The 72,089-nt window shown below is 43.1% G+C and overlaps 2 protein-coding genes and 1 pseudogene across 2 annotated transcripts; 2 read left to right on the top strand and 1 right to left on the bottom strand.

The window, feature by feature from the left end:
* The first annotated feature begins 20,616 nt into the window (after positions 1–20,616).
* LOC135532776 (alpha-1,3-mannosyl-glycoprotein 4-beta-N-acetylglucosaminyltransferase A-like) lies at positions 20,617–51,085 on the top strand. The gene is made up of 14 exons (XM_064960214.1): positions 20,617–20,701; positions 22,855–22,988; positions 23,797–23,843; positions 24,009–24,122; positions 33,478–33,553; positions 35,930–36,044; positions 38,271–38,401; positions 38,473–38,580; positions 38,788–38,862; positions 39,101–39,219; positions 46,359–46,437; positions 47,163–47,223; positions 47,366–47,478; positions 47,602–51,085. Exons 1-14 carry the CDS (start codon positions 20,617–20,619, stop codon positions 47,626–47,628), a joined length of 1,284 nt encoding a protein of 427 aa, XP_064816286.1. The 3' UTR covers positions 47,629–51,085.
* A 226-nt stretch (positions 51,086–51,311) lies between these two features.
* Positions 51,312–52,526, top strand: LOC135532777 (cytochrome c oxidase assembly factor 5). Its single transcript, XM_064960215.1, has 3 exons — positions 51,312–51,532; positions 51,854–51,937; positions 52,043–52,526. Exons 1-3 carry the CDS (start codon positions 51,431–51,433, stop codon positions 52,082–52,084), a joined length of 228 nt encoding a protein of 75 aa, XP_064816287.1. The 5' UTR covers positions 51,312–51,430; the 3' UTR covers positions 52,085–52,526.
* A 16,222-nt stretch (positions 52,527–68,748) lies between these two features.
* LOC135532775 (inositol polyphosphate-4-phosphatase type I A-like) overlaps positions 68,749–72,089 on the bottom strand; it is a 13,167-nt pseudogene continuing 9,826 nt past the window's right edge.

The following is a 72,089-nucleotide window of genomic DNA, read 5'->3' as shown; positions in this document are numbered from 1 at the left end:
TCCTATTTAACAATACCGTTAAGACCTGCACAACTAACGTGCTGTTTCCTATTTAACAATACCGTTCAGCCCTACACAACTAACGTGCTGTTTCCTATTTAACAATACCGTTCAGCCCTGTACAACTAACGTGCTGTTTCCCATTTAACAATACCGTTCAGCCCTGCACAACTAACGTGCTGTTTCCTATTTAACAACACCGTTCAGCCCTGTACAACTAACGTGCTGTTTCCTATTTAACAATACCGTTAAGCCCTGCACAACTAACGTGCTGTTTCCTATTTAACAATACCGTTAAGCCCTGTACAACTAACGTGCTGTTTCCTATTTAACAATACCGTTAAGACCTGCACAACTAACGTGCTGTTTCCTATTTAACAATACCGTTCAGACCTGCACAACTAACGTGCTGTTTCCTATTTAAAAATACCGTTAAGCCCTGCACAACTAACATGCTGTTTCCTATTTAACAATACCGTTAAGCCCTGCACAACTAACATGCTGTTTCCTATTTAACAATACCGTTAAGCCCTGCACAACTAACATGCTGTTTCCTATTTAACAATACCGTTAAGCCCTGCACAACTAACATGCTGTTTCCTATTTAACAATACCGTTAAGCCCTGCACAACTAACGTGCTGTTTCCTATTTAACAATACCGTTAAGACCTGCACAACTAACGTGCTGTTTCCTATTTAACAATACCGTTAAGCCCTGCACAACTAACGTGCTGTTTCCTATTTAACAATACCGTTCAGCCCTGCACAACTAACGTGCTGTTTCCTATTTAACAATACCGTTCAGACCTGCACAACTAACGTGCTGTTTCCTATTTAACAATACCGTTCAGCCCTGCACAACTAACGTGCTGTTTCCCATTTAACAATACCGTTAAGACCTACACAACTAACGTGCTGTTTCCTATTTAACAATACCGCTCAGCCCTGTACAACTAACGTGCTGTTTCCTATTTAACAATACCGTTCAGCCCTGTACAACTAACGTGCTGTTTCCTATTTAACAATACCGTTCAGCCCTGTACAACTAACGTGCTGTTTCCTATTTAACAATACTGTTCAGCCCTGCACAACTAACGTGCTGTTTCCTATTTAACAATACCGTTAAGCCCTGCACAACTAACGTGCTGTTTCCTATTTAACAATACCGTTCAGCCCTGTACAACTAACGTGCTGTTTCCTATTTAACAATACCGTTCAGACCTGCACAACTAACGTGCTGTTTCCTATTTAACAATACCGTTAAGCCCTGCACAACTAACGTGCTGTTTCCTATTTAACAATACCGTTCAGACCTGCACAACTAACGTGCTGTTTCCTATTTAACAATACCGTTAAGACCTGCACAACTAACGTGCTGTTTCCTATTTAACAATACCGTTCAGCCCTGCACAACTAACGTGCTGTTTCCCATTTAACAATACCGTTAAGACCTGCACAACTAACGTGCTGTTTCCTATTTAACAATACCGTTCAGACCTGCACAACTAACGTGCTGTTTCCTATTTAACAATACCGTTAAGACCTGCACAACTAACGTGCTGTTTCCTATTTAACAATACCGTTCAGCCCTGCACAACTAACGTGCTGTTTCCCATTTAACAATACCGTTAAGACCTGCACAACTAACGTGCTGTTTCCTATTTAACAATACCGTTCAGACCTGCACAACTAACGTGCTGTTTCCTATTTAACAATACCGTTCAGACCTGCACAACTAACGTGCTGTTTCCTATTTAACAATACCGTTCAGCCCTGCACAACTAACGTGTTGTTTCCTATTTAACAATACCGTTCAGACCTGCACAACTAACGTGTTGTTTCCTATTTAACAATACCGTTAAGACCTGCACAACTAACGTGCTGTTTCCTATTTAACAATACCGTTCAGCCCTGCACAACTAACGTGCTGTTTCCTATTTAACAATACCGTTCAGACCTGCACAACTAACGTGCTGTTTCCTATTTAACAATACCGTTCAGCCCTGTACAACTAACGTGCTGTTTCCCATTTAACAATACCGTTAAGCCCTGTACAACTAACGTGCTGTTTCCTATTTAACAATACCGTTAAGCCCTGCACAACTAACGTGCTGTTTCCTATTTAACAATACCGTTAAGCCCTGTACAACTAACGTGCTGTTTCCTATTTAACAATACCGTTAAGACCTGCACAACTAACGTGCTGTTTCCTATTTAACAATACCGTTCAGACCTGCACAACTAATGTGCTGTTTCCTATTTAACAATACCGTTAAGACCTGCACAACTAACGTGCTGTTTCCTATTTAACAATACCGTTCAGACCTGCACAACTAACGTGCTGTTTCCTATTTAACAATACCGTTCAGACCTGCACAACTAACATGCTGTTTCCCATTTAACAATACCGTTCAGCCCTGTACAACTAACGTGCTGTTTCCTATTTAACAATACCGTTAAGCCCTGTACAACTAACGTGCTGTTTCCTATTTAACAACACCGTTCAGACCTGCACAACTAACGTGCTGTTTCCTATTTAACAATACCGTTAAGCCCTGCACAACTAACGTGCTGTTTCCTATTTAACAATACCGTTAAGACCTGCACAACTAACGTGCTGTTTCCTATTTAACAATACCGTTCAGCCCTGCACAACTAACGTGCTGTTTCCTATTTAACAATACCGTTAAGCCCTGCACAACTAACGTGCTGTTTCCTATTTAACAATACCGTTAAGACCTGCACAACTAACGTGCTGTTTCCTATTTAACAATACCGTTCAGACCTGCACAACTAACGTGCTGTTTCCTATTTAACAATACCGTTAAGACCTGCACAACTAACGTGCTGTTTCCTATTTAACAATACCGTTCAGCCCTGTACAACTGGGTAACGTGCTGTTTCCTATTTAACAATACCGTTAAGACCTGCACAACTAACGTGCTGTTTCCTATTTAACAATACCGTTCAGCCCTGCACAACTAACGTGCTCTTTCCTATTTAACAATACCGTTCAGCCCTGCACAACTAACGTGCTGTTTCCTATTTAACAATACCGTTAAGACCTGCACAACTAACGTGCTGTTTTCTATTTAACAATACCGTTCAGCCCTACACAACTAACGTGCTGTTTCCTATTTAACAATACCGTTCAGCCCTGTACAACTAACGTGCTGTTTCCCATTTAACAATACCGTTCAGCCCTGCACAACTAACGTGCTGTTTCCTATTTAACAACACCGTTCAGCCCTGTACAACTAACGTGAAGCTGTTTCCTATTTAACAATACCGTTAAGCCCTGCACAACTAACGTGCTGTTTCCTATTTAACAATACCGTTAAGCCCTGTACAACTAACGTGCTGTTTCCTATTTAACAATACCGTTAAGACCTGCACAACTAACGTGCTGTTTCCTATTTAACAATACCGTTCAGACCTGCACAACTAACGTGCTGTTTCCTATTTAACAATACCGTTAAGACCTGCACAACTAACGTGCTGTTTCCTATTTAACAATACCGTTCAGCCCTGCACAACTAACATGCTGTTTCCTATTTAACAATACCGTTCAGCCCTGCACAACTAACGTGCTGTTTCCTATTTAACAATACCGTTCAGACCTGCACAACTAACGTGCTGTTTCCTATTTAACAATACCGTTCAGCCCTGCACAACTAACGTGCTGTTTCCCATTTAACAATACCGTTAAGACCTAGACAACTAACGTGCTGTTTCCTATTTAACAATACCGTTCAGCCCTGTACAACTAACGTGCTGTTTCCTATTTAACAATACCGTTAAGACCTGTACAACTAACGTGCTGTTTCCTATTTAACAATACTGTTCAGCCCTGTACAACTAACGTGCTGTTTCCTATTTAACAATACAGTTCAGCCCTGCACAACTAACGTGCTGTTTCCTATTTAACAATACCGTTAAGCCCTGCACAACTAACGTGCTGTTTCCTATTTAACAATACCGTTCAGCCCTGTACAACTAACGTGCTGTTTCCTATTTAACAATACCGTTCAGACCTGCACAACTAACGTGCTGTTTCCTATTTAACAATACCGTTAAGCCCTGCACAACTAACGTGCTGTTTCCTATTTAACAATACCGTTCAGACCTGCACAACTAACGTGCTGTTTCCTATTTAACAATACCGTTAAGCCCTGTACAACTAACGTGCTGTTTCCTATTTAACAACACCGTTCAGACCTGCACAACTAACGTGCTGTTTCCTATTTAACAATACCGTTAAGCCCTGCACAACTAACGTGCTGTTTCCTATTTAACAATACCGTTAAGACCTGCACAACTAACGTGCTGTTTCCTATTTAACAATACCGTTCAGCCCTGCACAACTAACGTGCTGTTTCCTATTTAACAATACCGTTAAGCCCTGCACAACTAACGTGCTGTTTCCTATTTAACAATACCGTTAAGACCTGCACAACTAACGTGCTGTTTCCTATTTAACAATACCGTTCAGACCTGCACAACTAACGTGCTGTTTCCTATTTAACAATACCGTTAAGACCTGCACAACTAACGTGCTGTTTCCTATTTAACAATACCGTTCAGCCCTGTACAACTAACGTGCTGTTTCCTATTTAACAATACCGTTAAGACCTGCACAACTAACGTGCTGTTTCCTATTTAACAATACCGTTCAGCCCTGCACAACTAACGTGCTGTTTCCTATTTAACAATACCGTTCAGCCCTGCACAACTAACGTGCTGTTTCCTATTTAACAATACCGTTAAGACCTGCACAACTAACGTGCTGTTTCCTATTTAACAATACCGTTCAGCCCTACACAACTAACGTGCTGTTTCCTATTTAACAATACCGTTCAGCCCTGTACAACTAACGTGCTGTTTCCCATTTAACAATACCGTTCAGCCCTGCACAACTAACGTGCTGTTTCCTATTTAACAACACCGTTCAGCCCTGTACAACTAACGTGCTGTTTCCTATTTAACAATACCGTTAAGCCCTGCACAACTAACGTGCTGTTTCCTATTTAACAATACCGTTAAGCCCTGTACAACTAACGTGCTGTTTCCTATTTAACAATACCGTTAAGACCTGCACAACTAACGTGCTGTTTCCTATTTAACAATACCGTTCAGACCTGCACAACTAACGTGCTGTTTCCTATTTAAAAATACCGTTAAGCCCTGCACAACTAACATGCTGTTTCCTATTTAACAATACCGTTAAGCCCTGCACAACTAACATGCTGTTTCCTATTTAACAATACCGTTAAGCCCTGCACAACTAACATGCTGTTTCCTATTTAACAATACCGTTAAGCCCTGCACAACTAACATGCTGTTTCCTATTTAACAATACCGTTAAGCCCTGCACAACTAACGTGCTGTTTCCTATTTAACAATACCGTTAAGACCTGCACAACTAACGTGCTGTTTCCTATTTAACAATACCGTTAAGCCCTGCACAACTAACGTGCTGTTTCCTATTTAACAATACCGTTCAGCCCTGCACAACTAACGTGCTGTTTCCTATTTAACAATACCGTTCAGACCTGCACAACTAACGTGCTGTTTCCTATTTAACAATACCGTTCAGCCCTGCACAACTAACGTGCTGTTTCCCATTTAACAATACCGTTAAGACCTACACAACTAACGTGCTGTTTCCTATTTAACAATACCGTTCAGCCCTGTACAACTAACGTGCTGTTTCCTATTTAACAATACCGTTCAGCCCTGTACAACTAACGTGCTGTTTCCTATTTAACAATACCGTTCAGCCCTGTACAACTAACGTGCTGTTTCCTATTTAACAATACTGTTCAGCCCTGCACAACTAACGTGCTGTTTCCTATTTAACAATACCGTTAAGCCCTGCACAACTAACGTGCTGTTTCCTATTTAACAATACCGTTCAGCCCTGTACAACTAACGTGCTGTTTCCTATTTAACAATACCGTTCAGACCTGCACAACTAACGTGCTGTTTCCTATTTAACAATACCGTTAAGCCCTGCACAACTAACGTGCTGTTTCCTATTTAACAATACCGTTCAGACCTGCACAACTAACGTGCTGTTTCCTATTTAACAATACCGTTAAGACCTGCACAACTAACGTGCTGTTTCCTATTTAACAATACCGTTCAGCCCTGCACAACTAACGTGCTGTTTCCCATTTAACAATACCGTTAAGACCTGCACAACTAACGTGCTGTTTCCTATTTAACAATACCGTTCAGACCTGCACAACTAACGTGCTGTTTCCTATTTAACAATACCGTTCAGCCCTACACAACTAACGTGCTGTTTCCTATTTAACAATACCGTTCAGCCCTGCACAACTAACGTGTTGTTTCCTATTTAACAATACCGTTCAGACCTGCACAACTAACGTGTTGTTTCCTATTTAACAATACCGTTCAGACCTGCACAACTAACGTGCTGTTTCCTATTTAACAATACCGTTCAGCCCTGCACAACTAACGTGCTGTTTCCTATTTAACAATACCGTTCAGACCTGCACAACTAACGTGCTGTTTCCTATTTAACAATACCGTTCAGCCCTGTACAACTAACGTGCTGTTTCCCATTTAACAATACCGTTAAGCCCTGTACAACTAACGTGCTGTTTCCTATTTAACAATACCGTTAAGCCCTGTACAACTAACGTGCTGTTTCCTATTTAACAATACCGTTCAGCCCTGCACAACTAACGTGCTGTTTCCTATTTAACAATACCGTTCAGACCTGCACAACTAACGTGCTGTTTCCTATTTAACAATACCGTTCAGCCCTACACAACTAACGTGCTGTTTCCTATTTAACAATACCGTTCAGCCCTGCACAACTAACATGCTGTTTCCTATTTAACAATACCGTTCAGCCCTGTACAACTAACGTGCTGTTTCCTATTTAACAATACCGTTCAGCCCTGCACAACTAACGTGCTGTTTCCTATTTAACAATACCGTTCAGACCTGCACAACTAACGTGCTGTTTCCTATTTAACAATACCGTTCAGCCCTGTACAACTAACGTGCTGTTTCCCATTTAACAATACCGTTAAGCCCTGTACAACTAACGTGCTGTTTCCTATTTAACAATACCGTTAAGCCCTGTACAACTAACGTGCTGTTTCCTATTTAACAATACCGTTCAGCCCTGCACAACTAACGTGCTGTTTCCTATTTAACAATACCGTTAAGACCTACACAACTAACGTGCTGTTTCCTATTTAACAATACCGTTCAGCCCTGTACAACTAACGTGCTGTTTCCTATTTAACAATACCGTTCAGCCCTGTACAACTAACGTGCTGTTTCCTATTTAACAATACCGTTCAGCCCTGTACAACTAACGTGCTGTTTCCTATTTAACAATACTGTTCAGCCCTGCACAACTAACGTGCTGTTTCCTATTTAACAATACCGTTAAGCCCTGCACAACTAACGTGCTGTTTCCTATTTAACAATACCGTTCAGCCCTGTACAACTAACGTGCTGTTTCCTATTTAACAATACCGTTCAGACCTGCACAACTAACGTGCTGTTTCCTATTTAACAATACCGTTCAGACCTGCACAACTAACGTGCTGTTTCCTATTTAACAATACCGTTCAGCCCTGCACAACTAACGTGCTGTTTCCTATTTAACAATACCGTTAAGCCCTGCACAACTAACGTGCTGTTTCCTATTTAACAACACCGTTCAGCCCTGTACAACTAACGTGCTGTTTCCTATTTAACAATACCGTTCAGCCCTGCACAACTAACGTGCTGTTTCCTATTTAACAACACCGTTCAGCCCTGTACAACTAACGTGCTGTTTCCTATTTAACAATACCGTTAAGACCTGCACAACTAACGTGCTGTTTCCTATTTAACAATACCGTTAAGACCTGCACAACTAACATGCTGTTTCCTATTTAACAACACCGTTCAGCCCTGTACAACTAACGTGCTGTTTCCTATTTAACAATACCGTTCAGCCCTGTACAACTAACGTGCTGTTTCCTATTTAACAATACCGTTCAGACCTGCACAACTAACGTGCTGTTTCCTATTTAACAATACCGTTCAGACCTGCACAACTAACATGCTGTTTCCTATTTAACAATACCGTTCAGACCTGCACAACTAACGTGCTGTTTCCTATTTAACAATACCGTTAAGCCCTGCACAACTAACATGCTGTTTCCCATTTAACAATACCGTTAAGCCCTGCACAACTAACGTGCTGTTTCCTATTTAACAATACCGTTCTGCCCTGTACAACTAACTTGCTGTTTCCTATTTAACAATACCGTTAAGCCCTGCACAACTAACGTGCTGTTTCCTATTGAACAATACCGTTCAGACCTGCACAACTAACGTGCTGTTTCCTATTTAACAATACCGTTCAGACCTGCACAACTAACGTGTTGTTTCCTATTTAACAACACCGTTCAGCCCTGTACAACTAACGTGCTGTTTCCTATTTAACAATACCGTTAAGACCTGCACAACTAACGTGCTGTTTCCTATTTAACAATACTGTTCAGCCCTGCACAACTAACGTGTTGTTTCCTATTTAACAATACCGTTCAGACCTGCACAACTAACATGCTGTTTCCTATTTAACAATACCGTTCAGACCTGCACAACTAACGTGCTGTTTCCTATTTAACAATACCGTTAAGCCCTGCACAACTAACGTGCTGTTTCCTATTTAACAATACCGTTCAGCCCTGTACAACTAACGTGCTGTTTCCTATTTAACAATACCGTTCAGACCTGCACAACTAACGTGCTGTTTCCTATTTAACAATACCGTTAAGCCCTGCACAACTAACGTGCTGTTTCCTATTTAACAATACCGTTCAGACCTGCACAACTAACGTGCTGTTTCCTATTTAACAATACCGTTAAGCCCTGTACAACTAACGTGCTGTTTCCTATTTAACAATACCGTTAAGCCCTGCACAACTAACATGCTGTTTCCCATTTAACAATACCGTTAAGCCCTGCACAACTAACGTGCTGTTTCCTATTTAACAATACCGTTCTGCCCTGTACAACTAACTTGCTGTTTCCTATTTAACAATACCGTTAAGCCCTGCACAACTAACGTGCTGTTTCCTATTGAACAATACCGTTCAGCCCTGTACAACTAACTTGCTGTTTCCTATTTAACAATACCGTTCAGCCCTGTACAACTAACGTGCTGTTTCCTATTTAACAATACCGTTCAGACCTGCACAACTAACGTGTTGTTTCCTATTTAACAACACCGTTCAGCCCTGTACAACTAACGTGCTGTTTCCTATTTAACAATACCGTTAAGACCTGCACAACTAACGTGCTGTTTCCTATTTAACAATACTGTTCAGCCCTGCACAACTAACGTGCTGTTTCCTATTTAACAATACCGTTAAGACCTGCACAACTAACGTGCTGTTTCCTATTTAACAATACCGTTAAGCCCTGCACAACTAACGTGCTGTTTCCTATTTAACAATACCGTTAAGCCCTGCACAACTAACGTGCTGTTTCCTATTTAACAATACCGTTCAGACCTGCACAACTAACGTGCTGTTTCCTATTTAACAATACCGTTAAGCCCTGCACAACTAACGTGCTGTTTCCTATTTAACAATACCGTTCAGCCCTGTACAACTAACGTGCTGTTTCCTATTTAACAATACCGTTCAGACCTGCACAACTAACGTGCTGTTTCCTATTTAACAATACCGTTAAGCCCTGCACAACTAACGTGCTGTTTCCTATTTAACAATACCGTTCAGACCTGCACAACTAACGTGCTGTTTCCTATTTAACAATACCGTTAAGCCCTGTACAACTAACGTGCTGTTTCCTATTTAACAACACCGTTCAGACCTGCACAACTAACGTGCTGTTTCCTATTTAACAATACCGTTAAGCCCTGCACAACTAACGTGCTGTTTCCTATTTAACAATACCGTTAAGACCTGCACAACTAACGTGCTGTTTCCTATTTAACAATACCGTTCAGCCCTGCACAACTAACGTGCTGTTTCCTATTTAACAATACCGTTAAGCCCTGCACAACTAACGTGCTGTTTCCTATTTAACAATACCGTTAAGACCTGCACAACTAACGTGCTGTTTCCTATTTAACAATACCGTTCAGACCTGCACAACTAACGTGCTGTTTCCTATTTAACAATACCGTTAAGACCTGCACAACTAACGTGCTGTTTCCTATTTAACAATACCGTTAAGCCCTGTACAACTAACGTGCTGTTTCCTATTTAACAATACCGTTAAGACCTGCACAACTAACGTGCTGTTTCCTATTTAACAATACCGTTCAGCCCTGCACAACTAACGTGCTGTTTCCTATTTAACAATACCGTTCAGCCCTGCACAACTAACGTGCTGTTTCCTATTTAACAATACCGTTAAGACCTGCACAACTAACGTGCTGTTTCCTATTTAACAATACCGTTCAGCCCTACACAACTAACGTGCTGTTTCCTATTTAACAATACCGTTCAGCCCTGTACAACTAACGTGCTGTTTCCCATTTAACAATACCGTTCAGCCCTGCACAACTAACGTGCTGTTTCCTATTTAACAACACCGTTCAGCCCTGTACAACTAACGTGCTGTTTCCTATTTAACAATACCGTTAAGCCCTGCACAACTAACGTGCTGTTTCCTATTTAACAATACCGTTAAGCCCTGTACAACTAACGTGCTGTTTCCTATTTAACAATACCGTTAAGACCTGCACAACTAACGTGCTGTTTCCTATTTAACAATACCGTTCAGACCTGCACAACTAACGTGCTGTTTCCTATTTAACAATACCGTTAAGCCCTGCACAACTAACATGCTGTTTCCTATTTAACAATACCGTTAAGCCCTGCACAACTAACATGCTGTTTCCTATTTAACAATACCGTTAAGCCCTGCACAACTAACATGCTGTTTCCTATTTAACAATACCGTTAAGCCCTGCACAACTAACATGCTGTTTCCTATTTAACAATACCGTTAAGCCCTGCACAACTAACGTGCTGTTTCCTATTTAACAATACCGTTAAGACCTGCACAACTAACGTGCTGTTTCCTATTTAACAATACCGTTAAGCCCTGCACAACTAACGTGCTGTTTCCTATTTAACAATACCGCTTCAGCCCTGCACAACTAACGTGCTGTTTCCTATTTAACAATACCGTTCAGACCTGCACAACTAACGTGCTGTTTCCTATTTAACAATACCGTTCAGCCCTGCACAACTAACGTGCTGTTTCCCATTTAACAATACCGTTAAGACCTACACAACTAACGTGCTGTTTCCTATTTAACAATACCGTTCAGCCCTGTACAACTAACGTGCTGTTTCCTATTTAACAATACCGTTCAGCCCTGTACAACTAACGTGCTGTTTCCTATTTAACAATACCGTTAAGCCCTGCACAACTAACATGCTGTTTCCTATTTAACAATACCGTTAAGCCCTGCACAACTAACATGCTGTTTCCTATTTAACAATACCGTTAAGCCCTGCACAACTAACATGCTGTTTCCTATTTAACAATACCGTTAAGCCCTGCACAACTAACATGCTGTTTCCTATTTAACAATACCGTTAAGCCCTGCACAACTAACGTGCTGTTTCCTATTTAACAATACCGTTAAGACCTGCACAACTAACGTGCTGTTTCCTATTTAACAATACCGTTAAGCCCTGCACAACTAACGTGCTGTTTCCTATTTAACAATACCGTTCAGCCCTGCACAACTAACGTGCTGTTTCCTATTTAACAATACCGTTCAGACCTGCACAACTAACGTGCTGTTTCCTATTTAACAATACCGTTCAGCCCTGCACAACTAACGTGCTGTTTCCCATTTAACAATACCGTTAAGACCTACACAACTAACGTGCTGTTTCCTATTTAACAATACCGTTCAGCCCTGTACAACTAACGTGCTGTTTCCTATTTAACAATACCGTTCAGCCCTGTACAACTAACGTGCTGTTTCCTATTTAACAATACCGTTCAGCCCTGTACAACTAACGTGCTGTTTCCTATTTAACAATACTGTTCAGCCCTGCACAACTAACGTGCTGTTTCCTATTTAACAATACCGTTAAGCCCTGCACAACTAACGTGCTGTTTCCTATTTAACAATACCGTTCAGCCCTGTACAACTAACGTGCTGTTTCCTATTTAACAATACCGTTCAGACCTGCACAACTAACGTGCTGTTTCCTATTTAACAATACCGTTAAGCCCTGCACAACTAACGTGCTGTTTCCTATTTAACAATACCGTTCAGACCTGCACAACTAACGTGCTGTTTCCTATTTAACAATACCGTTAAGACCTGCACAACTAACGTGCTGTTTCCTATTTAACAATACCGTTCAGCCCTGCACAACTAACGTGCTGTTTCCTATTTAACAATACCTTTCAGACCTGCACAACTAACGTGCTGTTTCCTATTTAACAATACCGTTCAGCCCTGTACAACTAACGTGCTGTTTCCCATTTAACAATACCGTTAAGCCCTGTACAACTAACGTGCTGTTTCCTATTTAACAATACCGTTAAGCCCTGTACAACTAACGTGCTGTTTCCTATTTAACAATACCGTTCAGCCCTGTACAACTAACGTGCTGTTTCCTATTTAACAATACCGTTAAGACCTGCACAACTAACGTGTTGTTTCCTATTTAACAATACCGTTCAGCCCTACACAACTAACGTGCTGTTTCCTATTTAACAATACCGTTCAGCCCTGCACAACTAACGTGTTGTTTCCTATTTAACAATACCGTTCAGACCTGCACAACTAACGTGTTGTTTCCTATTTAACAATACCGTTAAGCCCTGCACAACTAACATGCTGTTTCCTATTTAACAATACCGTTAAGCCCTGCACAACTAACGTGCTGTTTCCTATTTAACAATACCGTTAAGCCCTGCACAACTAACGTGCTGTTTCCTATTTAACAATACCTTTAAGCCCTGTACAACTAACGTGCTGTTTCCTATTTAACAATACCGTTAAGCCCTGCACAACTAACGTGCTGTTTCCTATTTAACAATACCGTTAAGCCCTGCACAACTAACGTGCTGTTTCCTATTTAACAACACCGTTCAGCCCTGTACAACTAACGTGCTGTTTCCTATTTAACAATACCGTTCAGCCCTGCACAACTAACGTGCTGTTTCCCATTTAACAATACCGTTAAGCCCTGTACAACTAACGTGCTGTTTCCCATTTAACAATACCGTTCAGCCCTGCACAACTAACGTGCTGTTTCCTATTTAACAATACCGTTCAGCCCTGTACAACTAACGTGCTGTTTCCTATTTAACAATACCGTTAAGACCTGCACAACTAACGTGCTGTTTCCTATTTAACAATACCGTTAAGACCTGCACAACTAACATGCTGTTTCCTATTTAACAACACCGTTCAGCCCTGCACAACTAACGTGTTGTTTCCTATTTAACAATACCGTTCAGCCCTGCACAACTAACGTGCTGTTTCCTATTTAACAATACCGTTCAGACCTGCACAACTAACATGCTGTTTCCTATTTAACAATACCGTTAAGCCCTGCACAACTAACGTGCTGTTTCCTATTTAACAATACTGTTCAGCCCTGCACAACTAACGTGCTGTTTCCTATTTAACAATACCGTTCAGCCCTGTACAACTAACGTGCTGTTTCCTATTTAACAATACCGTTCAGCCCTGTACAACTAACGTGCTGTTTCCTATTTAACAATACTGTTCAGCCCTGCACAACTAACGTGCTGTTTCCTATTTAACAATACCGTTCAGCCCTGTACAACTAACGTGCTGTTTCCTATTTAACAATACCGTTCAGACCTGCACAACTAACGTGCTGTTTCCTATTTAACAATACCGTTAAGCCCTGCACAACTAACATGCTGTTTCCCATTTAACAATACCGTTAAGCCCTGCACAACTAACGTGCTGTTTCCTATTTAACAATACCGTTCTGCCCTGTACAACTAACTTGCTGTTTCCTATTTAACAATACCGTTAAGCCCTGCACAACTAACGTGCTGTTTCCTATTTAACAACACCGTTCAGCCCTGCACAACTAACGTGCTGTTTCCTATTGAACAATACCGTTCAGCCCTGTACAACTAACTTGCTGTTTCCTATTTAACAATACCGTTAAGCCCTGCACAACTAACGTGCTGTTTCCTATTTAACAATACCGTTCAGCCCTGCACAACTAACGTGCTGTTTCCTATTTAACAATACCGTTCAGACCTGCACAACTAACGTGCTGTTTCCTATTTAACAATACCGTTAAGACCTGCACAACTAACGTGCTGTTTCCTATTTAACAATACCGTTCAGACCTGCACAACTAACGTGTTGTTTCCTATTTAACAACACCGTTCAGCCCTGTACAACTAACGTGCTGTTTCCTATTTAACAATACCGTTAAGACCTGCACAACTAACGTGCTGTTTCCTATTTAACAATACTGTTCAGCCCTGCACAACTAACGTGTTGTTTCCTATTTAACAATACCGTTCAGACCTGCACAACTAACGTGCTGTTTCCTATTTAACAATACCGTTCAGACCTGCACAACTAACATGCTGTTTCCTATTTAACAATACCGTTCAGCCCTGCACAACTAACGTGCTGTTTCCCATTTAACAATACCGTTAAGCCCTGCACAACTAACGTGCTGTTTCCTATTTAACAACACCGTTAAGCCCTGTACAACTAACGTGCTGTTTCCTATTGAACAATACCGTTCAGCCCTGTACAACTAACGTGCTGTTTCCTATTGAACAATACCTTTCAGACCTGCACAACTAGCGTGCTGTTTCCTATTGAACAATACCGTTCAGCCCTGTACAACTAACGTGCTGTTTCCTATTGAACAATACCGTTCAGCCCTGTACAACTAACGTGCTGTTTCCTATTTAACAATACCGTTAAGACCTGCACAACTAACGTGCTGTTTCCTATTTAACAATACCGTTCAGCCCTGTACAACTAACGTGCTGTTTCCTATTGAACAATACCGTTCAGCCCTGTACAACTAACGTGCTGTTTCCTATTGAACAATACCGTTCAGCCCTGTACAACTAACGTGCTGTTTCCCATTTAACAATACCGTTCAGCCCTGCACAACTAACGTGCTGTTTCCTATTGAACAATACCGTTCAGCCCTGTACAACTAACGTGCTGTTTCCTATTTAACAATACCGTTAAGACCTGCACAACTAACGTGCTGTTTCCTATTTAACAATACCGTTCAGCCCTGCACAACTAACATGCTGTTTCCCATTTAACAATACCGTTCAGCCCTGTACAACTAACGTGCTGTTTCCTATTTAACAATACCGTTAAGCCCTGCACAACTAACGTGCTGTTTCCTATTTAACAATACCGTTAAGCCCTGCACAACTAACGTGCTGTTTCCTATTTAACAATACTGTTCAGCCCTGCACAACTAACGTGTTGTTTCCCATTTAACAATACCGTTCAGCCCTGCACAACTAACGTGCTGTTTCCTATTTAACAACACCGTTCAGCCCTGCACAACTAACGTGCTGTTTCCTATTTAACAATACCGTTCAGCCCTGCACAACTAACGTGCTGTTTCCTATTTAACAACACCGTTCAGCCCTGCACAACTAACGTGCTGTTTCCTATTTAACAATACCGTTAAGCCCTGCACAACTAACGTGCTGTTTCCTATTTAACAATACCGTTAAGACCTGCACAACTAACGTGCTGTTTCCTATTTAACAATACCGTTCAGACCTGCACAACTAACGTGTTGTTTCCTATTTAACAATACCGTTAAGACCTGCACAACTAACGTGCTGTTTCCTATTTAACAATACCGTTCAGACCTGCACAACTAACGTGCTGTTTCCTATTTAACAATACCGTTCAGACCTGCACAACTAACGTGTTGTTTCCTATTTAACAATACCGTTCAGCCCTGTACAACTAACGTGCTGTTTCCTATTTAACAATACCGTTAAGCCCTGCACAACTAACGTGCTGTTTCCTATTTAACAATACCGTTAAGACCTGCACAACTAACGTGCTGTTTCCTATTTAACAACGGGTATTTACACATGTTATATTTTGTATTGTATATTTATATGTTTTACAGCTAGTATGAAAATGTGATGCAAAGGCAACAGAAATAAGTGATGCTCAACTGGGACCATTGGTTGATGTGATTTATTTGGACAAAACACAATGCAAGGAGAGTACGATTTACATCTGTTACACACACACACACACACACACACACACACACACACACACACACACACACACACACACACACACACACTCTCCCTCATAAAGACAGAGACTCTCCCTCCCTCTCGTTCCCCCAAACACGTACACACACTGTTCCCAACTTTTAAAGTGTTAGGCCCCAAACAGAATGTAAGGAGCACCAAAATTATATATTTTTTATTTTTTATATCTTTAGGCTTCCATTAGGCCTTTAAGAAACTTTTGAAACACATCTCATGAGAAGCACATTTTCATAGACCTACTGTCAGGTTACCAGGTTGTGAGCGAGGTAGACAACAAGACTGAACAAAGTTGTTTGTTATCAAACCAATAATTAGTGTCTGGGATTAGTTTAAAAACGGCCCTCGACATGGTGTGTGAAATTATGTCAAATGCGCGCGACATCGCACAGAAAGAACAAAAGGTATCTCCGGTAATATCTCCAGGGCGGCAGGGTAGCCTAGTGGTTAGAGCGTTGGACTAGCAACCGGAAGATTGCGAGTTCAAGCCCCCGAGCTGACAAGGTACAAATCTGTCGTTCTGCCCCTGAACAGACAGTTAACCCACTGTTCCTAGGCCGTCATTGAAAATAAGAATTTGTTCTTAACTAACTTGCCTGGTTAAATAAAGGTAAAAAAAAAATAAAAAAAATCTGTGTGATATTTCTAACCGTTTGATACGTTTTATTTCCTGTAAAGCTGCAGACATGCCTCTTGTCAAACGGGGCTTCGTCTCTGCGTGACGGTGAATTTGTTCACCTATCAGACCGGCCTGTACTCTCTGTTTAAGGCCCCATCTCACTCAGCTCCCTGCCTAGCAATAAGGATGTTTAACGATAAGGAGGAGACTCCACCCAAAGCGGGGTCTGTATACTACCATGGGTGGAACCATGTCTTTGTCCTGTGTGGGTCCTGTGTGGCTCAGTCGGTAGAGCATGGCGCTTGCAACGCCAAGTGTCGTGGGTTCGATTCCCGCTAGGGTCACCCATATGTAAAAGTAGTGGCCCCAGCTGACTTGTAAGTCGCTTTGGACAAAAGCGTCTGCTAAATGGGATATATTATTTCTCTGTTCAGTTGTTCGATCCTTTGGGATCTTTGTTTAAACTTTGTATAAGCTTTCGTAGTGTCCGTTGAGTTATTACTACTGTTAGGTTCTAATTACCAGAGTATCATTTGAAATGGTACTACGGTATTCTAAAATGTTAGTATCATAAGTATCATGACGTTTTGGTACCGTGATACCAGTATACTATGCAACACCAACACACACGCACAGCCCTGTTCCCCAGTGAAAGAGATCCCTGGGCCTGTTGTGTCAGTGTGGGACAAATGGAGTGATATGTCTGTAGTATTTCAGTGTGGTTTTCAGGGGATCACCCCTCTTAGCAAGATAATAGTCTGTATTCCCTATTCTACTCCCTCCCTCCCTCCCTCCCTCCCTCCCTTCAGGACACACAATACAACTGATAGCCAGGAGTATAACAATAGCTACTGTCTCATCTCTCTCTCTCACCTTCTCTCTCTCTCTCTCTCTCTCTGTCTCTGTCTCTGTCTTTCACCTCTCTCTCACCTCTCTCTCACCTCTCTCTCACCTCTCTCTCACCTCTCTCTCACCTTCTCTCTCTCTCTCTCTCTCTCTCTCTGTCTCTGTCTCTCTCTGTCTCTCACCTCTCTCTCACCTCTCTGTCTCTCTCTCAATTCAATTCAATTCAAGGGCTTTATTGGCATGGGAAACATGTGTTAACATTGCCAAAGCAAGTAAGGTAGATAATAATAAAGTGAAATAAACAATAAAAATTAACAGTAAAATTAACATACAGAAGTTTCAAAACAATAAAGACATTACAAATGTCATATTATATATACATATACAGTGTTTTAAAAATGTACAAATGGTAAAGGACACAAGATAAAATAAATAAGCATAGATATGGGTTGTATTTACAATGGTGTGTGTTCTTCACTGGTTGCCCTTTTCTCGTGGCAACAGGTCACAAATCTTGCTGCTCTGATGGCACACTGTGGAATTTCACACAGTAGATATGGGAGTTTTTCAAAATTGGATTTGTTTTTGAATTCTTTGTGGATCTGTGTAATCTGAGGGAAATATGTCTCTCTAATATGGTCATACATTGGGCAGGAGGTTAGGAAGTGCAGCTCAGTTTCCACTTCATTTTGTGGGCAGTGAGCACATAGCCTGTCTTCTCTTGAGAGCCATGTCTGCCTACGGCAGCCTTTCTCAATAGCAAGGCTATGCTCGCTGAGTCTGTACATACTCAAAGCTTTCCTTAATTTTGGGTCAGTCACAGTGGTCAGGTATTCTGCCACTGTGTACTCTCTGTGTAGGGCCAAATAGCATTCTAGTTTGCTGTTTTTTTGTTAATTCTTTCCAATGTGTCAAGTAATTATCTTTTTGTTTTCTCATGATTTGGTTGGGTCTAATTGTGCTGCTGTCCTGGGGCTCTGTAGGGTGTGTTTGTGTTTGTGAACAGAGCCCCAGGACCAGCTTGCTTAGGGGACTCTTCTCCAGCTTCATCTCTCTGTAGGTGATGGCTTTGTTATGGAAGGTTTGGGAATCGCTTCCTTTTAGGTGGTTATAGAATTTAACAGCTCTTTTCTGGATTTTGATAATTAGTGGGTATCGGCCTAATTCTGCTCTGCATGCATTATTTGGTGTTCTACGTTGTACACTGAGGATATTTTTGCAGAATTCTGCGTGCAGAGTCTCAATTTGGTGTTTGTCCCATTTTGTGAAGTCTTGGTTGGTGAGCGGACCCCAGACCTCACAACCATAAAGGGCAATGGGTTCTATATCTGATTTAAGTATTTTTAGCCAGATCCTAATTGGTATGTTGAATTTTTTGTTTCTTGCCTTGTCTATCAGATCGTTCATAGTTTTGGGGAAGTTACCTGTGGCGCTGGTGTTTAGGCTGAGGTATGTATAGTGTTTGTGTGCTCTAGGGCAACAGTGTCTAGATAGAATTTGTATTTGTGGTCCTGGCAACTGGACCTTTTTTGGAACACCATTCTTTTTGTCTTACTGAAATGTACTGTCAGGGCCCAGGTCTGGCAGAATCTGTGCAGAAGATCTAGGTGCTGATGCAGGCCCTCCTTTATTGGGGACAGAAGCACCAGACCATCAGCAAACAGTTGACATTTGTGACTCACAACCTGAGGCCAAATGCCTTCACACCAGTATAATAGCATACTTTACACATGAAGTTATCACATAGTAATTCATACATAAGTTAAGGCCATGCAACCGGAGTTGAAACCGGAATGATTCATAATTATTATTATTATTTTTTTTATAAATAAAGTTCAGTACTGTAGATAAACAGATGCATGTGCCATTATATTTATGTGGTGGACACATGATATTGTTGGGGTATGTCACAAAATCACGTTATGACCACACATCAATATTAATTTGATATATCAATATTTTGCTGTCTTGCTAAGTGGATGGTCTCTACAGAAGGTGTAATCGGTACAGCCAACTGGTTACTTGCATTGTAGTAATATCAGAAATAGGTAGTGTCAATATAAATAACAAATACAGTATGTATAAGAATAATATCAATAACAATATCAGTGATAGACGAGGTAGTGATAGGCATACAATCAGGGGTAAAGTGGCTGAGCAGCAGGATAAATAATAAATAGTAGCAGCAACGTATGGTGTGTGTGTTGGGAGAGAGTCATGTGAATAGAGGCACTGCAGAAGGTGCTGATGACTGGTCCATCCGAACCACTCATGAACAAGGGAATCTATATCCAGAGAGCCTGTTTCTGTCCTGCCCTTGACTTTGGTGGAGGTCATGTGATGTCCATAGCCTCTTCGTCGCAAAACTCAGAGCTTCTCAAAAATATTTGTCTAGCTGTGTCCAGTCCAGGTGGCGCTTTTACAGGCAGACCATCTATGGGAGGAAAGATGTCAGCGTTGTGCAGCAGTTGAAACCTGGTCCCGACAGTCCGAACGCTCCTTGGCGACAACACCAGGCTCCAGAGCATCGAAGCTGTAAAACAGAAAACAATAAATCTGAAGACATTATAACTCTGCACAACATCAATTTACCTCACAAGTTTAGATAAGAATAACCTCATAATGAAAGTCATTTTTTACCTGAAGTGCTGGTTCTGCTTGATCTGTGGCAGCGGCCTGAAGTCAGCCATAGCTTTCCACCAGCACCGTACCATCCTCCAGTCCAACCAGCTGTGGGATGTTGACCCCTGTCACAGTGCTGTCCTTCACAACACCAGCAGTCGCAGATAGAGTGTTCACTCTGGTCTTTCTGAAGGGCTAACTTGATGAGGCCAAAGCACCAGTCACCACAACTTGGTGTGGCCTGTGATCAGGAAGTGAAGGTCCAGACTGTGGTGGAGCTTGTGCACGGTCCGCCAAGCACAATACTTGTTCTTGTTTTATCCACTGCAGTTTTCACAATTCAGGTCCACACGTGTTTCCCCAACTCCGTAGCTGGTGAAGAAATGGTGCATGTCATTGATGACTGCGCTGCTGCCTTTGCTTGCGCTAGCTCTCTTTTTGATGACTGTGGGACTGGTGGATTAGAGTCAGGCGTGCTCTACTGATTGATGCTGAAAGACAAACTCCAGATGCATTATTATGCAATCGATGCAAAATGGCCTTCTGAGAGATCACTACACACAGTTCATACAGGTAATGTTAGCGACTGTCGCTAGCCAGCCATCTCATGACAGCTGGCTAGCTAACAGCAAGCTTTAACTAGCAATACACACCGATTGTCATATCTAGCTAAAGTTAACTAATAGGTTCAATGTTAGCTAGCTAACATTAGGCTATAACTAGCAATGCATAATGGCATTCTGAGAAAACATCACTAAAGTTACATACACCTCATACACATAACTTAATGTTAGCTAGCAAGCCAGCCACTCAGCTAACGTTAGCTAGCTAACAGCAAGCTTTAACTTGGGATCTTTTGTTTAGACATGTCACGTTAAGGTTAGCTAGTTAAAAAATTAACAATACTCCCAATCCATAGAGTAACGTTACTAGCAATACAAACCAATTGTCATAGCAACCAAATAAAGTTAGGTTTAATGTTAGTTAGCAAGCCAGCTATCGATCTCCAGCTGGCTAGCTAACAGCAAGCTTTTGCTTGCAATGAAAACAACTTTCTGGCTATATTAGAAACGTATAGTATCTGAATCTGTAGCTAGATTCTTACCTGTATACATGGATGAAGGCTTCACGGCAGACTGCAAACCCTTTTATAAGACATCCTGTGTTGTTTCTGTTTGGTTTGCAAGCTGAACTGTGTGTAGTGATCTCTCAGAATGCCATTTTGAATGCAATTTTGCACTGATTGTATAATAATGCATCTGGAATTTGTCTTAGTTTGCAGAGCTTGTTTGGCCCGTTGTTTTCCACTGATTCCAAAACTTGTTATTTTCAGAGTGAGAGAGAGAGAGTCAGCATTCATCGTCCAACTTTTTCCCACTGACCTTTGTCGATAGCGCCTGATAAATTAAGGGCAGCAATGTTATTGAGAGCAGTAGCAACATATTTGCAGTTCTCCATGGCTAAAGTAAAATAAAAAAAATAAAAACTGCAGTACAAAGGATTATCTAGCAGCTCATTTTATAGACCCCAAGATGCAACCAATCCAAACTCATCTCTCTGCATGTCCATCCCACTCGTTATCTCAGCCAATCATGGCTAGCAGGAAGGTTGCTCGCTTTCTCTGTGGCTAACCAACTAGGCTTGTAATATAAGAAATGTATTCGTATTTACAGATGACATACATGTTTGATATTAAGGCGCATGAAAGTTCAAATGTTCGAGATTTTTATTTTGAAAAACATTCTTTTTACGTTCAAAAGGCTCCCCTGTGAAGTTGTGACTTCACCACTTCACCCCAACACCACTTTCCAACAATTTGTATAGCAGACCCTCGTGCCAAATTGAGTCACAAGCTTTTTTGAAATCAACGAAGCATGAGAATACTTTCTTTGTTTGTCAATTAGGGTGTGCAGGGTGAATACGTGGTTTGTCGTATGGTAATTAGGTAAAACGGCAATTTTGACATTTATTCAGTACATTGTTTTCACTGAGGAAATTTAGGAGTCTGCTATTAATGATAATGCAGAGGATTTCTCTCTCCCCCTTTCTCTTTCTTTATCCCTCCCTCCCTCTCTTTCTCTCTCTCCCTCTCTATATCCCTCCCTCCCTCCCTCCCTCCCTCTCTCCCTCTTTCTTTCTTTCTTTCTTTCTTTCTTTCTTTCTTTCTCTCTCTCTCTCTCTCTCTCTCTCTCTCTCTCTCTCTCTCTCTCTCTCTCTCTCTCTCTCTCTCTCTCTCTCTCTCTCTCTCTCTCTCTCTCTCTTTCTTTCTTTCTCTCCTACCTTTTCCTCAGTTAAACTTCTGCCCTCCATTCATTGTAAATGTTTGTTTTCTTAAAATGCAAAGCAACTTAGTTAACACATTTAACACGTTCTGTTCTCAGCCTGTGTGTTTTTGTGTTTCTTCCTCTATGGTCTTACCCGGGTCTTTTCATCTCCCCCAGTCTCCATGGTGATGGGTATTCCTACCGTAAAGCGTAAAGTGAAGTCGTACCTGGCTGAGACCCTACACTCGCTCATCAACAAGCTCTCACCTGAGGAGAAACATGACTGTGTCATCATAGTCTTCGTAGGAGAGGTGGGGGGAAACACACACACACGCGCACACACACACACACATCCACCAGGGTTTCTCAAAAAAAAATAGAAGAGAAATGTACCGTCCTCGTATGCATTGGGTGTATAACCTGATTAAGGCGTCCACTCATGGTGCTCAGAAAGAAACATCACATTGACATTATGGTAATTCGTCTTGAAGAATAACTGTCCACATTTACTTTCCCTCAGACAATAAGACCAATAACAAACAGCAAAATCACTAGCCTGTCAATCTACTATCCCCCATAGTAGAAAAGTTGACCTATTCTATTGATCAGCTTGTCGTTCTCTACCAGAAATAAATAGCCTTTTCTAAACAGACTCTGGGACAGTTGTGGGACGATAGATCACAAATTCATACAACCAGTAGGCCTAGGCTACATCAAAACAGTGACACTGATGCAACAGACTTGGATTAGCTGGCACAACGTGCCATTGGAACACATCAGTGATGGTTGCTGATAATAGGCCTCTGTACGCCTAGGTAGATATTCCATTAAACATCAGCCTGTTCTAGCTTCAATAGTCATTTACAACATTAACAATGTCTACACCGTCTTTCTGATCGTTTTAATGTTATTTTAATGAACAAAAAAAATGTGCTTTCAAAAACAACTCAAAAAACAAACACTTTTGAACGGTAGTGTAGCTCATTCTATTATTCTGGTTTCAATTTTTATTTTGTTGTGCCCAAACCCCTGACACTCTCACACACCACACACACACACACACACACACACACACACACTGTGACATACAAATAATTACATTATTTTCTGTTTTTGCAGACGGACACAGAATACGTCCAAAGCGTGGTGACCGGACTGGAGAAAGAGTGAGTGACCTCACTTCCTGTTCCTAACCTCACACATCTTCCTGTCTTTGTGATGGCTGTTTCCTGTCTGATAATTCCCCTCACAGTTTAGAGAGAACAGAAGGAGCATAACAAATTGTTTGTGTGTGTGTGTGTGTGTGTGTGTGTGTGTCTTGTCTATCCCAGGTTTTCTATAGAGTTCAGTTCAGGTCTGTTGGAGGTGATCTCTCCTCCTGCCAGCTACTACCCTGATCTCAAAGACCTCAAAGAGACCTTCGGAGACTCCAGAGAGAGGGTCAGGTGAGGGGAAACACCCGGTAAAACAGACAACATTTAAACAGGGCTCCAGACTTACATTTCCTCCTGGTGGCACTGCTGACACTAACGTTTCAGTTTGAAATGTTATACTATCAGGAGGTGAGTCTCGCTCATTACAGCAGCCGTCCCCACCAACACAGACAGGCAGGCACAACAGCTTTATTACAGGAATCATGAGGATAATGCACTGTTTACTGTTTAAGTACTGTTTAACAAATGCATGGTTTTATCTGCCCCCAAAATATAATGTTTTGATTGAAGTAACTAGGTAGAATGTGCATCTCGCACCAGTGTGACCAATAAAACATTGTACTCACAGCCAAGTCAAAGGGTCGCAAAATGCAACTAAATGGTCACATCTTGGAGCCTCTGTCCCGTTCAGTCTGGAGCCCTGTCGTCTCCTCTGTCCCGTTCAGTCTGGAGCCCTGTCGTCTCCTCTGTCGCGTTCAGTCTGGAGCCCTGTCGTCTCCTCTGTCCCGTTCAGTCTGGAGCCCTGTCGTCACCTCTGTCCCGTTCAGTCTGGAGCCCTGTCGTCTCCTCTGTCCCGTTCAGTCTGGAGCCCTGTCGTCTCCTCTGTCCCGTTCAGTCTGGAGCCCTGTCGTCTCCTCTGTCCCGTTCAGTCTGGAGCCCTGTCGTCTCCTCTGTCCCGTTCAGTCTGGAGCCCTGTCCTCTCCTCTGTCCCGTTCAGTCTGGAGCCCTGTCGTCTCCTCTGTCCCGTTCAGTCTGGAGCCCTGTCGTCTCCTCTGTCCCGTTCAGTCTGGAGCCCTGTCGTCTCCTCTGTCCCGTTCAGTCTGGAGCCCTGTCGTCTCCTCTGTCCCGTTCAGTCTGGAGCCCTGTCGTCTCCTCTGTCCCGTTCAGTCTGGAGCCCTGTCGTCTCCTCTGTCCCGTTCAGTCTGGAGCCCTGTCGTCTCCTCTGTCCCGTTCAGTCTGGAGCCCTGTCGTCTCCTCTGTCCCGTTCAGTCTGGAGCCCTGTCGTCTCCTCTGTCGCGTTCAGTCTGGAGCCCTGTCGTCACCTCTGTCCCGTTCAGTCTGGAGCCCTGTCGTCTCCTCTGTCCCGTTCAGTCTGGAGCCCTGTCGTCTCCTCTGTCCCGTTCAGTCTGGAGCCCTGTCGTCTCCTCTGTCCCGTTCAGTCTGGAGCCCTGTCGTCTCCTCTGTCGCGTTCAGTCTGGAGCCCTGTCGTCTCCTCTGTCCCGTTCAGTCTGGAGCCCTGTCGTCTCCTCTGTCCCGTTCAGTCTGGAGCCCTGTCGTCTCCTCTGTCGCGTTCAGTCTGGAGCCCTGTCGTCTCCTCTGTCCCGTTCAGTCTGGAGCCCTGTCGTCTCCTCTGTCCCTATCAGAGGAAGTTTCTCCGCCTTTCATCTTCAATTGGTGACTAACATTGGGAAAATTTCAAATAACGCCCAAACTCCGCCACTTTGGCACCTCTCCAGCCCAACTCCCCTGCTCACACCCCAATGAAAATGACTTTGTTATAGCAATTGTTCGTGGATGTGTCACGTCCGTTGGGCATTGCTAGTGACAGGATGGAGAGGAGAGGAGAGAGGGATGAGCGGGATGGAGGAGTGTGCCAGGTACTCAGTATTCCACAGGCATCTCTCAAAGTGAGCTCAAGGTCGATTGCATTCCTCCCTCCCTCCCACCCTCCCCTTTTCCCTCCCCATTTCCCTCTCTCCTTCCCATTTTCCCTCTCTCCATCCCATTTTCCCTCTCTCCCTCCCATTTTCCCTCTCTCCATCCCATTTTCCCTCTCTCCATCCCATTTTCCCTCTCTCCCTCCCATGTTCCCTCTCTCCCTCCCATGTTCCCTCTCTCCATCCCATTTTCCCTCTCTCCATCCCATTTTCCCTCTCTCCCTCCCATTTTCCCTCTCTCATCCCATTTTCCCTCCCACCCTCCCATTTTCCCTCTCTCATCCCATTTTCCCTCTCTCCATCCCATTTTCCCTCTCTCCCTCCCATGTTCCCTCTCTCCCTCCCATGTTCCCTCTCTCCCTCCCATGTTCCCTCTCTCCATCCCATTTTCCCTCTCTCCCTCCCATGTTCCCTCTCTCCCTCCCATGTTCCCTCTCTCCATCCCATTTTCCCTCTCTCCCTCCCATTTTCCCTCTCTCCTACATTCACTGCTGTTAGAACATCTTTCTCTTAAACTTCTGTACTTTTTTCGATAGTAGAACATGAAAATGGTTCAAATACCACATATGCACACACTTCTATTCAGCGGTACTGTGGTTAGGCCTAGGCTCCACCCAGTTTATCAAGAGGTTTACCATTCAATTAAATGATTACATTTGAAATGTTTGAAATAAATACAAAAATCAGAGACAGCCATGTATGCATTAGTGAATAAATTAAACAAATCATACAATCAATTAGACTTAACAACATAATGGTAATGACATTGAACTCAAAAGATGGCCAATGATTGAACAGAGCAGCAGCGAGGTTTAACTGTCTGGATCAAGTACCATTCTGTGACTGGCTAATATGCCTTGTTTTTTTGCCGTGGTATCGAGTATTGTGATACTAAACCGGGTATCGGTATCAAAGTGCTGGTATCATGACAACACTACGCTCTATAATGATATCTTTCTTTCTTACTCTCTTTTCCTTTCTCTTCACTCTGTTTTCTCTCTTTCCTCTGCACACCCCTCCCTCTGTCTGATCGGTTGTCATATCATCCCTTCTCTCTCTCGCTCTGTTTTCTCTGTCTTTCTGTCCCTTCCTCCCTCACACCCCTCCCTCTGTCTGATCGATGTTGTCATATCATCCCTTCTCTCACTCTTCTAGAAATGGTTTATCGCTTCCATTTGTTCTCTCTCCCTCTGTTTTCTCTCTTTCTCTCCCTCTGTCCCTTCCTCCCTCACACTCCATCACTCTGTGTCCCGTGAGAAATTAGTGTTCATCCAACTAGACCGTACACCTGACAGCGTGTGCGTGCTCGGTGTGCTTTTTATTTATTTAAAAAGGCAAGTCCGTTAAGAACAAATTCTTATTTTCAATGATGGCCTAGGAACAATGGGTTAGCTGCCTTGTTCAGGGCCTGTTAGCGCGTTAGCATCGGCCTGCTAACTGTCTGAATCGCCGTGGACCCATATGTTCACTTGGCTACGTATGCCTCTCTCTAATATCAAAATGCCTTGTCCTGGTTATTGATTACTGTCTTATTTCACTGTAGAGCCTCTAGCCCTGCTCAATATGCATTAACCAACCATGTTGTTCCACCTACTACATATGCGACGACATCACCTGGTTTAAACGTCTCTAGAGACTATATCTCTCTCATCATTACTCAATGCCTAAGTTTACCTCCAAGGTACTCTCTTCATATCATACCTTTGTCTGTACATTATGCCTTGAATCTATGCTATCGTGCCCAGAAACCTGCTCCTTTTACTCTCTGTTCCGAACGTGCGAGGCGGCCAGTTCGTATAGCATTTAGCCGTACCCTTATCCTACTTATCCTACTTCTCCTCTGTTCTTCTGGTGATGTAGAGGTTAATCCAGGTCCTGCAGTGCCTAGCTCCACTCCCACTCCCCAGGTGCTCTCATTTGTTGACTTTTGTAACCGTAAAAGCCTTGGTTTCATGCATGTTAACATTAGAAGCCGTGTCTGAATCCTGGCTTAGGAAAACCACCAAAAACCTTGAAATCTCCATCGCTAACTATAACATTTTCCGCCAAGATAGAACCGCCAAAAGCTTGGGCCTCCCGTGTGGCGCAGTGATATGCAACTTTTCAGGGAAGTTCGGAACAAATATACACAGGCAGTTAGTTTTACCCCATTTTTCTCCCCAATTTTGTGGTATCCAATTGTTAGTAGCTACTATCTTGTCTCGTCGCTACAACTCCCGTACGGGCTCGGGAGAGACGAAGGTTGAAAGGCATGCGTCCTCCGATACACAACCCAACCAAGCCGCACTGCTTCTTAACACAGCACGCATCCAACCCGGAAGCCAGCCGCACCAATGTGTCGGAGGAAACACTGTGCAACCTTGGTTAGCGCGCACTGCACCATGCCCACCACAAGAGTTGCTGGTGCACAATGAGACAAGGATATCACTACCGGTCAAACCCTCCCTAACCCGGATGACGCTATGCAAATTGAGCATCACCCACAGACCTCCCGGTCGCGGCCGGTTACGACAGAGCTGGCGCTGCAGTCCAGCGCCCTTAACCACTGCACCAGCTGGGAGGCCCAAGGCTAGCTTTTTCAAACAGAAATTTGCATTCTGTAGTACTAACTGAAAAACGTTCTGGGACACTGTAAAGTCCATGGAGAATAAGAGCACCTCCTCCCGGCTGCCCACTGCTCTGAGGCTAGGAAACACTGTCACCACCGATAAATCCACTATAATTGAGAATTTCAATAAGTGTTTCTCTACGGCTGGCCATGCTTCCCACCTGGCTACCCCAACCCCGGTCAACTGCCCAGCACCCTCCACAGCAACCCGCCAAAGCCCCCACCATTTTATCCTTTACCCAAACCCAGATAGCTGTTGTTCTGAAAGAGCTGCAAAATCTGGACCCCTACAAATCAGCCAGGCTAGACAATCTGGACCCTCTCTTTCTAAAATGATCTGCCAAAATTGTTGCAACCCCTATTACTAGCCTGTTCAACCTCTCTTTTGTATCGTCTGAGTTTCCCAAAGATTGGAAAGCTGCCGCGGTCATCCCCCTCTTCAAAGGGGGTGACACTCTAGACCCAAACTGCTACAGACCTATATCTATCCCACCCTGTCTTTCTAAGGTATTCGAAAGCCAAGTTAACAAACAGATTACTGACTACTTCGAATCCCACCTTACCTTCTCCGCTATGCGATCTGGTTTCAGAGCTGGTCATTGGTGCACCTCAGCCACGCTCAAAGTCCTAAACGACATCCTAACCGCCATTGATAAGAGACATTACTGTGCAGCCGTCTTCATCGACCTGGCCAAGGCTTTCGACACTGTCAATCACCACATTCTTATTGGCAGATTCAACAGCCTTGGTTACTCAAATGATTGCCTCGCCTGGTTTACCAACTACTTCTCTGATAGAGTTCAGTGTGTCAAATCGGAGGGCCTGTTGTCCAGACCTCTGACAGTCTCTATGGGGGTGCCACAGGGTTCAATCCTCGGGCCGACTCTCTTCTCTGTATACATCAATGATGTTGCTCTTGCTGCTGGTGATTCTCTGGTACACCTCTACGCAGACAACACCATTCTGTATACTTCTGGCCCTTCTTTGGACACCTTGTTAACTAACCTCCAGACGAGTTTCAATGCCATACAACTCTCATTCTGTGGCCTCCAACTGCTCTTAAACGCAGGGGAAACTAAATGCATGCTCTTCACCGATCGCTGCCCGCACCTGTGTGCCCATCCAGCATCACTACTCTGGACGGTTCTGACTTAGAATACATGAACTACAAATACCTAGGTGTCTGGTTAGACTGTAACTCTCCTTCCAGACTCACATTAAGCATTTCCAATCCAAAATTAAATATAGAATTGGCTTCCTATATCGCAACAAAGCATCCTTCACTCATGCTGCCAAATATACCCTCTTAAACTGACCATCCTACCGATCCTCAACTTCGGTGATGTCATCTATAAAATAGTCTCCACCACTCTACTCTACAAACTGGATGCAGTCTATCACAGTGCAATCCGTTTTGTCACCAAAGCCCCATACACTATCCACCATTGCGACCTGAACGCTCTCGTTGGTTTGCCCTCGCTTCATACTCATCGCGAAACCCACTGGCTACAGGTTATCTACAAGTCTCTGCTAGGTAAAGCCCCGCCTTATCTCAGCTTACTAGTCACCATAGCAGCACCCACTCGTAGCACGCACTTCAGCAGGTATATCTCACTGGTCACCCCCAAAGCCAATTCCTCCTTTGGTTGTCTTTCCTTCCAGTTCTCTGCTGCCCATGACTGGAATGAGACTCTTATCTCCCTCACTAGCTTTAAGCACCAGCTGTCAGAGCAGCTCACAAATCACTGCACCTGTAGCCAGCAGCATACCACCCTGCATACCACTGCTGGCTTGCTTCTGAACTAAGCAGGGTTGGTCCTGGTCAGTCCCTGGATGGGAGACCAGATGCAGCTGAAAGTGGTGTTGGAGGGCCAGTAGGAGGCACTCTTTCCTCTAAAATATCATAATTCCCCAGGGCAGTGATTGGGGACATTGCCCTGTGTAGGGTGTTGTCTTTTGGTTGGGACGTTAAACAGGTGTCCTGACTCTCTGACGTCATTAAAGATCCCATGGCACTTATCGTAAGAGTAGGGGTGTTAACCCTGGTGTCCTGGCTAAATTCCCAATCTGACCCTCAAACCATCATGGTCACCTAATAATCCCCAGTTTACAATTGGCTCATTCCTCCCCCTCCTCTCCCCTGTAACTATTCTCCAGGTCGTTGCTGCAAATGAGAACGTGTTCTCCGTCAACTTACCTGGTAAAATAACAGATAAATAACCTGTATATAGCCCATCTGTAATCAGCCCATCTATCTAACTAACTCATCCCCATACAACATTTATTTATTTATCTTGCTCCTTTGCACCCCAGTATGTCTACTTGCACATTCATCTTCTGCACATCTACCATTCCAGTGTTTAATTGCTATATTGTAATTACTTCGCCACCATGGCCTATTTATTGCCTTATCTTACCTCATTTGCACTCACTGTATATAGACGTTCTGTTTTCTTCTGTTCTACTGTATTATTGACTATGTTTTGTTTATTCCATGTGTAACTCTGTGTTGTTGTATGTGTCAAATTGCTATGCTTTATCCTGGCCAGGTCACAGTTGTAAATGAGAACTTGTTCTCATCTAGCCTACCTGGTTAAATAAAGTGAAATTTAACAATTTAAAAAGGGGCAGAACGACAGATTTTTACCTTGTCGGCTTGTGGATTCGATCTTGCAACCTTTCGGTTACTGCCCCAACACTCTAACCACTAGGCTACCTGCTTCGTCCTATAGAGGACTCCTGTTATCTCCAGGAGTGATAAGTATCATTTTGGTGATGTTGTTTCGTACTGTCTCGGGCCATCTACTTTGTAAGGGTCCACACCACTTCTCTCAATGAAGTATCTTACCTACTTTTCGGATTACTTCATTTAGCTTTTTTGTAGTTCTTTAGTCAACTATGTGTGTGTGTGTTTTCTGTACCTGTTCGCTCCTCTCACTGTAGGATTTACAGACAGACACTCCCCACCCCTTAGCTGCAACCCTTCTAATTGAATGTACCCTGCGTGCACAACCCATGTGGAATACCTGGAACAGCTGATCTGTGGTCAAGAACGCTGAGTTCATCTCAGCCTATGCTGCCCTTTAGTCCCTAGACTTTTTGGCCCTGACAGAGACATGGATCAACCCAGAGAACACTGCTACTCCAGCTGCTCTCTCTTCATCAGACTACGTTTTGACGTACTCTCAGTACTGGTGACCCCCAGGGCTCGGTTCTAGGCTCTCTCCTCTTCTCTCTTTACACCAAGTCACTTGACTCCATTATATCCTCACATGGTCTCTCCTGTCATTGCTATTGCTTTTCTTTTTCCACCCTTTTGACACCCATCACTACGTGCCTGCAGATATCTCAGCTTGGATGACGGCCCACCACCTCAAACTCAACCTTGACAGGACGGAGCTGCTCTTCCTCCCACTGAAGGCCTGTCCACTTAAAGACCTCTTCATCACGGTTGACAACTCCACAGTGCCCCCTCCCAGAGTGCAAATAACCTTGATGTGACCCTGGACAACACCTTGTCATTCTCTGCAAACATCACAGCAGTTTATTTTTAAAGTTTTTTTAAAGTTTTTTTATTTCACCTTTATTTAACCAGGTAGGCTAGTTGAGAACAAGTTCTCATTTGCAACTGCGACCTGGCCAAGATAAAGCATAGCAGTGTGAACAGACAACACAGAGTTACACATTGAGTAAACAATAAACAAGTCAATAACACGGTAGAAAAAAAGGGTCTATATACATTGTGTGCAAAAGGCATGAGGAGGTAGGCGAATAATTACAATTTTGCAGATTACTCGCTCCTGCAGGTTCATACTCTACAACATCCGTAGAGTACGACGTTACGTCACACAGGAAGTGGTGCAGGTCCTAATTCGGGCGCTTGTCATCTTCCATCTGGACTACTCCATCTTGCTGTTGGCTGGGCTCCCGGCTTGTGCCATCAAATCCCTGCAGCTTAACAAGAGCGCCACGGCCCGTCTGGTGTTCAATATTTCCCTAGATTTCCCAAGTCTCCCCGCTCCTCCGCCCACTACATATTTCCCTAGGTTTCCCAAGTCTCCCCGCTCCTCCTCGCACTACATATTTCCCTAGGTTTCCCAAGTCACCCTGCTCCTCCGCGCACTACATATTTCCCTAGGTTTCCCAAGTCACCCTGCTCCTCCGCACACTGACCTCCAGTCAAAGCTTGCATCCCACTACAAGACTTGCCTATGGGGCAGGAAGAGGAACCTTAAGGCTCTGCTCAAACTCTACACCCCAACCCGAGTATTCCGTTCTGCCACCCCTGGTCTGTTGGCTCTCCCACCCTACGGGAGGGATTCTCCTGCTCAGCCCAGTCCAAGCTCTTCTCTGTCCTGGCACCCCAATGCTGGAACCAGCTTTCCTGCATAGTTTCTGCCAATCTTCCGAAAACATCTGAAACCCTACCTCTCCAAAGGTTTAATAATCCCATAGCACCCTCCACGTACCCCCTCCTCACCCCCACATCCAACCCCCCTAGCTGTGACTTAGCTGATAACTGCATTATTGAGGAACATGTACATACTATGACTGAGATATGTGGTTGTCCCACCTAGCTGGATGCACTAACTGGAAGTCGCTCTGGGTTAGACAAGCCTTTATTCTTCATACTATTCTTCACAAGCCTTTATTCTTCCCACTGCCCTCACATCAGAAATGTGTTGATGTTTGTTCTTTCTTTCTCTCTCTCTTTCTTTCTCTCTTTCTCTCTTTCTTTCAGTGTTAGAACTCAGTCGGATGTGTGTTGCCCTTTATAAGCACTATTATTTTTCAGGGGGCTCATTGAATATTAATGAGAAGCCCGCTGGACTCCCTGCTGCTGGAAAGATGGAAAGATTAACACAACTGTGTGTGTGTGTGTGTGTGTGCGCCCACCTCTGAGTGCATGGTAAACAGAGCTCATTAGAGCCACTTATAGCCAGAATTGACTGTACCTACTGCCCACCTGCTGTGTGTGTGTGCCAGCCTCAACACCTGCTGTCAGGCAGTGATGTGTACACCTGCTCCCTCTAGCCACCATACATCAGTCATTTAGCAACGGGGTAGGAGGAAATGATTCCTAATGGTGTGTGTGTTGTAGATGGAGGACCAAGCAGAATCTGGACTATTCCTTCCTCATGATGTATGCGGTGAGCAAAGGAGTCTACTATGTCCAGGTATGTACGTCCTTGGAAACTCACATGCACACACATTCCGTCCCTAGCCCTATTAAAACAGCGTTCCCATGGCAACATGTTAGAATGTGACCGGCAGGAGCAGTATGTGTCTGTGGCAGAGTTGTAGTACACCTAGTACCAACACACACACACACACTTACTTCAGCATTAGAGTATTCGTTACCACGGAAACAGTGATGAGTCTGCAGTTTGGAACAATGCGTTCCCAATTTGGGCATGTTCTTTACATCAAACAAGGCCATTTGCAATTGTGTGTGGGTCAGAAGAGCAGGACGGAGAGAGATGGAGTTGCATGTTCTTTTGTCAGAGTTGGGCAGTATTTTCCCCTCCTTGTGAAGATCAGAGGTACTGTGATACTGTACAGGTTGTTCTGTCTGTTATATCATACCACCTGCTGATCCCTCCCTCATTCCCATAGATCACAAGCATACATAGATATAATGAGCTACCACATTAAATCTCATTTTGTCTTTGTTAACCCCATCTGTCGTTTGTTTGTTTGTTTGTGTTCTGGTTGATGTTTTAATGTTCCTTTCTGTGTTGACGTTGTCTCCAGGGGATGACAGAGGTACTGAGTGCTGTCATTAACACTGTGTAGTTGACTTTCCTGTTGTAGGCCATAGACATCATAGTGCCTATAGAATGTACACAACCATAGACCTTTATGTACAGTGCATTCACAAAGTATTCAGACCCCTTGACTTTTCCCACATTTTGTTTCTTACAGCCTTATTCTAAAATGGATTGAAAAAATATATCATCATCAATCTACACACATTATGCAAAGAAATTAAAAACAGAAATACCCCTTTTCTATGAGACTCGAAATTGAGCTCAGGTGCATCCTGTTTCCATTGATCATCCTTGAGATGTTTCAACAACTTGATTGGAGTCCACCTGTGGTAAATTCAATTGATTGGACATGATTTGGAAAGGCACCGCACCTGTCTATATAGCAGTTGACAGTGCATGTCACAGCAAAAACCATGCCATGAGGTCGAAGAAATTGTCCGTAGAGCTCAGAGACAGGATTGTGTCGAGGCACATATCTGTGGAAGGGTATCAAAAAATGTCTGCAGCATTGAAGGTCCCCAAGAACACAGTGGTCTCTATCATTCTTAAATTTAAGAAGTCTGGAACCACCAAGGCTCTACCTAGAGCTGGCCGCCCGGCCAAACTGAGCAATCGGGGGAGAAGGGCCTTGGTCAGGGAGGTGACCAAGAACCCGATGGTCACTCTGACAGAGCTCCAGAGTTCCTCTGTGGAGATGGAAGAACCTTCTTAAAGGACAACCATCTCTGCAGCACTCAACCAATCAGGCCTTTTAAGGTAGAGGGGCCAGATGGAAGCCAATCCTCAGTAAAAGGCTGATTGGAGTTTACCAAAAGGCACCTAAAGGACTCAGACCATGAGAAACAGGATTCTCTGGTCTGATGAAACCAAGATTGATCTTTTTGGCCTGAATGCCAAGCATCATGTCTAGAGGAAACCTGGAACCATCCCTACAGTAAAGCATGGTGGTGGCAGCATCATGCTGCGGGGCTGTTTTTCAGCGGCATGGACTGGGAGTCAGGATCAAGGGAAAGATGGACAGAGCCAAGTACATAGAGATCCTTGATGAAAACCTGGTCCAGAGCGGACCTCCGACTGGGTCGAAGGACAACGACACTAAGCACACAGCCAAGACAACGCAGGAGTGCCTTCGGGACAAGTCTCTGAGTGATAAAACCAGAGCCTGAACTTGAACCTGATCGAACATCTCTGGAGAGATCTGAAAATAGCTGTGCAGCAACGCTCCCCATCCAACCTGACAGCTTGAGAGGATCTGCAGAGAAGAATGGGAGAAACTCCCCAAATACAGGTGTACCAAGCTTGTAGCGTCATACCCAAGAAGACTCGGCTGTAATCGCTGCCAAAAGGTGCTTCAACAAAGTACTGAGTAAAGGGTCTGAATACATATGTAAATGTGATATTATTTACAATAATTTCAAAAAAACCTGTTTTTGCTTTGTCATTATGGGGTATTGTGGGGGGATTTCTTATTTTTCTGGGGCTTTAACGTAAGAAAATGTGAAAAAAGTCTGAATACTTTTCGAATGCACTGTACACAGCCAGTGTTTCTGTACACACTACTGTACACACTACTGTACACAGCCAGTGTTTCTGTACACACTACTGTATACACTACTCTACACACCCAGTGTTTCTGTAGCCGCTATGCACCAGCTTAGCTCAGTGAGAGGGACTTGGTGTATGCTGTTATGTTTGTCAGCTGTATGTGTGATGGCTGAACCCCTGCAAGCCTCTCACCTCACCAGTCACTCTTTCTCCCCCAAAACACCACCTTCACCTCAGTTGGAGGATGACATTGTGGCCAAACCAAACTACTTTGCCACCATGAAGAACTTTGCCCTACAGCTCTCCTCTGAGGACTGGATGATCCTTGAGTTCTCCCAACTCGGCTTCATCGGTAATGCACATACACACATATACACACACACACAACACACACACACACATATACACACACACACACACACACACACACACACACACACACACACACACACACACACACACACACACACCACACACCACACACCACACACCACACACCACACACACACACACAGACACAGACACAGACACAGACACAGACACACACACGTGCACAGTCTAAGCATTTAGCAACCCTTTCTTTGCGTGGGCTGCGTCTCCATGCACCGATGTCGGCCTTCCCCATATGTGGTGGAAGGTGGCAGAGCTACAGTGTTTGTCAGACCAGGAGCCATCCTGAAAATCGGCCTTCTAACGAAATGTCTGTACTGTCCGAACGGTTGGGGCTATAGACGAATGACATCACCATCGAAAGCAGAGACAATCACAAACCCGTTGTTTTGCCCTACGACACCCAGAAGCCTCACAAAGCTTGTCTGAAACGAACCCGGAACCAGTTAAAATATTAATGGCAGTACTTCAGTGCAGTAAATATTAATGGCAGTACTTCAGTGCAGTAAATATTAATGGCAGTACTTCAGTGCAGTAAATATCAATGGCAGTACTTGAGTGCAGTAAATATTAATGGCAGTACGTCAGTGCAGTAAATATTAATGGCAGTACGTCAGTGCAGTAAATATCAATGGCAGTATTTCAGTGCAGTAAATATCAATGGCAGTACTTCAGTGCAGTAAATATTAATGGCAGTACTTCAGTGCAGTAAATATTAATGGCAGTACTTCAGTGCAGTAAATATCAATGGCAGTATTTCAGTGCAGTAAATATCAATGGCAGTACTTCAGTGCAGTAAATATTAATGGCAGTACTTCAGTGCAGTAAATATCAATGGTGTGACTTATATAGATCTATATTCTCATTGAAAGCAACTCTAAGAAGCTTAGCAGGCAGCCCAGGGGTTAGAGTGTAGGGGCGGCAGGTAGCCCAGGGGTTAGAGTGTAGGGGCGGCAGGTAGCCCAGGGGTTAGAGTGTAGGGGCGGCAGGTAGCCCAGGGGTTAGAGTGTAGGGGCGGCAGGTAGCCCAGGGGTTAGAGTGTAGGGGCGGCAGGTAGCCCAGGGGTTAGAGTGTAGGGGCGGCAGGTAGCCCAGGGGTTAGAGTGTAGGGGCGGCAGGTAGCCCAGGGGTTAGAGTGTAGGGGCGGCAGGTAGCCCAGGGGTTAGAGTGTAGGGGCGGCAGGTAGCCCAGGGGTTAGAGTGTAGGGGCGGCAGGTAGCCCAGGGGTTAGAGTGTAGGGGCGGCAGGTTGCCCAGGGGTTAGAGTGTAGGGGCGGCAGGTTGCCCAGGGGTTAGAGCATTGTGCCAGTAATCGAAAGGTTGCTGGATCAAATCCCTGAGCTGACAAGGTAAAAATCTGTTGTTCTGCCCCTGAGCAAGGCAGTTCCCACGGGCGCCGAATACTTGGATGTCGATTATGGCAGCCCCCCCGCACCTCTCTGATTCAGAGGGGTTGGGTTAAATGCAGAAGACACATTTCAGTTGAATGCATTCAGTTGTACAACTGACTAGGTATCCCCCTTTTCCATATGTGTCTTTGTAAACCAGCTAAAAATGCAATACTTTTGGTTTTGGAAAATATATTTCACCGCAGTTTCGACGGTACAATGATCTACAGGACTGCTTGTTTTGTCACATAAATTGAAATTAGGTGAACTATTAGAATATTTGCAACCAGGAAATGGCACCACAAAAACTCATAAAAAATAATTTCCTGAGTTTTAGTATATATCTCAGATATGGGCTGACACTTCAAAACATACTTCCTCCCCTCCAAAATGTTTGACTATCGTTTTTTTTCTCCATGGATGAATATGATATTCAATGTGTTTCTATGGGCTAATAGCGGTAAGGCCAAATGCAATGTTTCATCAAATAATCAAATAGCTTGGTATGACCATATTAAAACAATTCCATATGTTAGCTTAGTAGAAACCCAGACCCAGGCCCTTATCAATGAACACTGACTGTCAGCTAAAATTACGGAACATCAGTAAACATCAGGAGGCTTTTAGAGTGTAAAGAAACAAAGGTTTGAGTGGCCATCCCACTTAACATACTCCTGTGCTCTGTCTTCCACTCTCCATCTCACTATCGATCCCCCAACCTCCCGCACTCTCTGTTTCACTCCCTCCTCTTTCTCCCCTCCCTCTCTCTCCCCATCGACCTCTCCTCTCCCTCCCTCTCTCAGGTAAGATGTTCCAGGCTCCAGATCTCAACCTCATAGTAGAGTTTATCCTCATGTTCTATAAGGAGAAGCCCATTGATTGGCTACTGGACCACATCCTCTGGGTCAAAGTGTGTAACCCAGAGAAAGACGCGGTACGTAAAAACTGGGTGTGGGGAGGGGGTATCTTCAACTTTTTTTCATGATCTACCCTTTCTCCCTGCAGAAGCATTGTGAGAGGCAGAAGTCGAGTCTGCGTGTGCGGTTCAGGCCCTCTCTTTTTCAACATGTGGGGCTGCACTCCTCTCTGGCCGGAAAGATCCAGAAACTCACTGTGGGTCCCAAACCTCTCATCCTCTCTCTAGCACCCTCCCTCTCACCCTAGATCACTCTCTCTGCATCAACCTTTTACCATATGTCCAATCACCACCTCCATCTACCCACATCTCCTCAACCCACCATACTAGGCCATGCTCACTTCCCCCTGGTATGAGCCCTTCCGGTCATCTATGCTGCTGTCTCACTTCCACTTGCTGTTTAGGATAAGGACTTCCTGAAGCCTCTGCTCCATAAGATCCATGTGAACCCGCCTGCTGAGGTGTCCACATCTCTCAAGGTACATCACTTTTAAATCACCTTCACAGACACCTTTCTGGCTTGACCTTCTTATGAGTTGAAAAATATATATTGTTTTAAAGCCTGTTTCACCATTGGCTTTTTATTTCAAAATGTAAGGTAGTACGATATAATTGTTTGATATAGTTATTTGTGAAGTATACTGAGATGTTTTGAATGCATTCAGCTGACAGTGCTGTGCTGTGCTGCGCTGCGCTGTGCTGCGCTGTGCTGTGCAGGTGTACCAGGGCCACACTTTGGAGAAGACCTACCTGGGAGAAGACTTCTTCTGGGCCATCAATCCTACTGCTGGAGACTACGTCCTCTTCAAGTTTGACAAGCCCATCAACATAGAGAGGTGAGGAGGGAGATGGAGCTGTGTGTGTGCATTTCTGAGGGAAAAGGGATGTCGTGCCATACACACAATCTTCCTCTTCCACAAGCTTAAGCGTGCCTCTCTCTGGGGCTCAGTGTCTGCTAATGAGGGTGTTCTAAAATAAGAACTCCCAGGACACCCTGGGTGATTCACAGAAAGAAAGAGCGGAAAGGGTTGGAGGGAGAAAGAGAGAAGGTGGAGGAAGGAGACAGAGATGAGGTGATGTGGATGGAATGGATGAGTAGAAAGAGAGGTGGTGGAGGAAGGAGACAGAGATGAGGTGATGTGGATGGAATGGATGAGTAGAAAGAGAGGTGGTGGAGGAAGGAGACAGTGATAAGGTGATGTGGATGAGTAGAAAGAGAGGTGGTGGAGGAAGGAGACAGAGATAAGGTGATGTGGATGAGTAGAAAGAGAGGTGGTGGAGGAAGGAGACAGAGATGAGGTGATGTGGATGGAATGGATGAGTAGAAAGAGAGGTGGTGGAGGAAGGAGACAGAGATGAGGTGATGTGGATGGAATGGATGAGTAGAAAGAGGTGGTGGAGGAAGGAGACAGAGAGAGGTGATGAGTAGAAAGAGGTGTGGAGGAAGGAGACAGAGATGAGGTGATGTGGATGAGTAGAAAGAGAGTGGTGGAGGAAGGAGACAGAGATGAGGTGATGTGGATGGAATGGATGAGTAGAAAGAGAGGTGGTGGAGGAAGGAGACAGAGATGAGGTGATGTGGATGGAATGGATGAGTAGAAAGAGGTGGTGGAGGAAGGAGACAGAGATGAGGTGATGTGGATGAGCAGAAAGAGAGGTGGTGGAGGAAGGAGACAGAGATGAGGTGATGTGGATGAGCAGAAAGAGAGGTGGTGGAGGAAGGAGACAGAGATGAGGTGATGTGGATGAGCAGAAAGAGAGGTGGTGGAGGAAGGAGACAGAGATGAGGTGATGTGGATGAGCAGAAAGAGGGGTGGTGGAGGAAGGAGACAGAGATGAGGTGATGTGGATGAATAGAAAGAGGCGATAGAGGTGTTAGAGGAGTCAGGGAGCTTCAAGGTGATTGACTGAGAGGAAAAAGAGGCCAACTCATCATTCTGTTTCATGTGTATCAAATCAATAAAATTAAAATTTGATTTGTCTATTGCGCCGAATACAACAGTGAAATGCTTGCTTACAATCCCTAAACCAACAATGCAGTTTTAAGAAATAACAAAATAACTAATAATTCAATAATTAAAGAGCAGCAGTAAAATAACAATAGTGAGGCTATATATAGCGTGTACTGGTACAGAGTCAATGTGCGAGGGCACCGGTTAGTCGAGGTAATATGTAAAAAAAAAAAAATATATATATAATAATATTTTAAAAAGCTTTATTTAACTAGGCAAGTCAGTTAAGAACAAATTCTTATTTACAATGACGGCCAAACCCGGGCCAATGGTGCGCTGACCAATGGGACTCCCAATCACGGCCGGTTGTGATACAGCCTGGATTTGAACCAGGGTGTCTGTAGTGACACCTCAAGCACTAAGATACAATGCCTTAGACCACTGTGCCACTCGGGAGCCCTACATGTTGGTAGAGTTATTAAAGTGACTATGCATAGATAATAACAGAGACTAGCAGCAGCATAGAAGAGGGTGGAGGGGCAATACAAATAGTTTGGTTAGCCATTTGATTAGATGTTCAGGAGTCTTATGGTTTGGGGGTAGAAGCTGTTTAAAAGCCTCTTGGACCTAGACTTGGTGCTTCGGTACCGCTTGCCGTGCGGTAGCAGAGAAAACAGTCTATGACTAGGGTGGTTGGAGTCTTAAACCATTTTTTAGGGCCTTCCCCTGACACTGCCTGGTATAGAGGTCCTGGATGGCAGGAAGTTTGGCCCCGGTGATGTACTGGGTCGTACGCACTACCCTCTGTAGCGCCATACCAGGCAGTGATGCAACCCATCAGGATGCTCTTAATGGTGCAGCTGCAGAACCTTTCGAGGTTCTGAGGACCCATGCCAAATCTTTTCAGTCTCCTGAGGGGGAATAGGCTTTGTCGTGCCCTCTTCACGACTGTCTTGATGTGTTTGGACCATGTTAGTTTGTTGGTGATGTGGACGCCAAGGAACTTGAAGCTCTCACTCTCCACTACAGCCCCGTCGATGAGAATGTGGGCATGCTTGGTCCTCCTTTTCCTGTAATCCACAGTAATGTCCTTTGTCTTGATCACGTTGAGGGGAAGTTGTTGTCCTTGCACCACACAGTCAGGTCTCTGATGACCTCCCTATAGGCTGTCTTGTCATTGTCGGTGCTCAGGTCTACCATCTGCAAACTTAATGATGGTGTTGGAGTCATGACTGGCCGTACAGTCATGAGTGAACAGGGAGTACAGGAGGGGACTGAGCACGCACCCTTGAGGGGCCCCCGTGTTGAGGATCAGCGTGCCGGATGTGTTGTTACCTACCCTTACCCCCCGGGGGCGACCCGTCTGGAAGTCCAGGATCCAGTTGCATAGGGAGGTGTTTAGTCCCAGAGTCCTTAGCTTAGTGATGAGATTTGAGGGCACTATGGTGTTGAACGCTGAGCTGTAGTCAATGAATAGCATTCTCACATAGGTGTTCCTTTTGTCCAGGTGGGAAAGGACAGTGTGGAGTGCAATAGAGATTGCATCATCTGTGGATCTGTTGGGGTGGTATGCAAATTGGAGTGGGTCTAGGGTTTCTGGGATAATGGTGTTTTGAGCCATCACTAGCCTTTCAAAGCACTTCATGGCTACAGACTTGAGTGCTATGGGTCGGTAGTCATTTAGGAATATGGTGATCTGCTTGAAACAAGTTGGTATTACAGACAGGGAGAGGTTGAAAATATCAGTGAAGACACTTGCCAGTTGGTCAGTGCATGCTTGGAGTACACGTCCTGGTAATCTGTCTGGCCCTGTGGCCTTGTGAATGTTGAACTGTTTAAAGGTCTTACTCACATCGGCTGCGGAGAGCGTGATCACACAGCCGTCCGTAACAGCTGATGCTCTCGTGCATGTTTCAGTGTTACTTGCCTCGAAGCGAGCATAGACTTTATTTAGCTTGTCTGGTAGGCTCATGTCACTGGGCAGTTCTCGGATGTGCTTCCCTTTGTAGTCTGTAATAGTTTACAAATCCTGCCACATCTGATGAGCGCCGGAGCCGGTGTAGGCTGATTCGATCTTAGTCCTGTATTGATACTTTGCCTGTTTGATGGTTTGTCAGAGGGCATAGCGGGATTTCTAATAAGTTTCCAGGTTAGAGTCCCGCTTCTTTAAAGCGGCAGCTCTACCCTTTTAGCTCAGTGCGGATGTTGCCTGTAATCCATGGCTTCTGATTGGGTTATGTACGTACAGTCACTGTGGGGACGACGTCATCGATGCACTTATTTTTGAAGCCAGTGACTGATGTGGTGTACTCCTCAATGCCATCGGAAGAATCCCAGAACATATTCCAGTCTATGCAGCAAAACAGTCCAGTAGTTTAAGCATCTGCTTCATCTGACCACTTTTTTATTGACCAAGTCACTGGTGCGTCCTTTTTTTATTTTTTGCTTGTAAGCAGAAATCAAGAGGGTAGAATTATGGTCAGATTTGCCAAATGGAGGGCGAGGGAGAGCTTTGTATATGTCTCTGTGTGTGGAGTAAAGGTGGTCAAGTTTTTCCCTTTGGTTGCACATTTAACATGCTGATAGAAATTAGGTAAAACTGAGGTAAAAAATTAGGTAAAAGTTTCCCTGGATTAAAGTCCCCGGCCACTATGAGCTCCGCCTCTGGATGAACGTTTTCCTGTTTGCTTATGGCGGAATACACCTCATTGAGTGCGGTCTTAGACAGCTACAAAAAATACAGATGAAAACTCTCTAGGTAGATAGTGTGGTCTACAGCTTATCATGAGATACTCTACCTCAGGCGAGCAAAACCTTGAGTCTTCCTTAGATATCGATCACCAGCTGTTGTTTACAAATATCATAGACCGTCACCCCTTGCCTTACCAGAGGCTGCTGTTCTATCTAGAGGTCGACCGATTAATCGGAGTGGACGATTAATTAGGGACGATTTCAAGTTTACACAACAATTGGTAATCAATATTTTTGGACACCGATTTGCTGATTTTCTTTATTTATTATTATTTTTGGTATTTTTTTACACCTTTATTTAACTTGGCAAGTCAGTTAAGAACACATTCTTATTTTCAATGACTGCCTAGGAACGATGGGTTAACTACCTTGTTCAGGGGCAGAACGACAGATTTTTACCTTGTTAGCTCAGGGATTATTTTTTTGTAACCTTCCGGTTACTAATCCAACACTCTAACCACCTGCCTTGCATTACGAGGCCTAAAAGGTAAGTTGCTACTTTAACCTTATGCATTTGGCTTAACATTAACTAGTGCATCTAAATCATTTGATGAGCATTACTTTATTTATCTAGCACCTGCCTTGCATTTTTCCTTTGACTGCCTGAAAAACCTGTTAACTTATCAAATAAGCCTCATTTGCAGCTACTTGACATGATTTTACAAACACCAGCTCTTATAAAACAGTTCAATCTGGATTAGGAACTGCGCCGCTTCCTGGTCACTCTGATAGAGCATGAACCTACACCACTAATGGTTGAGAACGACAGTGATGATCAGCTTACTAATTTATGTGTCACGTTGATCATAATGATGCGGTGCCTGTTGCAGGTTATCATTAGATATCGATCTGCTAAGCAGCTGTTTTTATAAAAATAGACCATGGGGGACACCATGGTGAGAGCTAACTTCGCCACGCCACCTGGTACTTTGTTCGATTGAATCGGGGTCTAGAAGGATGAGAGCAGATAATTATACAGCACCTAACACTGAATAATCGATGTGCCTAATTAATTTATCATTGAATTTCTACTAATTGATTAAACCTGCGGAAATTAATATTGTCTAGGGTCGTTAATTTCTTGCAACTAAATAAACATCAGTGTCATTTCTTTCAAGCAAAGTCAGGGTATATTTAGTTTGCAAGTCAGTTAAGAAACATTCTTAAATGATTGGAGGATTTCGATAATAGAGAGTCAAAGGATAATAATCCAGAGGGAAGAGATTAGTTTTTAAATAACCATCCGACAGGGCATTTTTACATTGTTGTACAATGTCTTGCAATCCGTATTTTTGTCTTAGGGTGAGGTCAGGTTATAATGCAGCCAAATCACTGAATGGGCCGTAACCTGGACGCCGATTTGGAAAGCAAAGGCCGATGTTTTTGAAATGATAGTTTCCGTATTCATTGTTACTATTTTAATGACAAAGGCTGCGTAGGTTGTACAATGTTACAGCAATTAAATTATGATCTTGATTAGAACAATCAACAATATTAAATATGAGTTATACACATGGTTGATATTACTAATTTATCTAGTGTCTTTGGATGCGGTGCACATTGAATCACAGCCTACTTTGAATAAACAAGCGCATTTGCGAAAAAAGCACTGTCGTTGCACCAATGTACCTAACCATTCAGTGCAAAAATCAATACACAAGTATATATTTTTAAACCTGCGTATTTAGTTAATATTGCCTGCTAACATTAATTTCTTATAACTAGGGCAATTGTGTCACCTCTCTTGCGTTCCGTGCAAGCAGTCAGGGTATATGCAGCAGTTTGGGCCGCCTGGCTTTCTAACAAAGGCCGTAATTATGTACATAATTATGACATAACATTGAAGGTTGTACAATGTAACAGCAATATTTAGTCTTAGGGACGCCATCCGTTAAATAAAATACGGAATGGTTCCGTATTTCACTGAAAGAATAAACGTTTTGTTTTTGAAATGATAGTTTCCGTATTCTACTATTTTAATGACCAAAGGCTCGTATTTCTGTGTGTTATTATGTTATAATTAAATCTATGATTTGATAGAGCAGTCTGACTGAGTGATGGTTGGCACCAGCAGGCTCGTAAGCATTCATTCAAACAGCACATTCGTGTGTTTGCCAGCAGCTCTTCGCAATGCTTCAAGCATTGAGCTGTTTAGGACTTCAAGCCTATCAACTCCCGAGATTAAGCTCGTGTAACCGATGTGAAATGGCTAGCTAGTTAGCGGGGTGTGCGCTAATAGCGTCTCAAACGTCACTCGCTCTGAGACTTGGAGTGTTTGTTCCCCTTGCTCTGCATGGGTAACGCTGCTTCGAGGGTGGCTGAGCGAGGAGAGGGACGGAAGCTATACTGTTACACTGGCAAAACTATAGTGCCTATAAGAATATCCAATAGTCTAAGGTATATGAAATACAAATGGTATAGAGAGAAATAGTCCTATAATTCATATAATAACTACAACCTTAAACTTCTTACCTGGGAATATTGAAGACTCATGTTAAAAGGAACCACCAAATTTCATATGTTCTCATGTTCTGAGCAAGGAACGTAAACATTTGCTTTTTTATATGGCACATTATGCACTTTTACTTTCTTCTCCAACACTTTTGTTTTTGCATTATTTAAACCAAATTGAACATGTTTCATTATTTATTTGAGGCTAAATTGATTTTATTGATGTATTATATTAAGTTAAAATAACTGTTCATTCAGTATTTTTGTAATTATCATTATTACAAAAAAAAAAAAAAAATTGGCCGATTGTAATCGGTATCGGGTTTTTTTTGTCCTCCAATAACCGGTATCGACCTCTAGTTCTATCCTGCCGATGGAGTGTATAACCTGCCAGCTGTATGTTATAAATGTCGTTGTTTAGCAACGACACAGTGAACCGTAAGATATTAGATTTGAATGTCTCGTTGGTAGGATATACGTGCTTATAGTTCGTCCCATTTCTGTTTCATGTGTTTTGTTTTGGTCTGTTGCAGCCAGTGACGTTTGTGTCTGGGCTTGATTTGATTTGATTTGCACAAATTAGCCTGCCAGGGTACCATTGTACTGATGACATTTCATTTTCAGCTGTGTGAAGGGTCTTGTGTGTGTGTGCGCACCATCGCTACCACAGGCTTGGTTTAAACATGTCAGATGTGTTGTTACAGAAAGCACAGCAAAGTGTGTGACAGGACAGCGTTACGTGTAAACAAGGTGTGAGTTTACATATTTATGAGTGTGACAAGTGATGTGAATTTGCATTAATAGTGTTATGTGATTGGCAGGTTTCTGTTCCGCAGTGGGAACCAGGAACACCCTGGAGACAGGATAGAGAACACCACTGTAGAGATACTGCCCTTCTCGGTAAGACAACAACATTCAGACAATGCAAAGACAACATTCAGACAACGCAAAGACGACATACAATGCAAAGACAACATACAGACAACACAAACACTACATACAACAATGCAAAGACAACATACAGACAACACAAACACTACATACAACAATGCAAAGACAACATACAGACAACACAAACACTACATACAACAATGCAAAGACAACATACAGACAACACAAACACTACATACAACAATGCAAAGACAACATACAGACAACACAAACACTACATACAACAATGCAAAGACAACATTCAGACAACATTTGGACGACACAGTGTGCAATGATGTGTCAATAGTCAGGGCACTTGTTTCTGATTGGTTTATTGATCCATCATCGCTCAAAATGTCTATGTCAGTTATTGATTGGATATTGACAGGATCATGAGCACAGCCTGCTCCATTCAATATCACTACCAGAGGCGGGAGGCTGCTGAGGGGAGGACGGCTCATAATAATGGCTGGAACGGAGTAAATAGAATGGTATCAAACGCAGAGTTTCTATGTTTGATATCTTTGATACCATTCCACTCCAGTCATTACCAAGAGCCCGTCCTTCCCAATGAAGGAGCCACCAAGCTCCTGTGGTGTGCATTATACTGTATGTTAGTGTTAAAAAGGCTCTCTACCTACCTAGTGTGTGCATAGCATTACCAACATAACCACAACATGTGTCTGTGTCTGAAGGAAACTGGACCTAAGTCCAAAGAGAAATACAAGCGAACTGATGACCGCTTCTACAGAGTCGGTGAGTGGACCTGTACCAACTCTCGTATCCCGTTACCTTAGAACAAATACAGCCTGATCAGATTACCCACTCTCATTGTGACCTGCCACAGACTGATACACAATGTACAAACTCAATCACAGCTCTCTCTCTCTCTCTCTAGGTCAGTTTGAGATGGGTGTGGCTGAGGGGGCTGTAGACACCTCCTTCAACCCGGTGGTGGCGCTGCGTCTCTCTGTCGTCCAGGACTCAGCTGTCTGGGCCATCCTCAGCGAGGTCAGCCAATCACACGCCATCATCTGTCCTTTAATATTTTATATCATGTTTATATTCTTCCCAGCGGAATGTTATCCTGTATAACGAGAGCAGTGTGTGACGTCTCTGTGTTTCTCTCTGTAGATTCACATAAAGAGGAGAGCAGGCTGACAAAAAGCGGGGGGCCACATCAATCCTGGCCCCCGGCCCCGGGTCGCTCGCAGACACACCTAAAACTGATTGTCCAGGGGCCTTCTGCCACCTAGCAACCAGCAGTGACATCATCAGAGCGCACCAGAGCCGCTCCTCTCAGGGTTTCTAAGGGCGCTGTCACTCGATTGCTTTCTCTCTATTTCTGCCAATCCTTTCCTCTCTCTCTCGCTCTCTTTTTGCGTGATTGTGAATACTACTGTACAAAAAAGAGCCAGATGTAAAATATCAGAAGTCATTTGGTGTGTCCGGATGAAATCTGTTTCCAGCTCTGACTGACTGTGGAGGTAACGCCGATGGCTTTGGACTCGGAGAGACACACCTCAGCTGATCTGAGGCTGATGTCACCAGGACGCTGGTGTTGTACATGCTGCTCTCTGCTCCATGTGCTCTTCCTCTCAGCCTCTCTGATCTGTTCCACTGAGGTATTGCACTCACTGGAGCCATAGTGGAGCCCCCTGCTGGTGACTGAAGTGACTGAAGAATGGCTCCATCAGCCTCAAAGACTTGTTGCTTTTTGTTCTTTTCCACAGAGTTGTGTGTTTTAGGTTAACAGCAGGTAATAAATAGACAAACTAGTTGTCAGTCTTTCTTATGGTGAAGATAACTGCCTTTATCACTTCCTTCTTTTGAAGAGGATTACAATGACAAACGAAGCGGAAACTAAATGTGGTTCCCCATTTTTAAAGTGACAGGTCTGCCAAACTATGCCCTGGGTAGAAGTCACCCATAGGTGCAGATCTTGGATCAGCCTGCCTTGCTCAAGTCTCAACCCAAACCATTCTGGGCGAAACACCTGAAACCTTCCTAAGTTCTGTGTCTGGGGCAGTTTCATCCAGTGGAGGCTGCTGAGGGGAGGACGGCTCATAATAACGGCTGGAATTGAGCGAATATAATGGCATCAAACACATGGAAACTATGTGTCTGATGTATTTGATACCATTCCACTGATTCCACTCCGGACTTTATCATGAGCCCGTCCTCCCCAATTAAGGTGCCACCAACCTCCTGCGGTTTCATTTTATTCCATGAAAAATCTTTGCGACTGAAGGAAACCACATCTATCTTTCTACTTCCTGTTTGACAGGAAGTCAGTCTGAAAGACCTCTAGTGTCCTTTAAGTGGTAAACTAATCAGACTTTGGCCTTGACTTTGCTCACCTGAAGGGATGTATTGCTATATTCATTTTATTATTATTATTACGACAATGACGACGTATGAAGGTGAATTAATTTATTTCAAATAAATCTTTCATTTGTACAAGAGGTTCAAAGAAAAAAAAGATTTATGCTACGGTAGTTGATGTGTGCGTGCATTTGTTCTTTTTGTCCCCGAAACGAGCTGCTTGGTATTTCATGTTGTCTTGTCCGCTGGTTGGTTGAGATAGAGGTTGAATCTAACTGCTGTTCCAGAGTCAGTTTTTGTATAACATTTCTCAGATGGTCAAAGTTAAAATGAAGGAGAGCTGACATCAGAACAGGCCTTAAGCCAGAGATCCTGGCTGAGGTTGTGCTAGATCCATACCCATGTGCCTTAAAGTCCTGCTCCTCCATAATGAGTCCGGAGCAGAACTTCCCTTCATTCACTCCCTTCCCTCTACCCTACAATAGAGGATGTTGACTCTTTTGAAGGGATTTGATCACGTGATACAAGATTTACAGATGACAGGGGTAACGGTTCCTCCATAACTCGCCACCAATTGTACAGTGTGATTCATGTTTACCATCAGCAATGGGGGATTCATTCACTTCATTACATTTTATTTTGATGACTTCACTATATTGAAATGATATATTGAACAGATGATCAAATGCTATTTCGAATGTTGCACTGAGTTTTCAATTTACAGTTTTGAATGCTCCATTCTTTTGTTTTTTGCTGTTGCTGGGCTTTCATTTACCATCTCCCGTTGGTTATGTCATTTTACACGTCTGACATCATCAGTGAGTTCTACCCCATGTGATGTCGGATTCTGTCCAATCATTCAATTGGAGACTGCTGGCAGTGGTTAGACAGGATGTTGCATTTATTCTATGTGCCATCTAGTTGCAGACGGATGCATTCGTACCAGTGGAGGCTGCTGAGGGGAGGATGGCTCATAATAATGTCTGGAACAGAGCGAATGGAATGGCATCAAACACATAGAAACCATGTGACACATAGAAACCATGTTTGATACCATTCCACTCATTCCGTTTCAGCCGTTACCACGAGCCCCAATTCAGGTGCCATTAACCTCCTGTAATGCTGACGGCCACGCCCCCTGTGGGCGCATCTTATCTACTCTGATTGTAGCTATAGCTATTGATGCATTGGTTCAGGATAGGTCTAAATGTTGTTTTTTTTTTCATGAGAAATGTTTATACAATAAGCGATTTTATGAAGATAGAAAAACTCAATCAAAATTCCATCCACGTGAGAGAAGATTGTGATCGGTTTGATTGGGAGTGCTATTTTAAATGTCAAAGATGTGCATGCACGCACGCACGCACGTCCAATTCTAAATCAGCCCCTACATCACAGCACTTAATGTTGGTCTAGTAGGGTTGGACAACTACAGTATAAGGAACAAATCCCAGCTACACTATCAGAGGGCAAGCTGGTGCCTACCCAAATCTTTAAATAAAAACTCCTAGGTAGGAAAGCGGGCCACTTTGTACCAGGTTTGCTTGTCTGTAAAGGTCCTTTATTTATTGTGTGATTGAGTGATTGGTCAACTTTTTGAATGGAGCTGGCCCCTCCCCTGAGCCCCCTTGTCAAACCAGACCCTCTCGCTCACACCTGGGCCTTTATTTAAAGAGCGCAACAGATTAGAACCTTCAGATAGAAATCTATGCTGTAGATCCGATATGATTATCTGTGTAGAAATGGGAATCGTGCCAGATCTATACATTACATTTCTATCTGCAACACACTAGCGAAGGATTTGCAACCTCCTGAATTAATAACCTCTTAAGGTGGAGGACTGCTTGAGCAGAGGGGAACACAAACTGTGTTTCTCACTAGTTTAAAGGGGGTTACTTCCATCCTTTTTTTGTGCCCTTCATCCACGCTTATCTAAGATTGTTTAGAAAAGCAAAATGGAGGTAAGTCTATTATTGAGTTGCTTGCCAAGACCCCAGAGGTAGATGAAAGATAAGAGACAGCAAGACTATTTAGACAGTCAGGCTCACCCCACCCCTGCCTGCTTCCACCTTCTCTGTTCTCCCCATCAGGTCATGTCATGTGCCTTCATCCCTACGTTGGTATATCTGCCTCTGATGATTCTGACATGGATTTACATGGACATCATTGAAATAAATCAAAATGGTTGATACAAATCACACCCATCTGTTTTCTGCCTTGGTTTCATTATTTCACATAATTCACTGTCTGATGGGAGAATGCCTCATTTCCATCAGCCACACATTCCTATAGAGTCAACCATCTAGGTTCAAAATACATCAAGAGATGGCATAAACATGTTGGAGTTGCTGCAGGATCTATGGAAACAGCCTTGCCATCGTTTTCCTTTTGATGTTCTGCTGAGAGATAAGCTTTGAGTGGCACCTAGCGGTATACTTGAAAAAGTACATGTTAAAAATCTAATTTCGCTAAAACTACAAACACTCCCAGCATGCATGTAGTTCAGTTTTTGTATTCCCAGGATACTTTGCGAATCAAATATGGTGGCTTGCATTACAACGTTCATGTAACATACTGTTAAATATATTCTTCAAATCTAAATTTCTTGCGTAATTGTCTTAAATGCAAGTGCAACACAATGCCTAAATTCTACGAAGACAAAGAGGAGGATGGCAGGGCCTGTTCGGGAATCAGGGAGGACTTCAAGGCATGTCTCCTTCAACACGATTGCGTTGTAAAGGTAACGTTATGGAAAATATGATATTCCCTTTCATCTGAAGTTATGGTTTGCTAGCTAATATTATGCTTTACAGTTTTACTTTTATAACATCCCTTATTTCAAAGCGTAGGACTACCTTAAATTGTAAATTGTGGCTTGTTGTTTGGTTGAGCCACACTTCCATTAAAAAAAGAAAAGTGCAGCGCTTTCTACACCTGATCATTCTGGAAATTGATGCATGTGTTGTGTGGTCAACATAAACGGCGAGAATGATCAATAACATCAAAACACTAGTCTTGGTACAAACATGTTTGACTAACTCCATGTTGTCCATTCCTGCAGGAGGGGAAGATGCCCAGTCAGTGTCTGAAGGAGGGCCACTGTAAAGCACTGCAGACCTCTTTCTTCGAGTGCAAGAGGTCCATGGTGAGATCACGGGTCATCACTGACATCAATGACATTCATTCAACACTTGGAATATCCTTATGTATGGAACTGACTTGTTTCTGATCTTTCCCTCTATTTTTACAGTTAGATAACCGGTCCAGATTCAGGGGAAGGAAAGGCTACTGATGGACCAAAGTTGAAAATCTCACTCACTGCAACACTCACAGCACTGAAATGATTAATTGTGAATAGTAGCAAAACTAACTTAAAGGGGTCCAAATGGGGGTTGTATTTTATTATGCTGACTTCACTTGAACACTTGATTTGAAGTGGTTCTGTAGAGAAAATATATGCTCTTCAAATAGGTATGTTGGACTTATTACCTCCTGAAGTGATGAGTGAGTCTGTGAATAGGCCTACCACAATGCAAAGCATAGACACTTGTGTGTGTGTGTGTGGAAAAATGCTGGGCTGCTCTTCTGTTTCCATGTTTTGAAATGAGTGAACTTCAAGGAACTCTAAAGCAGGACTGTCAGCTCCCCCCTTGGCTGTTCTGATGACTGACAGGATTGACAGACTGCTAAATTGGGCCTCTGTTTTTGAACAACTGTGTGTAATAAATGTGTCATTGAACAGATGAAGTGTTTGCGAATGTGCTTAAAGTGTGTCATTATGGAGTCTTCAATGCACGCAACTGCTGGTATGAGTTTAAATTACATTCGATTTATTTTATTCCAGTTTTATTTTTACTGACAATACAGTAAAAATACATGGTATCATTCCTACAGACCTGAGTGAACAGCAATATTAATAGAAATGGGGACATACAACTATTACATAAGAAATTATATGAAATCTATTTAAACTCCTTCATGAATGTAGGTAAAATGGTCGTTCAGATTTCTATGTACACTAATACAAAAAATTTATTCATTTAGCATACTCTCTTATCTAGAGCAACAAAGCATTTAGGGTTAATCAATCAAATGTATTTATAAAGCCCTTCTTACATCAGCTGATGTCAAAAGGTGCTGTACAGAAACCCAGCCTAAAACCCCAAACAGCAAGCAATGCGGGTGTAGAAGCACGGTGGCTAGGAAAAACTCCCTCGAAAGGTCGGAACCGAGGAAGAAACCTAGCGAGGAACCAGGCTATGAGGGGTGGCCAGTCCTCTTCTGGCTGTGCCTGGTGGAGATTATAACAGAACATGGCTAAGATGTTCAAATGTTCATAAATGACCAGCAGGGTCAAATAATAATAATCACAGAGGTTTTAGAGGGTGCAACAGGTCAGCACCTCAGGAGTAAATGTCAGTTGGCTTTTCATAGCCGATCATTCAGAGTATTTCTACCGCTCCTGTCTCTTGAGAGTTTAAAACAGCAAGTCTGGGACAGGTAGCACGTCCGGTGAACAGGTCAGAGTTCCATAGCCGCAGGCAGAACAGTTGAAACTGGAGCAGCAGCACGACCAGGTGGACTGGGGACAGCAAGGAGTCATCATGCCAGGCAGTCCTGAGGCATGGTCCTCTGAGAGAAAAAGAGAGAATTAGAGAGAGCATACTTAAATTCACACAAGACACCGGATAAGACAGAAGAAATACTCCAGATATAACAGGCTGACCCTAGGCCCCCGACACACAAACTACTGCAACATAAATACTGGAGGCTGAGACAGTAGGGTTCGGGAGAAACTGTGCCCCTGTCCGACGATACCCCCGGACAGGGACAACCAGGCAGGATATAACCCCACCCACTTTGCCAAAGCACAGCCCCCACACCACTAGAGGGATATCTTCAACCAACAGCTTACTATCCTGAGACAAGGCCGAGTATAGCCCACGAAGATCTCCCCCACGGCATGAACCCAACCCGGACAGGAAGATCACGTCAGTGACTCAACCCACTCAAGTGACGCACCCCTCCTAGGTACGGCATAGAAGAGCACCAGTAAGCCAGTGACTCGGTCCCTGTAATAGGGTTAGAGGCAGAGAATCCCAGTGGAGAGAGGGGAACCAGCCAGGCAGAGACGGCAAGGGCAGTTCGTTGCTCCAGAGCCTTTCCGTTCACCTTCACACTCCTGGGCCAGACTACACTCAATCATAGGACCTACTGAAGGGATGATTCCTAAATAAAGACTTAAAGGTCGAGACCGAGTCTGCGTCTCTCACATGGATAGGCAGACCATTCAAAAAAAAAATGGAGAAAGCACTTAAGTATTGGTATTTATTAGGATCCCCACGAGACACTGCAAAAGCATCAGTCACTCTTCCTGGGGTCCACATGAAACATGACATCATACATATTGACTAACATTGTTAGTCAAGGACTGAAATACACCCATTTGAAATGTCACAGCCTTCATATCAGTACATACACACAATATCTAGGTCTAATACATAATACAGTGCAAATGACAATATATATAAAATGGCTGTGTCTCTTCACAGTCCCCTTCGTGCAGTAAGGTGATCTTTTATCTTTTTTTAAAACTGGTTTTATTGCTAGCTTGAGTTACCTGAGGTGGCAGAGATGTCCATGTATTGATAGCTCTATTTAATACTGTGTGTTTCCCAGTATGGTACCTTCAACACATCAATACCTCACACAAAGACCAATAATGATGCAGTCAATCTCTATTCAACTTTGAGCCAGGAAAGACAGACATGCACGTACATTAAAGTGTGATACGTGCTGCTTTGTTCTGGACCAACTGCAATTTACCTATGTCCTTTGCCGCACATGACCAGACAGCTGGGCAGAAGTCCAGGTGCGACAAAACTAGGGCCTGTGGGATCTGTCTTGTTGACTGAGATGTCAAGAAGGCAGAGCAATGCCCTATCATGGTCAGACCTCTTCCCATTTTAGCAACCAATGAGTCTATATGTTTTGACCTTGAAAGCTTGCTATTTGTATTCTTATTTACTAGGGATCTACTCTTCCTGGGGTCCAAACAAACACTATTTAGGGTTACACCCAGCAGTGTAGTCTCCTCACCTTGCTCAATAGCCACTTTATTCAATAAAAGATCTAAACCAGGTTTAGGGTTGAGCGAGTGATTTGTCCCAAAAATTACGCTTTTAGTTTGAGATATTTATCACCAGCCTATTGCTAGTTACCCATTCTAGAACTGACTAGAGCTCTATGTTAAGTCTCATTTATTTATTTTACTGTTGCAGCCGATGTGTATACTGTTGAGTCATCAGGGTACATAGATACACACAGGCTTTATTCAAGGTCAGTGGAAGGACATTTGTAAAAACAGGAAACAATAATGACCCAAGCCGGCTGCCCTGCAGTACACCACACTCAACTGAATTTGTATGAGCGAGGCTTCCATTAACGAAAACCCTCTGTGTTCTATTAGACAGGTAACTCTCAATCCATAATAAGGCAGAGGATGCAAATCCATAATACCTAAGTTTTTTCAGCAATAGGTTATGATCAATGACATGAAAAGCTGCACTGAAGTCAAACAAAACAGCTCTCACAATCTTCTTACTGTCAATTTCTTTCAGCCAATCATCAGTCATTTGTGTCAGTGCTGAGCATATTGAGTGCCCTTCCCTATAAGCATGCTGAAAGTCTGTTGTTAATTTGTTTTCTGTGAAATCTATCTGTCCCAATGAGATGGAGCGGAGTTTGCTTTTTTTCCTAGAAATTCATTTAATGTACTACAGAGCTTTTTACTATTATTCTTTATATCATTTATGTTTGTGCCATAGTATAGTTTTTTCTTTTTGTTTAGTTTAGTTTAGTTACTGAATTTCTCAATTTACTGTATGTTTACCAGTCTGCTGTATTGTCAGACCTATTTTCTATTCACTTTGCCTCATCCCTCTCAGCCATACAGTTTTTCAATTCATCATCTACCAATGGAGATTTGATCTAACAGTCAGTTTCTTTATCCGCGCATGTCTATCAGTAACCAGAAGAAGCAGTTTCATAAATGCTTAGTTTAGCGTCCGGATGTTTCTCAATACACACATCAGACCAACAAATGTTTTTCATATCTTCGACATAGAAATCATTGCAAAACCTCTTGCATGATTGTTTATGCTCAAGGGCACATCGACATCAACAGATTTTGCCCAGATTTGCCCTTTGTATTGAGCAGTCATTCACTGTGTGGCCCTATTTCATGAACCCACACATTGTCTGTCCAAGATCAAATACAAAGACATGAAAATATGTTCCTTCTTAAAGTGATGGTAAAAAAATGTAAAATAAATGTTTTCCTGCAATTCGTATGATATGTTACGAATTCCAATTTGTACAAAATGTTACGAATTTGTAAGTGCTTAATGTCCTCTTCAATCTCTTTAACCAGTTGAGTCTCTGTTCTCTAATCAGCTGTGTAAGTGAGGGCCACTGTTGTAATGTTTCTGTTAAGGAGGGATTATGGTGTGTGCTCAAGTAATGGTCTTGTGGTGACTGGGTGAGGTTAGAGTTGTCACTGTTCCCTGGTTCTGGTCCCATAGAGTGGTTATGGTCATCAAACATCTGTTAGTTTAGTTCTACAGTTTAGTGGTTAGCTCATCAGCTGCTCAAACCTCTCCATGTTCACCTTCCTCATGACAAAGGCCTTGTGAGTCTTCTTCAGCATGCCCAGTGTGTTCAGGAGCACCATGTGGTCGCTCTCACTGTGACGAAGGCGTCATCAATTGCCGCCGCCATAGCGTAGGAGTCACATGACACAAGTCCCATACTGTCAACCATCTGCGCATGGGAGCGCTCGCTGTAGGACTCCTCCATGGTGTTACGGAAGATCCGGGCTATGAAGCAAAGCCTTCTCTGACTCCTGAGTCAGCCAGCCATCACACCAGGACTGTAGAGTGGAACCAGAACACAAAAATATCAATCACAATGTAGAAGGTATTGGTTGTATTTTATCATTTATTCAGGACGATGTAAGCTGCTTCCGTGATGGCGGTCGAAGTTGTACTCCGCACACACTGTGGTGTTTCCTCATTAAAGCCTATGGCAATCCACCCATTAATCTATATATTTACCATTAATTTACCAGATAAGCTGACCTGAAGCAAATAAATCATAGCCCAACACTCTGTGTTGTCTCCCATGATGTAGAGGCCTTTGAGTTGGCTGGGAAGGGAGGGTTCCAGGTTGGTGAGGGGAGCCGTGGCCACCAGAGATCTCTCGCTCACGTTTGGGTCCAGAATATCCGGGCCATGCATGGAAGTGTCCTGAACTGACCACATTCCCAAGGATGAGCTTGGCAGCACCTCAGAACACGGGGATCTACAACACGTAACACTGAGTGGCCAGAACTCCGCAAATTAGAACATTATAGTATTCCCTCTATGCTTTCACTTCATATCAATTCAATCTTAGAGCCCGGGCCTGTGTCAGTGGGCAAAAACAAGTCTGGGTGCCAATCGGTTTCTTATAGCGAGTACTTTGTTGTTGTCATGGCAATGTTTGGTGTAAACTCCAGCCTCTCTCCACAGTTCTGCTTTGCTCACTCTGCTACGGCTGTAAACAGATTCAATAGAACAGCATGTCAAATCAGTTATCTCTTTCCAGAGCTCTAATTGAGTAGAGCTCCACTGGCATGTGTCTGAGACGGAGATAACAACAGTGTATTGTCAGAGAGGTCAACAGACACTACATAGCATCCTTCCACAACATGTGATCTCTTACCGTTAAATGCATATTCTATGCACCATGCGATGATGTAAGCACATTCCTTTGGGTGTTTGTTTACAGAGGAAAAGCTGCCTTGACAATTCTATCTAAATAAACCATATGAATCTCATTGCCAGGGTCTTACATCATCTACCTTTTAACAATAAAATAACTGAACACAACAACACTATACAGTGCCTTCTGGAAAGTACTTAGACCCCTTGACTTTTTCCACAGTTTGTTACGTTACAGCCTTCTTCTAAAATGTATTAAATTGTTTATTAAATTGCAATCTTGTCTCATGTATAATAAAAATAATGACAGAAATATCACAGTTACATTAGTCTTCAGACCCTTTACTCAGTAATTTGTTGAAGCACCTTTGTCAGCGATTACAGCCGCAACTCTTCTTGGATATAACTCCACAAGCTTGGCAACTCTGGATTTGGGGAGTTTATCCCATTCTTCTCTGCAGATCCTCTCAAGCTCTGTCAGGTTGGATGGGGAGCGTTGTTGCACAGCTATTTTCAGGTCTCTCCAGAGATGTTCCATCGGGTTCAAGTCCGGGCTCTGGCTGGGCCGGTGCCTTTTGGTAAATCCAAGCGGGCTGTCGTGTGCCTTTTACTGAGGAGAGCCATCCACTGTCAACTGTGGTACCTTTTATAGGCAGTTGTGTGCCTTTCCAAATCATGTCCAATCAATTGAATTTACCACATGTGGACTCCAATCAAGTTGTAGAAACATCTCAGGGATGATCAATGGAAACAGGATGCACCTGAGCTAAAAGAAAAATTAAATAAAGTTGCGAAAATGTATAAAAACCTGTTTTTGCTTTGTCATTATGGGGTATTGTGTGTAGATTGCTGAGGATGTGTATTTATTTCATCCATGTTAGAAAAAGACTATAACGCAAAACATTTGGAAAAAGTCATGAGGTCTGAATACTTGATAGAGTTCAGTGTGTCAAATCGGAGGGCCTGTTGTCCGGCCTTTGGCAGTCTCTATGGGGGTACCATAGGGTTCAGTTCTCGGGCCGACTCTTTTCTCTGTATATATAAATGATGTCGCTCTTGCTGTTGGTGATTCCTTGATCCACCTCTACGCAGACGACACCATTCTGTATACATCTGGCCCTTCTTTGGACACTGTGTTAACAAACCTCCAAACGAGATTCAATGCCATACAACACTCCTTCCAACTACAAATACCTAGCTCTCCTTCCAGACTCACAGACTCACATTAAGCTAGGTATTTGTACAGACTCAATCTCCAAACCAAAATTAAATATAGAATCGGCTTCATATTTAGCAACAAAGCCTCTTTCACTCATGCTGCCAAACATACCCTCGTAAAACTGACTATCCTACCGATCCTCGACTTCTGTGATGTCATTTACAAAATAGCCTCCAACACTCTACTCAGCAAACTGGATGCAGTCTATCACATTGACATCTGTTTTGTCACCAAAGCCCCATATACCACCCACCACTGCGACCTGTATGCTCTTGTCGGCTGGCCCTCTCTACATATTCATCGCCAGACCCACTGGCTCCAGGTCATCTATAAGTCTTTGCTAGGTAAAGTTCTGCCTTATCTCAGCTCACTGGTCACCATAACAACACCCACCTGTAGCATACACTCCAGCAGCTACATCTCACTGGTCATCCCCAAAAGTCAACACCTCCTTTGGAGGTGAAGCTCCCACGCTGAGGTCTGTCCAACGCTGGTCCGACAAAGCTGACTACACACTCCAAGACTGCTTCCATCACGTGGACTGGGACATGTTTCGTATTGCGTCAGATAACAACATTGACGAATACGCTGATTCGGTGTGCGAGTTCATTAGAACGTGCGTTGAAGATGTCGTTCCCATAGCAACGATTAAAACATTCCCTAACCAGAAACCTTGGATTGATGGCAGCATTCGCGTGAAACTGAAAGCGCAAACCACTGCTTTCAATCAGGGCAAGGTGTCTGGTAACATGACTGAATACAAACAATGCAGCTATTCCCTCCGTAAGGCTATTAAACAAGCTACGCGTCAGTACAGAGACAAAGTAGAATCCCAATTCAACGGCTCAGACACAAGAGGCATGTGGCAGGGTCTACAGTCAATCACGGACTACAGGAAGAAATCCAGCGCAGTCACGGACCAGGATGTCTTGCTCCCAGGCAGACTAAATAACTTTTTTGCCCGCTTTGAGGACAATACAGTGCCACTGACACTGCCTGCAACGGAAAAATGCGGTCTCTCCTTCACTGCAGTCGAGGTGAGTAAAACATTTAAACGTGTTAACCCTCGCAAGGCTGCAGGCCCAGACGGCATCCCCAGCCGCGCCCTCAGACCAGCTGGCTGGTGTGTTTACGGACATATTCAATCAATCCCTATACCAGTCTGCTGTTCCCACATGCTTCAAGAGGGCCACCATTGTTCCTGTTCCCAAGAAAGCTAAGGTAACTGAGCTAAACGACTACCGCCCCGTAGCACTCACTTCCGTCATCATGAAGTGCTTTGAGAGACTAGTCAAGGACCATATCACCTCCACCCTACCTGACACCCTAGAGCCACTCCAATTTGCTTACCTCTCAAGTAGGTCCACAGACGATGCAATCTCAACCACACTGCACACTGCCCTAACCCATCTGGACAAGAGGAATACCTATGTGAGAATGCTGTTCATCGACTACAGCTCGGCATTCAACACCATAGTACCCTCCAAGCTCGTCATAAAGCTCGAGACCCTGGGTCTCGACCCCGCCCTGTGCAACTGGGTACTGGACTTCCTGACGGGCCGACCCCAGGTGGTGAGGGTAGGTAACAACATCTCCTCCCCGCTGATCCTCAACACTGGGGCCCCACAAGGGTGCGTTCTGAGCCCTCTCCTGTACTCCCTGTTCACCCACGACTGCGTGGCCACGCACGCCTCCAACTCAATCATCAAGTTTGCGGACGACACTATGGTGTTAGGCTTGATTACCAACAACGACGAGACGGCCTACAGGGAGGAGGTGAGGGCCCTCGGAGTGTGGTGTCAGGAAAATAACCTCACACTCAACGTCAACAAAACTAAGGAGATGATTGTGGACTTCAGGAAACAGCAGAGGGAACACCCCCATCCACATCAATGGAACAGTAGTGGAGAGAGTAGCAAGTTTTAAGTTCCTCGGCTACACATCACAGACAAACTGAATTGGTCCACTCACACAGACAGCATCGTGAAGAAGGCGCAGCAGCGCCTCTTCAACCTCAGGAGGCTGAAGAAATTCGGCTTGTCACCAAAAGCACTCACAAACTTCTACAGATGCACAATCGAGAGCATCCTGGCGGGCTGTATCACCGCCTGGTACGGCAACTGCTCCGCCCTCAACCGTAAGGCTCTCCAGAGGGTAGTGAGGTCTGCACAACGCATCACCGGGGGCAAACTACCTGCCCTCCAGGACACCTACACCACCCGATGTTACAGGAAGGCCATAAAGATCATCAAGGACATCAACCACCCGAGCCACTGCCTGTTCACCCCGCTATCATCCAGAAGGCGAGGTCAGTACAGGTGCATCAAAGCTGGGACCGAGAGACTGAAAAACAGCTTCTATCTCAAGGCCATCAGACTGTTAAACAGCCACCACTAACATTGAGTGGCTGCTGCCAACACACTGACACTGACTCAACTGCAGCCACTTTAATAATGGGAATTGATGGGAAATTATGTAAATATATCACTAGCCACTTTAACTATGCCACTTTGTTTACATACTCATCTCATATGTATATACTGTACCGATACCATCTACTGTATCTTGCCTATGCTGCTCTGTACCATCACTCATTCATATATCCTTATGTACATATTCTTTATCCCCTTACACTGTGTATAAGACAGTAGTTTAGGAATTGTTAGTTAGATTACTTGTTGGTTATTACTGCATTGTCGGAACTAGAAGCACAAGCATTTCGCTACACTCGCATTAACATCTGCTAACCATGTGTATGTGACAAATAATATTTGATTTGATTTGATTTGATTTGATTTGGCCGCCTTTCCTTCCAGTTCTCTGTTGCCAATGACTGGAACATATTTGCAAAAATTGCTGAAGTTGGAGACTCATATCTCCCTCACTAACTATAAGCATCAGCTATCTGAGCAGCTCACCGATCGCTGCAGCTGTACACAGCCCATCTGTAAATAGCCCATCCAACTACCTACCTCATCCCATATTGTTTTTTTGTTTCTTTTTGCTCTTTTGCACACCAGTATTTCTACTTGTACAACATCATCTGCATATCTATCACTCCAGTGTTCATTTGCTAAATTTGAATTACTCTGCTACTATGGCCTATTTATTGCCTTACCTCCTTACTCCATTTGCACACACTGTATATAGATTTGTTCTATTGTTATTGACTGTACGTTTGCTTATCTGTAACTCTGTGTTGTTGTTTTTTGTTGCACTGCTTTGCTTTGTCTTGGCCAGTGTCACGTTCTGACCTTAGTTCCTTTGTGATGTCTTTGTTTTAGTTGGTCAGGGCGTGAGTTGGGTGGGCAGTCTAAAATATAACCTAGCCACTATGATACATTAACACAGGGTGAGGCAGATCAAATATAACCTAGCCACCATGATACATTAACACAGGGTGAGGCATATCAAATATAACCTAGCCAATGATACATTAACACAGAGGCAGATCAAATATAACCTAGCCACTATGATACATTAACACAGAGGCAGATCAAATATAACCTAGCCACTATGATACATTAACACAGGGTGAGGCAGATCAAATATAACAGCCACTATGATACATTAACACAGGGTGAGGCAGATCAAATATAACCTAGCCACTATGATACATTAACACAGGGTGAGGCAGATCAAATATAACCTAGCCACTATGATACATTAACACAGGGTGAGGCAGATCAAATATAACCTAGCCACTATGATACATTAACACAGGGTGAGGCATATCAAATATAACCTAGCCATCATGATACATTAACACAGAGGCAGATCAAATATAACCTAGCCACTATGATACATTAACACAGAGGCAGATCAAATATAACCTAGCCACTATGATACATTAACACAGGGTGAGGCAGATCAAATATAACCTAGCCTCTATGATACATTAACACAGGGCAGATCAAATATAACCGGCAACCTAGCCTCTATGATACATTAACACAGGGTGAGGCAGATCAAATATAACCTAGCCACTATGATACATTAACACAGGGTGAGGCAGATCAAATATAACCTAGCCACTATGATACATTAACACAGGGTGAGGCAGATCAAATATAACCGAGCCACTATGATACATTAACACAGAGGCAGATCAAATATAACCTAACTATGATACATTAACACAGGGTGAAGCAGATCAAATATAACCTAGCCACTATGATACATTAACACAGAGGCAGATCAAATATAACCTAGCCACTATGATACATTAACACAGGGTGAGGCAGATCAAATATAACCTAGCCACTATGATACATTAACACAGGGTGAGGCAGATCAAAATAACCTAGCCACTATGATACATTAACACAGGGTGAAGCAGATCAAATATAACCTAGCCACTATGATACATTAACACAGGGTGAAGCAGATCAAATATAACCGAGCCACTATGATACATTAACACAGGGTGAAGCAGATCAAATATAACCTAGCCACTATGATACATTAACACAGAGGCAGATCAAATATAACCTAGCCTCTATGATACATTAACACAGAGGCAGATCAAATATAACCTAGGATACATTAACACAGAGCAGATCAAATATAACCTAGCCACTATGATACATTAACACAGGGTGAAGCAGATCAAATATAACCACCACTAGCCAGATCAAATATAACCGAGCCACTGATACATTAACACAGAGGCAGATCAAATATAACCTAGCCTCTATGATACATTAACACAGAGGCAGATCAAATATAACCTAGCCTCTATGATACATTAACACAGGGTGAGGCAGATCAAATATAACAGCCACTATGATACATTAACACAGGGTGAAGCAGATCAACCTAGCCACTATGATACATTAACACAGAGGCAGATCAAATATAACCTAGCCTCTATGATACATTAACACAGAGGCAGATCAAATATAACCTAGCCTCTATGATACATTAACACAGGGTGAGGCAGATCAAATATAACCTAGCCACTATGATACATTAACACAGAGGCAGATCAAATATAACCTAGCCACTATGATACATTAACACAGAGGCAGATCAAATATAACCTAGCCTCTATGATACATTAACACAGAGGCAGATCAAATATAACCTAGCCACTATGATACATTAACACAGGGTGAGGCAGATCAAATATAACCTAGCCACTATGATACATTAACACAGAGGCAGATCAAATATAACCTAGCCACTATGATACATTAACACAGGGTGAGGCAGATCAAATATAACCTAGCCACTATGATACATTAACACAGGGTGAGGCAGATCAAATATAACCTAGCCACTATGATACACACAGATACATTAACACAGGGTGAGCAGATCAAATATAACCAGCCACTATGATACATTAACACAGGGTGAGGCAGATCAAATATAACCTAGCCACTATGATACATTAACACAGAGGCAGATCAAATATAACCTAGCCTCTATGATACATTAACACAGGGTGAGCAGATCAAATATAACCTAGCCACTATGATACATTAACACAGAGGCAGATCAAATATAACCTAGCCACTATGATACATTAACACAGAGGCAGATCAAATATAACCTAGTATGATACATTAACACAGGGTGAGGCAGATCACTCACTTGATACATTAACACAGGGTGAGGCAGATCAAATATAACCTAGCCACTATGATACATTAACACAGGGTTCAAATATAACCTAGCCACTATGATACATTAACACAGGGTGATCCAGATCAAATATAACCTAGCACTATGATACATTAACACAGTAGTCAAATATAACCTAGCCACTATGATACATTAACACAGAGGCAGATCAAATATAACTTGTTGATACATTAACACAGAGGAGAGATATTACTGCATTAACACAGGGTGAAGAACAAATATAACCACAATGATACATTAACACAGAGGTGCCAGAAACATTAACAAAGCAGATCAAATATAACCTAGCCTCTATGATACATTAACATCTGATCTATAACCATGTGTATGTGACAGATCAATATTTGATAAATTGATTATGATTTAACACAGATTTGACTATGATACATTAACACAGAGGCAGATCAAATATAACCCTTATGATACATTAACTTCCAGTTCTCTGTTGCCACTATGATACATTAACACAGGGTGACATATTTGCACTAATTACATTGCTGAACCATGTTGAGGCAGACAAATATAACATATGATACATTAACACAGAAGAGGCTCACTAACTATGATAGCATCAAATATAACCGCTATCTGAGCAGATCAAATATAACCGAGCCACTATGATACATTAACACAGGAAGGCAGATCAAAAAAATAACCTAGCCACTATGCTGTACACAGCCCATCTGTAAATAGCCACATCCAACTACCTACCTCATCACCATATTGCTGAAGTTGAAGCAGATTCTTTTTGCTCTTTTGCACACCAGTAAATTCTACTTGTACAACATCATCTGCATATCTATCACTCCAGTGTACATTAACATTTATAACCGAGCCACTAAACATTTGAATTACTCTGCTACATATGGCCTATTTATTGCCTTACCTTTTACTCTTTTGCACACACTGAAGCAGATCAAATAGATTTGTTCTATTGTTATTGACTGTTCAAATTGCTATCTGTAACTCTGTGCTACATGTTGTTTTTTGTTGCACTTGCTACTTGGCCAGTGTCACACAGGGTTCTATACCTTAGTTCCTTTGTGATGTCTTTGTTTTAGTTGGTCAGGGCGTGAGTTGGGTGGGCAGTCTAAAATATAACCTAGCCACTATGATACATTAACACAGGGTGAGGCAGATCAAATATAACCTAGCCACTATGATACATTAACACAGGGTGAGGCATCAAATATAACCTCCACCTTATAACCTAGCCATCATGATACATTAACACAGTCAAATATAACCTAGCCACTATGATACATTAACACAGAGGCAGATCAAATATAACCTAGCCACTATGATACATTAACACAGGGTGAAGCAGATCAAATATAACCGAGCCACTAGCCACTATGATACATTAACACAGGGTGAGGCAGATCAAATATAACCTAGCCACTATGATACATTAACACAGGGTGAGGCATATCAAATATAACCTAGCCATCATGATACATTAACACAGAGGCAGATCAAATATAACCTAGCCACTATGATACATTAACACAGAGGCAGACATTAACACATCAAACTATAACCTAGCCACTATGATACATTAACACAGAGGCAGATCAAATATAACCTAGCCACTATGATACATTAACACAGGGTATAACCTAGCCACTATGATACATTAACACAGCAGATCAAATATAACCTAGCCACTATGATACATCTATGATACATTAACACAGGGTGAAGCAGATCAAATATAACCGAGCCACTATGTACATTAACACAGGGTGAGGCAGATCAAATATAACCTAGCCACTATGATACATTAACACAGGGTGAAGCAGATCAAATATAACCGAGCCAATGATACATTAACACAGAGGCAGATCAAATATAACCTAGCCACTATGATACATGATACATTAACACAGAGGCAGATCAAATATAACCTAGCCACTATGATACATTAACACAGAGGCAGATCAAATATAACCTAGCCACTATGATACATTAACACAGAGGCAGATCAAATATAACCTAGCCACTATGATACATTAACACAGGGTGAGGCAGATCAAATATAACCTAGCCACTATGATACACTATGATACATTAACACAGGGTGAGGCAGATCAAATATAACAAATATAACCTAGCCACTATGATACATTAACACAGGGTGAAGCAGATCAAATATAACCTAGCCACTATGATACATTAACACAGGGTGAGGCAGATCAAATATAACCTAGCCACTGATACATTAACACAGGTGAGGCAGATCAAATATAACCTAGCCACTATGATACATTAACACAGAGGTGATCAAATATAACCTAGCCACTATGATACATTAACACAGAGGCAGATCAAATATAACCTAGCCACTATGATACATTAACACAGGGTGAGGCAGATCAAATATAACCTAGCCATCATTAACACAGGGTATCAAATATAACCTAGCCACTATGATACATTAACACAGAGGCAGATCAAATATAACCTAGCCACTATGATACATTAACACAGAGGCAGATCAAATATAACCTAGCCACTATGATACATTAACACAGGGTGAGGCAGATCAAATATAACCTAGCCACTATGATACATTAACACAGGGTGATCAAATATAACCTAGCCACTATGATACATTAACACAGGGTCAAATATAACCTAGCAGATCAAATATAACCTAGCCACTATGATACATTAACACAGGGTGAAGCAGATCAAATATAACCGAGCCACTATGATACATTAACACAGAGGCAGATCAAATATAACCTAGCCACTATGATACATTAACACAGGGTGAAATGCAGATCAAATATAACCTAGCCACTATGATACATTAACACAGGGTGAGGCAGATCAAATATAACCTAGCCACTATGATACATTAACACAGGGTGAAGCAGATCAAATATAACCTAGCCACTATGATACATTAACACAGAGTGCAGATCAAATATAACCTAGCCACTATGATACATTAACACAGGGTGAAGCAGATCAAATATAACCTAGCCACTATGATACATTAACACAGAGGCAGATCAAATATAACCTAGCCTCTATGATACATTAACACAGAGGCAGATCAAATATAACCTAGCCTCTATGATACATTAACACAATTTGGCAGATCAAATATAACCGAGCCACTATGATACATTAACACAGGGTGAAGCAGATCAAATATAACCTAGCCACTATGATACATTAACACAGAGGCAGATCAAATATAACCTAGCCACTATGATACATTAACACAGGGTGAAGCAGATCAAATATAACCTAGCCACTATGATACATTAACACAGAGGAAGCAGATCAAATATAACCTATGATACATTATATGATACATTAACACAGGGTTCAAATATAACACAGATACATTAACACAGGCAGATCAAATATAACCTAGCCTCTATGATACATTAACACAGAGGCAGATCAAATATAACCTAGCCTCTATGATACATTAACACAGAGGCAGATCAAATATAACCTAGCCTCTATGATACATTAACACAGAGGCAGATCAAATATAACCTAGCCACTATGATACATTAACACAGGGTGAAGCAGATCAAATATAACCTAGCCACTATGATACATTAACACAGAGGCAGATCAAATATAGCCTAGCCTCTATGATACATTAACACAGAGGCTGATCAAATATAACCTTGCCTCTATGATACATTAACACAGGGTGAGGCAGATCAAATATAACAAAGCCACCATGATACATTAACACAGGGTGAGGCAGATCAAATATAACCTAGCCACTATGATACATTAACACAGAGGCAGATCAAATATAACCTAGCCTCTATGATACATTAACACAGGGTGAGGCACTAGCCTCTGATGATACATTAACACAGGGTCTTGAGGCAGATCATATAACCTAGCCACTATGATACATTAACACAGGGTGAGGCAGATCAAATATAACCAGTAGCCACTATGATACATTAACACAGGGCAGATCAAATATAACCTAGCCTCTATGATACATGTTGTAGGCAAACACAGGAACAGAGGCAGATCAAATATAACCTAGCCACTATGATACATTAACACAGGGTGAGGCAGATCAAATATAACCTAGCCACTATGATACATTAACACAGAGGCAGATCAAATATAACCTAGCCTCTATGATACATTAACACAGGGTGAGGCATATCAAATATAACCTAGCCACTATGATACATTAACACAGGGTGAGGCAGATCAAATATAACCTAGCCACTATGATACATTAACACAGGGTGAGGCAGATCAAATATAACCTCGCCACTATGATACATTAACACAGAGGCATATCAAATATATCACAGAATATGGTGAAACAGTTTACTGCTCATATTTTAATTTTAAGTTACAGAGTTGAGGGGGAAAGCACATTTTACAGCAAAGCCTGTACCTGTACAGATACAGATGTTTTCACCTGAAAGTGTGTGGCTCAATACATAAAGAAAAATACATGACATGTCAAATTAAATGGATAAAACCCGCAGCATTTTGGCAACTTTTTTCAGCAATTTTCAGTGCATCAATCAGCATCAATAATATTCAGCAAAATAAAGTTTAAAAATGTTTACCTAAATAAAAATAAACTGTCTCTGTAATGTGCAATAACAGCTATAGATAAACAAGGTAACAGAAGCTAGTGAGGGGTTCACAGTACAATTTAACGCATAACGCTGTGCATTTTAAACAGACTTCTTTCTATGCAGTGTACCTGTCCATTATATCCAAACGTACAATAATAATGTAAGGCTTTTCTATCTAACGCATTCAACAGTAAGACACTTCTGTTTCTCTCCATCGGTTGTAGAAATAAAGCCGTGTTTTGTTGGTCCTGCGGTGGTCCAGTCCGCCAGGCGCCCGCTGCAGCGTCAGAGTGAGTTAGCTTCTATCAGTGTTGTAGTATTCCTCTGGGGTTCTTAAAGGAGATGAAACTCGCAGAGAAAAGCTGCCGACATCATATTTCTTAACACTGGTCCTTACTCTAAGCTAATATGTTATAGTTTGACTGAGTCTACAGTTTGATTTAAAGTTAATATGCCTACCACCTAGGTCATGGATCTAAACATTACTTTATGAACAGACAGGGGTTTGGGGGGAGTGCAAGATTTGGATACTATGTTATTTTTCAGTTGAATACAATCTACAAGCATGTGATCATATATTTGAATTAAGTTGTTTTTGGATGAATTTGGTTGTGTGTGAACCCCATCCATGCTTGCATCTAATATAATGGAGCATTGTACCATGCACTCAATGACAAGATATAAAACATAAAATAAACATGCAGTGGCCAAGGGACAGATGAACCCTGTCACTGCAACTGTTTGACTCAGTAGAAAAACCAAAACAGAGCATAGTGGTGCTCCATTTTGCACTAACCCTGTCCAGTAGCTGCATTATCAAATACGTTTGGGATGGGTCTTCATACATCACAGATACACGTGTCTACATCTAATCCTTGTGTACAATCATGAGCAAATAACACACTGATGCTCTGTACACAAAGGTTTTGTTCTCTTTAAATTTACTTAAGTTTAATTTTCACTTTGAAGTTCCATGAGAGACAGTGGTAAGAACCCAGGCCACATGATAAGAGCTCTAAATACAACTAAAACAACTGCAGCTCTAGAACTAAAGTGTTTTTTACATCAATACAATCTGTGAGGATCTATTTCAAAAGCTGTTTTTAAGTTGTTGTTGTTGTTGTTGTTGTTGTGTGCTTGTAGTGGTTATCATACCATAACGCAGAGATACTAATCGCAAAGGAGGGGGAAGCGCTATCAATCTACCACAGATAACATCAACAGTGAGTCAGCACTATAGAAAGGGATCGGTTGCTTTCATGAAGTTATTTTGTTTTTATGTTGTTGCTGACGTTGACATTGTCTAGTCTCTGTCCCCTTCTATTGGCTACTTCGAGAGATGGGCAGCTGTCCAATCAGGTATCTACTTTCCCATAGGTGCCCTCAGGGGGGCGGTACTGTTTGGGAAAGGCCTTCAGCTGGAGGGAGCTGAAGGCGTATTTACGGCATCCTACATTCTTCATGGTGTTCTCTCGTCTGCAGCCCTCACTGTTGGAAGGAGGAGAGGAGAGGAAAGAGAAGGAGGGGGGAGGGAAGAAGAGGGGGAGGGGAGGGTAGAATAGGGAGGGGAGCAGAGAGGAGAGAAGGAGAGAGGGAGAGGAGAGAAAAGGAGAGGAGAGAGACGGAAAGGAGGGTAGAGCGAATGAGAGGGGAAGGAAAGGAAAGAGAATGAGAGGGGGAGGGAGGAAGAGGCCAGGAGAGAGAAGGATAGGTGGAGGGTTTAAAATATAAATTGTAGATGGAGTTATATTACATAAAGTTATTATAAACATGGACAGAATTCTTTATTTTCTTCTAATTCTACATGGTAGACGTTACAATGTCTTGTCTCTTTTTGTTCAGGCAGTTGTGTGGCTGGCTCACCTGCGCATGCAGTCGAGGGCCTGGAAGAAGACCTGTGGGGCCATGGCGTGCTCCTGCTGGAGTATCAGACACTGCTCCAGGGTTAGAGACATGGCTGTACGATCCTTAGCACTCTTACAGCTGGTGAAACGCACGCCGTTCAGACGCCGACACACCTGGGAAGGGAGAGAGCGAGAGACAGGGAGAGAGAGAGAAAGAAGTGGGGAGCAGAGGAGAATGGGTGAGAGTAGAGAGTCAGGCAAAGACTTCAGCTCATTCAGAGTGCTACAAAATAGGATCTTGTGGAGAGAGAGAGAAAAAGGGGAGAATGTCTCTACCTCCGCTGCCTGCCACAGGATCTCTACGTTCTTGCTCTTCCTGGCACTGATGTTCTGACCGAGCAGCTTCAGTAGCTCAGGCAGGCTGGTCTGACTACGGGTACGAGGGAGGCCTGAAGAGGAGAGAGAAGAGAGGATTATTGCACTGACGTACATTTTAGGAACCCGGTTGTTGCCCACTTAATTAGGGGTTGAGGTTAAGATGAGGTTGTGTATGACTCACAGTCCTCAGGCAGGACCTCTTTGTACTGCTCGTAGTAGGAGCTGAGACGAGCCATATTCTCCATGTTAATCACCTCCTGGAGAGATGTGTCTCCAAACCTATAAATACACAGATCGACAGACAGACAGACAGATTGTATTTTATTCACGGTATGGCTCATTAAGCAAAGCTACAACACATCAGCATTTCTTAGCAAGCACTTTGTGCAACTCGTGATTATGGTATTACCACAAATATTAGCTAGGTGAAGTTGCCATGGTAACACACCATTTTGACTACTCCTCTCTTACGTTGTGCTGCTGGTCCTCCCTCCATCACCTCTCCTCCCTCCCTCCATCCATCACCTATCATCCCTCCCTCCCTCCCTCCCTCCCTCCCTCCCTCCCTCCCTCCCTCCCTCCCTCCCCCTCCCTCCATCACCTCTCCTCCCTCCATCCACTCTCCTCCCTTCACCACCCCTCCATCACCTCTCCTCCCTCCCTCCATCACCTCTCCTCCCTTCACCACCCCTCCATCACCTCTCCTCCCTCCCTCCATCACCTCTCCTCCCTTCACCACCCCTCCCTCCCTCCCTCCTCACCTCTCCTCCCCTTCACCACCCCATCCATCACCTCTCCTCCCTTCACCACCCCTCCCTCCCTCCCTCCCTCCATCACCTCTCCTCCCTTCACC

The sequence above is a fragment of the Oncorhynchus masou genome, unplaced genomic scaffold (genome assembly GCF_036934945.1).
Source record: "Oncorhynchus masou masou isolate Uvic2021 unplaced genomic scaffold, UVic_Omas_1.1 unplaced_scaffold_2018, whole genome shotgun sequence".
Taxonomy (NCBI): domain Eukaryota; kingdom Metazoa; phylum Chordata; class Actinopteri; order Salmoniformes; family Salmonidae; genus Oncorhynchus; species Oncorhynchus masou.
Note: the sequence above shows the minus strand (reverse complement) of the source record. Positions and strands in the feature narration are given on the sequence as shown.

Bases quoted from the DNA above. Each gene is read 5' to 3' on its own strand.
- LOC135532776 (XM_064960214.1), top strand. From the start codon at position 20,617: ATGAGGCCAAAGCACCAGTCACCACAACTTGGTGTGGCCTGTGATCAG. The intron at 23,844-24,008 runs GTGAGTGACCTC...TGTCTATCCCAG, and splicing joins GTGACCGGACTGGAGAAAGA to GTTTTCTATAGAGTTCAGTT. The intron at 33,554-35,929 runs GTATGTACGTCC...CCTTCACCTCAG, and splicing joins AAGGAGTCTACTATGTCCAG to TTGGAGGATGACATTGTGGC.
- LOC135532777 (XM_064960215.1), top strand. From the start codon at position 51,431: ATGCCTAAATTCTACGAAGACAAAGAGGAGGATGGCAGGGCCTGTTCG. The intron at 51,533-51,853 runs GTAACGTTATGG...CCATTCCTGCAG, and splicing joins AACACGATTGCGTTGTAAAG to GAGGGGAAGATGCCCAGTCA. The intron at 51,938-52,042 runs GTGAGATCACGG...CTATTTTTACAG, and splicing joins TCGAGTGCAAGAGGTCCATG to TTAGATAACCGGTCCAGATT.